This window comes from Solanum dulcamara, chromosome 8 (assembly GCF_947179165.1).
Source record: "Solanum dulcamara chromosome 8, daSolDulc1.2, whole genome shotgun sequence".
In the NCBI taxonomy this organism is placed as follows: Eukaryota; Viridiplantae; Streptophyta; class Magnoliopsida; order Solanales; family Solanaceae; genus Solanum; species Solanum dulcamara.
Genome location: NC_077244.1, coordinates 68,828,130 through 68,899,632, shown reverse-complemented (window position 1 = coordinate 68,899,632; position 71,503 = coordinate 68,828,130). Strand labels below are relative to the sequence as shown.

The window sequence follows — 71,503 nt, the reverse complement described above, 5'->3', positions numbered from 1 at the left end:
TGATTAAATAAAAAAATCGAATCGTTAAGGACCAAAATCGATAAATCGAAAACCGATAAAAAATATCTTATTGGTTAACAAATTTGAAAATCAAAAATTGATAAAGCGAACCGATAATACATAAAATCGAACCGAACCGAACCAATCGATTTACACACCAATTTATAATATGTATATAATATTTATAATTTTTGTATATAGACTTAAAAAATTTAAGGGGCAAAGCTTGCGTTTAATTATGTAATACGCAAAATAATACAGAAAGAAAAATCTACAGAATATAGCAAACATCAATATATATTTAATATAAATAATTATAGTTCCTTTTTTATATTGTATTGATACAATTAAATATTAAATATCAAAATTAATTATACTTTTAATAATTAATTTTTAAATTGTATACATAATTAAACAAATATTTAATAGCAAAACAATGAATGCACTCCTAATCAATGCACTTTTCATTTTTTTACCATCTTCAAGGTTTTTCTTTCTATTTCCTTATTTCATCCTTGTTTTTCTTGTTTTTTACCCATATTTTCATCTTAATCCTTTCACTCGATTTTAGCTTCATCAGGTATCCTCCAATTTCAATTTTTATTCTCATTTTTTGGTAGATTATAATTGTATACAACTATATGGACGTTCATCTATTTTAAAGGGTTTCGTTGAAGAAATAATGTCTCTATTAGAATTCAAAGTATTCATATATGCTAGCTAGTATTCATATATCCTCTAATATTGGTATTTTAATACAATCATACTTATATAAATACTTACATCCATTGGAATTCAAAGTATTCATATACTCTAGTATTTTTTTTAATACAATTGAATACTATTTTGTGGTTTGTTCTATTCTATTTGTTTCTTTTATAGGGTTGTTCAAATGTATCAAACTTTTGTTTAATATCAAGAGTATGCATATATACACTGTATTGTTGTATTCTTAAGAGGGTAATGTGTTTATATTGTTGCGTTTGGTTGTATTAAGATGAGTAAAAGTCACGCCAGGAGATTTAAGTTGAATTGAAAATTATATAGAGTATCTTACTTAGTCATTGCCCTTACTTGTTGGTTCCTCATTTGTTGTGTTAATGTTTAAATTTCTAACTGAGTTATACATATAAACGCCATCTTTGAAATATACTCTTCATTTCATCCTTTTGAAATAGAAGAACAAAATGAGGAAAAGTTAAAAATAAAATGGGTAAAAGTCGTAAAGAGATTTTAAGTTGGAATGAAAAGTTATACATGACAGTTTGTCATATTCATAATCATGAAAAGCTACAAGACGAATTATGGCTCCTAAAAAAGAACAATGTAAAGAAAATAGAAGAAGAGATGTATCCCAATTTTTTTGGTTAATCTATTAAGATTCCAGTCATACATGTCTTTCAATAGGTAATTAGTAGTTGTTAATTTAATAATGAAAAGTTATGAGTTTTTAGGACGTAAATAAATGGGTGTTAGTTATAGTACCAAATTTTTACCTTACTTACTGCAGTATATTTATGACTGTATTAATATATAAATAAACAAATATAAAATTATACAAATATACAGCGAATAATGGATATAAACTATAGTCATTTTATCATATTTATAGCTATTTAAATTTAATAACCCTACCACAATAGATATTTATGTAGGTTGCTCAACAAATAAATTCGAGCATCCAATGGTGAAAGCCCAGACTTTACTGGACATCATTTTCTAAGAATTGGATCGCCCATCTTATCATCATATGCCCAAGACCTTTAAAAAGTCAGCTCACCACGATTCTTACCTGGGCCTTCAAAAATTGTGCCTCCTTGGACTAATTTGATTGGGGAACAAGTTATTTTAAAATTAATTATTTTGATATTTGTTATTTTAGAATAGTTATTCTATTTTCGGATAAAAATAATATTATAATTTTGAGATAACTATTTTTAGGATAAGTTATTCTGCGATTTTATTTCAATCAAACATAAAATAAACTCATTCTAAAATTAATCTGAAAATTAATTATCCCTTAGGCCTTAACACTCATACTAAATGAGCCCTTAGTTCCTCACTAACAAAGGATTTTCGATGTATGGTGCCATAAAAGTTGCGAAAGTAATATTTTAATTTATTTTCGAGAGCTCCCACCTTTTTTTGTTTCTTAATAACTCAAACCCACAATCTTTAATTTTTATGTCGGAGGGGGAAGATGAAAGGTGGTTGCCATGTGAGCAAGTACCTCTTATCCTTTTGTGGATCATTGTATACGAGTTAAACTCTTATATTAATTGAGTTAAAGGAGCAGGAAGAACCTAACAAAATATCAGTGGCCTCAAAAATGAACTCATGTAGTCCAATTTGAATTGCAGTTTTTAGCAACTAAATTGTCTTTTTGGAAACGCTTTAATAAAGCTCAATATTTTTTAGTGTAGTTCCTAAATAGCTTTTAAATAGGAGAACACGTGAAATTAATAATTGTGATTATCAAGGCAAATCTTAGAAAGTGGAAGAGTGGGCTTCTTTTTTGATAACCAATCCAATCCTGGCTATGAACTACAGAAGTACAGTCCAAATGCGAAGTGCGTTTAATTTAGGTAAACCTAAATCTTTTGGGCTAAAAGCGATTGCAAATCTTTTTTCCTTTTCAACCCAATATGGCCTAAAAAAGGGTTTGGTTAAACACTTTGAAAAGCATTCAGAGCTTGAAAAAGCACAAACAATACAAAAGCAAGAGAAGGAAACTACCACTTAATAATAATTATAAACAATGAACACCCTTGATCAGCTTTAAGACCCAAAAATGGAGTTTCAACAGCCCCTTTTTGACTATATAATAATGCCCATTGTTTTTTTTTTCCGATTGCAAACAGCTGTGCCGGGAAAAAATTAAAAAGAAAAAATAGAAAGAGCAAATGATGCCAACCAACTCCACAAATTCACATATCTTACAAATATAATGCAAAAATAACTGAATTATAATCAAATATCTTTCAATATTAATTTATGAATTCGCCCCTACCCCTGGATATCATGTTATCTGGTATATCAAAAGATACTAGGAAATTACATGTGTAAAAGGGCAGTCCGGTGTACTAAAACTCCTGCTATGCACGAGGTGCGGAAATTATATGTGTATTTTGTCTTTATGAGAATATAAATCCTGAACCATTCATAATTTTCACTCACATCATTAATCTGCCAAATCTCAAGCACTCCATAAACCCCCAAAACGTTACAAATAGTAGTCTATCCGTTTTAAATAAGTGATATTTTTATCTTGGACATTCACTTAAGAAAACTACTCAGTACTCCTACAATATAAGAAGTATTTTTTTTACTATATAACTTACTCTTAATCAAATATCGTGAAAAAGACATAGAATTCTTTAATGATTTACTGATCGTGTTGAATTCTATTTATTTAAATAAGGGTAAACTAGAAAGAAAATAATAATTATTTATTTGATTTTATGAAACATCACTTATTTCGAAACGAGAGTATTGACCAGTCAGGCTAGGTGGAGTTCGTCGCAAAATTACACATAGGTCAATCTTACTTTAAATTGGTATATATAGCATTTTGGACACCCTAAAATCAATGAAGACTTGTAGTAGGAAGGGTATACTCAAAACTTACATGGCACCCAGGTTCAAATCCCTATAAAATAACTTTGTTTGGAAATCCTTCATGAAATTTCTGGCTACGCCACTACAGTTTGAGATGAGTTTTAGCCTAGGGTGCATGTAAGTTTGCTAAGATATTGATGAATGGTGGGTTAAAATGGAAAGTAATTAATTAAGAATAAATTATCAAACTACACATCTTTTATTACCATATTTCCTAAAAGTACCAAGCCTTTAAAAAATTTACCAAAATTCCTTATTTTCAGTTTTCCCCCTCATCTTCCGGATACATAACTCAAAAAACATTCTCTCACCTCTAAATCATTTTGTCTCATTCTCTCTCCATCTTTAAGATCCAAAAAATTAAAAATTAAGAAATTTACTGAGCATATCCCTAATTTCTAGCCTAAAATCACTCACACGAGTTAGACTATCATCTCCTTTTGATTCTCAACTGCATTCTCTCTCTATTTTCATGGCTTTACTGCTTCTGATATATCTATGACCTGATTTCCAATGAATAGTCTGCAAATTGAATTCATTTAGGAAAATTCCGTCCTAACAAAAAGGAGCAAACGAAGCATAGTACACGTTGCTGACCTGGTGTTTCTCCGAGCGGTAGTGTACTTTTCGGCAACCACCACAGACTTTATCTCCTTTTCACGTACCATACTAGCCATAGAGAACAGTTGAGAAATGAAAGACAGGATGTATTATAAAATTTCTAGGACATTTATGTGTAGATATTTTTGGGTGATCAATTAATGTGGAGTTGAAGAAAAGGAAAGGTCAACAACTTCGATAGATAATTTTTTTTTAAATGTCATTTTTTGTAGAGTTACTGCTTCTGATACATATTGTTTATGTATCAAATTCTCATGTATCAAGCTTTAGTGCTTCTGATATATCATGTTTATGTATCAGAATCTCATGTATCAAGCTTTAGTGCTTCTGATATATCATGTTTATGTATCAGAATCTCATGTATCAAGCTTTAGTGCTTCTGATACTTATTGTTTATGTTTCAGATTTTCATGTATCATGATTCACTGCTTCTTATACATCTTATTTATGTATCAGATTCTCATGTATCAAGCTTTAGTGCTTCTGATACATATTGTTTATGTATCAGATTCTCATGTATCAAGCTTTAGTGCTTCTGATACATCTTCTTTATGTATCAGATTTTCATGTATCAAGATTTAATGATTCTGATACATCTACAACCTATATCAATACAAGATGTTATGTATCAGATTCGGCATTGCATATTCATCTCGATTCGCTTGATGAAAATCGAATTTTGGATTGAATTTTTTGTTCGCAGTTATGCTCTATTTTCTGAGTTTTTCTTCCTCATCATAACTGTTACATTTTTTTAAGGATTATTTTCTCTTAATTAGCATGGTAATTGATTGAAACAATTAATCCTAACTTAAATTACGTTACTATTCATAAATAACTCAACAACATTAATTATTCTACCCCCAAACCTGATGTATCAGTAAAATAAGTAATGTATTAGAAATATGAAAAAAAGGAAATCGAGTAATTTAAGAAAAATGAGGAATATATTATAATTGGATTTTTTCGCTATGAGAGTTATGTAAAATATACGTTTATTAAACATGTCTAGTGGTTGTTAAATTATGGTTTTTTTTGTCAAAAATTTAACAAAAAGAGCAGCCTTTTTGACTTCTTTCTCATGATTATTTCGTTGCCCACAGTTTACTACTTATTAACTTCCACAAAAGAAGGGTTTCCTTGGTAGGGTAATATCTCAAGGTTTTCATTCCTTTCTTTGTTAATAAGAGAGCGTGTTAAAGTCTTTTAAGAAACCTCCCTTCTTAAGTTTACTTTTTCCAACGGCTTAAGTAAACAATTTCCATACTAATGAACAACTAGGATACGTTTTGCATTCTGTTCCTATTTTCTTCAAATTCAAAAATGATTATACGTTTTCCTTTTTGTTGATTACAAGTCAAACGACACGGAACCAAACATGATAACACTTAAATAATGTCAGATTACTTCAAGTCACAGAGGCGGATCAAGCTTTGTCTTTAGCTACAAGTTCACGACAACTCACTAGATTTTGCTCAAATCATATATAAATATATGTGTATTAAAAAATTTATTTAATATTTGACTCTCAGCTCAATTCTTATTATTTATTAACTTAAGTTTATAATAAAAGTTAAAATTCTAAATCCGCCTCTCCATGTTGAGAAATTGCAAGAATACGCAGTAAAAAAAAACATTAAACAGGAACAGCTAGCCGTTCTCGAAGCATTTGTTCGCCAGCAAAATACCATAATCAAATATTTAGCATAAGACATTTGGAAACTATGTTAAAATTTTCTTTTTTTTGTAAAATTGGGGACGGCCTTAGATTTGCAATTTATATGTGAAGGGAGAGGAAAATATGGAAATTTATTTGTGGGTAATACATAACAATGTCTTAAAGAAAAGACTTTTTTAAAGCTAGATCCAGAAAATCACCACCTCCTTCTATAATAATTGAAGAAATAAAATATTGAATTAACTCGAATTATACGTGGTCCGTATCCAAACGTGTCAACTTATTAAAAAGTTATACATATAGAATACTTCACTGCATCCTCTTCCTCTTTATGAACCCCCCCCCCCCCCCTCCCTATATATACCACTCACTCAATGCTTCTCATAAAACACAATTCTCAACCAACTCTCCTTTAAATCTCTCTCTTAGCTTTCATCAATATTTGTCTCTCCCAACAAAAACTCACAATTCAAAAAATAAATATAGAGAGAGTACTTAAACAGGAAAATGGATCAAAAATTGCCAATTATAGCAAAGAAGTTCTGGAAGATAGTCCGTGTGGTTTACTTCATGTTGAGAAAAGGATTATCATCAAAGAGAAAACTAATGTTTGATCTCAACTTATTAATGAAACGTGGCAAGATAGCTGGAAAAGCCGCCTTCCAAAATCTCATGTTCCAGGGCCATAATAATATTAACCATGGGCATCAATGCACTTCTCAAGAGTATTACGAGTTCAGCTGCAGTAACAGCCCAGCTTTTCATCTCCCTTTCAACCTCAACAAGCGCATTAGTAAGCATAGCGATCACCATGCATTACCTGCCATCGAGGATGACGATATTTCGGCATTAGAAATGCTTCAGAGAGAAACAGCATCACCTGCTTTGCCTGGATTTGGGAGGACTCCTACGGTGAGGCAATTAAGGATCACTGACTCGCCTTTTCCTCTAACATCAGACGGTGACATCATTAGCCACGTAGATGAGAAAGCTGATGAATTCATTTCGAGATTCTACAGAGATTTGAGAAGAGAGGCTTCTGCTTTTGCTTAATGTGTTTTTTTTTTGTGCTTCAGTTGGCAATTTTCGTTTCCAGAATTCATACATATATGTTCTAGTGGCCTATATATGCAGATTGGGAGCTTTGAATATTACAAATTACTTTCTGGTTTCAATTCTGTCCTCGGGATTTTCTTTCTCATAATTTTCTGATTTTTTTATGAAATTATGAAAATTATTAATGTGATGATACCGTTTGTTTGTTTCTTGCTACAGTAAAATATTTTCATGTACTGAAATTTTTTTCCCACAAATTCTCTCTGGTAATTTAATTGTTACCTTCTACTTTTTTGCTCGAAAATTAAATAAGAAGAGCAAAAAGTAAAAGTTAACATGGAGTAGGTTAGCAAGTTAAAAATCATTCCTTCCTTTGAGCCCAAGAAGTTTGTAAGGGCTCGTTTGGTTGGGGCCAAGGTTTTTTGCGATTAGTTATTTCAAAATTGTTATCATATCTTCAAGATGAAATAAAAATAGCACTATAATTCCGAAATAAATTGTTCCGCTTTTTTATCCGGACAAAACATGAGATAAATTCCTTATATATATCTCGTACCAAATGATCCAAAGATTATCTGCGTACATAGTATTTATTAACCGGGGTTGAAAATAAAACTTGCTAATTAAATTAAAGTTAATTTCATGTAATACAAAAAACTTCACCTGAAATTCATTTACACAGGTGTTAAGCTTTTTATCATCCTGGCGTCGAGCTATTTTTCCGCAGGACCTCCCCTACAGTATAGATAACACGTGGACCCTTGTTTGTTATTTTGTCAAAGTACTCCAAACTCTAATTGTTGCCAGGACCATTGTACTATGTCAAAGAGATACTAATGGCCCGATTAACTAATCAAGGCACTAATGGATTGTTAACTCCATTAATGGAGCTTTGTAGCTACTATGAATGAAGAAAAGAAGAGAGAAATATGTAGATGAGAAGTGAGAGGAAGAAGTAGTTACATTGCACTCTATACAAAATGATTACAGCATAGTTTACATGAGCACATAAGTGCTGTATTTATAGAACACTAAGGATTTAGTTTCTACTGTAACTAATCTCTGACAAATTCTTAACACACAACTAACTTCTAACAAACTAAACTAACCATGGTAGCTTATTAACTTTTTACTATAGTTAACACTCCCTTTCAAGCTCATGGTTTGAACAAGTTCATAACTCCAAGTTCACTTTAACAACAGCTAATGTTGAGCCTTACCAAGGCTCTTTGTGAGAAAAACAGCCAACTGATCCTTGGTGTGTGTGAATTCTATTTTCAGTAGTCCTTGACTGATTTTTTTCCTTACAAAGTGACAATCAGTAGCTGAGTGATCTACACCACTGTCACTTTCTTTGGCTAAAAGCTGCATGATTTGTTGATATTGATTAGCTGTGAAGAAAGCTGCACATGATGTAGAAGATATGTTTACTGCACTGGTTTCTCCATTATGTGAAATTCCTGCACTCTTAGTAACTGTAACTTGGTTAGTAAAATAGTTAGATGTAGAATTACTAGCACTATCGGTCTTCTTTTTTGATCTCCATCCCACTAGATGACCTTTAACTTTGAAACATTGTTCCTTAGCGTGACCTCTGTAACCACATACTTCACATGTAATGACAGACTTTTGTGGTTTTTGAGGATTATACTGAGTATCATAGTGACCTCTTCCTGAATTACCACCACCACCACCACCACCATATTGATGACCAAAGTTACCACCACCAATACTATGATCATTCCCTCTTTTTTAACTAAATAGAGTAGTGCTCTCAATAAGTTTAGGAAGAGAAGATCCTTCATAACTAGTGTGTGCTAAGTTCCTTTAGCTTTCATGATCTATAATAAGAGGGAAAGCTTTCTTCAGATTAGGAGTTGGTGACTGCATCAGGATTTGACCTCTTGCTGCAGAGTAGGTCTCATTCAGTCCCATTAAGAACTCTAATAACCTTTGATACTCACAATGCTCTTGAAAATTCTTTGACTCGGGACATGAACATCCTAGACAAGGCATAATAGAGTCATACTCATTCCACAATCCTTTGAGAATAGTGTAGTAATCTATAACTGACATAGTGCTCTGACTCAGGCTATGAATTTCCTTATAAAGCTGATACACATGTGCTCCATTGATATTGTCAAACCTCTCTTTCAGATCACACCACACTTTGTGTGCATCACCACCATACACAACAGAACTTAGTAGTCCTGGTTGAACAACATTCATAATCCAGGAAAGAACTACCGCATTACACTTCTCCCAAGCATCAAACATTTCAGGTGCAAACATAGATTTAGGAAATCTACCATCGACAAACCCAAGCTTACTCTTGCCTAATAGTCCAATTCTCATAGATTTACTTCAGATTGCATAATTCTCTGAATCAGTCAATTGAAGAGAGATTAAAGAGCTACCTGGTGTGTCATTTTGATGCAGAAACAGCGGATGATTATGATCAATATTTGGAGCTATGTAGCTAGATGCTCTACCTATTATATTTGTTTTGTTTGACTGCAAATTTCCAGTTTCTAATACTTCAGCTACGAATTCACCTATATTTTTCATTGAAAAACAGCTTTGGAACTAAGTTCGCAAAGATTGATGCTTACTCGTGATTCAAACACTTTTCAGATTTGAACCTAAGCACCTTTTAACGTACTATTCTGAAATTCTATTATTTGTGATCAAGCCCAAGATGTTACAAGTCCCTGATACCATATTAACTCCATTAATGGAGCTTTTTAGCTACTATGAATGAATAAAAGAAGAGAGAAATATGCAGATGAGAAGTGAGAGGAAGAAGTAGTTACATTGCACTCTATACAAAATGATTACAACATGCTTTACATGAGCACATAAGTGTTGTATTTATAGAACACAAAGGAGTTAGGTTCTACTGTAATCAAACTCTAACAACAACTAACTTCTAACAAACTCTCATAAACTAAACTAACCATGGTAGCTTGTTAACTCTTTACAATAGTTAACATGGATCAATGTGATATTCCACCAATTTTCCTAAAGCAAAATTGTCTTATGTTCATAACTGAAAATTAGCGCATTTTAAACCCTTCTTCAATTTTAAAATTAGCGCGTCACAGATGAGAATAACGCAAAACTATTTAAGGAGATACAACAAACTATTTCCTTGGGACAAGTCCGACAAAATAATATGAGGTCCAAATATTGTGTAAGCGAGGAATAAAAATGAGAGACTCTCATATCATGTGAATAAAATAAATTTTTGACGAAATCAACTTTTAAAAATTAGCTAATTAATAAGCAGAAAATTATTCAAAGTCATATAAGGAGGTAGACTACATTTCCTCATACGTGTCACTTAAAGATTATGTTGGACATATTCAAAATCAGAAATCCAATATGTACTCAACTTGAAATAATTTTAGAACATGTAATTAAATGGAACAATAAAATTAACGAAACATCGATCTCTGATAGAGATAGAAGTAATCATTGTCAATTTAAGAAAAAAATAATATGGTTTCTTGTAAACAAGGTCTTTTGACAACTCTAAGACAAGTTTTGTTTTTTTGGGTGGATGCGTGGGTGAGTGGGGTTGGGGGGCTAGAGGGTACAGCTCGTCTTACAAAAGTGGCGCTCAATCATAGAGGGAGGGGTTTGAAATGTAAATAAATAAAACAGAGAAAAGGCAACAAAAAGTTAAAATAAAACCTGCATATTCAGTATGAGTAGTGGATATAATTATGTGTCTCCTAATCCATTTCTATGGTACAACAATAATTGTGTAAGAAGATGAGGATGGGTATGCCAGATGTTATATATACACACATTAGGAGATTGTTTGGATAAGTGGTGTCACTTTAAGTCTTTAACTAAAGGGGTACTCTAAAAGGAAACTAAATCGGCATAAATTTCACTAGTTTAGAAACTATTTACTTAGACACATTCTAGTTTGTAATATTATGTATCTTATCAAATTTTGGTGCATTCAAATACATTCAGATACGTCCAGATTCATATATTAAAGGATACATAGGTCAAAATTAATTGTAATTTATTCTACATACATTGTATCCAAATGAATTCACATATATCTGGATTACATAACAATTCTTGCTCGCCATTCTCACATGTATCTGGTATTCCAATAACATGGGAATCACCCCAATTGGTCAACTATTAACAATTCATTTTCGTTCATTTCAGTCCATCTAAAAGCTTAATTGATTTGTGCTTAATATGTAGTGAAAGTTGACATATGAGAAATTTAATCAAAATATTTCAAAAGACTTATTTTTATTTGATATATGTTATATTGCAATAATAAAGGGGAAAAAAATTAGGTCATTGAACAATTCATAAAGAAAAAACATTAAGTAAATTTAAACTTAATAAGAATTGAGCAAATTAAATTATGATTAATTCATTATTTAGTCCATTTTGATTTAATTCATCTCAAATCAAATAATCATTGAACAATTTAACAACACACTCACTTATTGATTCAACATATTTTAACCGGCCAATTCAACTGAAGCCGCATGTTTCACACCCCTAAATACCATTTGTAATCCATGTGAAAGGCGAGGGAGTGAAATTTGTTTGATGGGTGACAATGACTTAAAAGGAGAGTCCTAAAGCTCTATATTGAAATTCACCACTAATCATTGGAGTATTAGAATATTGAATGAAGTCGAAATATAAGTGGTCCGTCCCTAAACGTGTCAAAGTATACATTACTTCACGGCATCCTCTTCCTCTATATGAAGGCCCGTCCCCTATATATACCACTTACTCATTGCTTCTCATAAAACCACAATTCTTTACTAACTCTCCTCCAAAGTTGTCTCTCCTTCTTAAGTGAAACAACAAAAACCCAAAATTCAAATAAAAGATCTAATATATTAGACAAGAAAATGGATGAAAAATTGCCAGTTATAGGGAAAAAGTTGTGGAAGATAGTCCGCCTGGCTTACTTCATGCTGAGAAAAGGGTTATCATCAAAGAGGAAACTAATGTTCGATCTGAATTTATTAATGAAACGTGGCAAAATTGCTGGAAAAGCCGCGTTCCAAAATCTCATGTTCCAGGGACATAATAATATTAATCAGGGAGCCCATCAATGCACTTCTCAAGAGTATTACGAGTTCAGCTGCAGTAACAGCCCTGCTTTCCACCTCCCTTTCAACCTTAACAAGCGTATTAATAATAAGCATAATCAGTCCGAACACGATGACGTTTTAATTATGAATGCTGCCGTTTTGAAGGCATTGGAGATGATTCAGAGCGAAACAGCATCACCTGCTTTGCCTGGATTCGGGAGGACTCCAACGGTAAGGCAATTAAGGATCACAGACTCTCCTTTTCCTCTAACATCAGACGGTGACATGCTTAGCCACGTAGACCAGAAAGCTGATGAATTCATTTCGAGATTTTACAGAGATTTGAGAAGAGAAGCCTCCGCTTTTGCTTAATAGCTTGGAGTTTTTCTTTTCTTGTTGGGGTATTTTTTACAAGAGTTTATAAATGTGATAATACGTCCCTCCCTTCGATAATTGCTTTCATCCTATAATTAATACATTCAAGGCTGTGATTTTGCATCCACAAATATTCACTCTTCATTTCACTGTCGACTTATTGTTACTCTTTTGTTTTTCAACTTGAAAATGAGAGAAGCAAAATGCTAAATTACGAATTGTTAAAAGTTGAAATAAAGCTTATTATATTGAACGCGGTTAGCACTTAGCAAGTTAAGTTTCTTCCTTCTTTCGAGAGCCAAGAAAAAATCTAATCTAAAATTATTAATTGGATCGGAGTTAATATATTCAATATTACCTGTCTATCAAACCTGGTACTTACTGAGAGTTTGGATTTTATTTTTTTTTGGAATTTCATTTAGACAGTATCAAAAGCCCGAATTTAACTCCAGTTATTAATTTGGTCCAAATTCAAGCTGGATTCTTGCAACATGTCAAAGAGAAAATTTGTAGAAAATAGAAATAACCAACTTTCCCGCCCTACATTCTATTAAAAATGATCTTTAGCCGGTAATTAATTAATAACAATAGTTTAATTGTCTGCTAAATATGTATATTTAGAGGCAATAAGCACTCTTTGTAAATGTCTCTAAAATCTATAGCAACATTGGATCAAATGACAATTAACTAATGCCGGTAAAGATTTTAATACTCTTTGTTAATGTGTATATTTATTGCCGCTAAAAGTTGTTTTTATTGTAGTGATTTTTGTAGAAATTAAATATCCCACTTTTTGGTCCAAATACAAGCTGGAACTGTGAAATTCTAAATTTTACGGCAATATTCTAAATTTTACTTGTAAAGTTTAAAATTTCATGATAATAATTAATTTTTAATTACATATTACCAGAAGAAAAAAAAGGTTCTTTTAGAGTTTTAGCCAGAGAAATGCCGCAATTGACTAATGAAAGCCAAATTTTCTTAAGCAAAACCGTCTTCTGTTCATGAGTGGAACGTGTATTTAGTCTTTACCTATCTTTCTTTACTTTATTATTTTCTTACAGTTATTTATTGTAGTGGATTGTAAAATAAATATTTGCTTTTTAGGTTGGTCATTTACTTGGAAACCTCCTTTCACAGAAACATCCAAGCACATATTACTCTTATTGATGTAATTGATAGTTTATTTCTTTTTAAATTTTGAGAGAAATTTGATCCTGATTGTACTACTCAGTAGGGACTAAAAGCTGTAAGTTAAACTAAATATTGGAAGCGAACATGTAATAGATTTAATTTATGTATAACATGTGTTTAATTGTTATAATCAATATATAATTTATGTTATACTATTTGGGAAAGTAAACATTGAAATTGATCGGCTATTTGTATATATATTAAAGATTAGTTTGTTTTTTTTTTTTTGGGGGGGGGGGGGGGTGTTGGAAGTTCTTTCTCTTGTTTAACTGCATTACGATTTTATCGCCACTGGCTGAGAAAAGTTGTTGGAATACTTCCAATATATATTGAAGTATACTTTATCAGGAAGTTGAACAATAATTATTAATTTTGATTGAAGAAACAATTAAAAAATTTCACTCCTATTTCTTTCAGATTGTGCCACGTTTCAGGAATTGAATGGTACATCGTCACATATATATTGGGTGAGTTTATTGGCTTTGTATTGTTTTTCTTTTCCATAACTATTTGCAATACGGAAAGAGGACTCACTACATGAGTGCCTTAACTTTTGGAAGCCAAATGAATCAGAGAGGGTCCAATATTTTACTAGTTGTATGTAATTATATACCACATAATTTAAAAAATAAAGAAAAAGAGATGAGACATTTGTTAGGTGAAAAAATATAAGAGTTCAATAATTGAGCACTACTCTGTAAAATCGTCCCCCACCCCACCCAACACACACAAAAAAAATAAAACACTTAATTTTTTATCTTTATTGGAAGTCGATTTAGCTGTTGAAGTTACTCTGTCTTTTACGTTTGCAAGAGTCTTTACAATTGTTAAAGAAACCTAATTTTCATACAAAACTTTGCTGGCCACAATGTTACACCTTTATGTACCGGCGAAAATAATTATAAACAAAACTGCATTATGACTTATACAAGCACACTTCTTTAATACAGTCAATATTATAAGAATAGATGTCCAAATTTTTCCTACAATGTTTGAAATTGCTTAATTTTTTTAACATAAGTTAGAGTTTTATTCCAATTATACCCTTGTCATTAGCAATTCAAACTCATATTTTCCCTTGCATGAATATACAATTCTAATAATTCTTTCATTTTTGTTTTTTTCAAGATGTATTTTTACTAACTTATTCTTAATAAATTTCTTCAAAAAGATGTAACACTTTAGTAATTTGTTGGTTCTCTTTATTTAAAAAGGAGTAAAATTGAAATAATATCATTAATGCTTTCTTGATTATCCCAAAACACAACTTATTTTGAAACAAAATAAATGATAAACCAAACTTATTTTGAAATTAAGAAAATAGTAAAAGATATGTTTTACATAACAAAATCAGTTACTACAATGCAAGTTGCAAAGTACTCTATTGAACGTTTTCTAACTTGTTTGGCTATGGATGTTATCTATTAGTGTAAATTTTTCGCAGTTATGTAAGCAACTCGGAAAAATAACAGAGCTACATATGCATAATGATGATTTTATCTAGCACAGTTAGTAGAGCGTCACCGAACTCAGTTGATAGAGCGCAAGACTCTTCATCTCGTGATAGTGGAAACTACTCCTTGAAGGTCTGTATATTTGCAAAAAAAAATTGTTAGCAAAGATATTGAAACATTGGTAGTCTGGCAAGATTATTGAACCATGATTTCCACATTTTTCCTTTACAAATCTGGAATCAAGTATAGACAAATATTAATGCACATTTGTAATCATTCCAATTCAAAGCAATTCAACCAAATTCAAGAAGTTTTCTCCCATAGTCTATCTAATTCTCTTATGCAAAATTTCCCTTTTCACTTTATAGCTTCTTCTTCTTTCCTATAGTATTGTTATTAGGGATATTTCCAATTAATAACTATTAGCCATGTGTTTGTAATACATTACTTTGGATTTTATGATAAAAAACATTATTTAATAATATGAAGATTTGAATAGTTTAATTCAAAGTCTAAATATATATATTGTTAAAACTGATAATCTTTCTTTCTTTATTGAAGTATTAAATTGTATTTCAATTTCTTTTGGTAATTAGACCTAAGCAAGTTTAGATTTCGACATCCGCATGTTGAAATAGAATTTGAATGGGTCAGAAGAGAGAAGCCTAGTTGGTTTTAATTGAGGAAAAGCAACAACTTTATACGCGATTACAAATGCATAACGCAAATAATTCGACATGAAATTAATAAAAAGATGAATCATAGTAAGTTTGACAAATAAATAAGGTAGTTGACTTTGCCTACCTTCAGCAGCCTTGTAAGGTGATCTCCAACCCATATCAAATTTGGCACCAAATATTACATTTAGTGCAAAATTTAGCGTAGACTTGTTTCAATCCATGTTAAATTTTGTAACAAATTTGGTGTGTGAATAGTGGTGCTACACTATTTCATCATACCAATTATTCTTTATTATTATTTTATTATATCATATTTTTAATTAAATATTATATAAATTAGTATGTTTTAATTAAAATATTTTATTAGTTTTACGTAGTATTTTTATAATATTAATTTTAGATTAAAATTTTAAATTTTTTATATATTATTTTCCTCTACTTGAATTTTTTTGAAATTAAATTTATGTTTATTCTACTATAAATTTGAATTGGATATAAGTACAATAAATCTTGACAAAAATTAAATATGCAAAAATATAAATTGCTGAATAGATTAACTTCATGTATTATAATGTACATCATGATAATTGAGGATGAGCGTGATCTTAACGCACCAATTCAAGATGCTTTAGATGGTTCAACTCCGATGATAGAAATGACAGTAGATGAAAATTATCGATTTCAACAATTTCTTGCTCGACATAAAAAAAATTAAGGACAAAGAAACTCATTTTGAACTACATAATGCATTAATAGAGCATTTATGGTTTCACTGTAGTGATCTTGAAAGTTGAATATTCATGTAGAACTTAAAATAAAATTTTCAATTGTATAATATTTATTTAATTATATTTCGTTAATGATTTCACTTTTATTTGGGTTATCCATTATTATGTATAATATTTAATATTTGCTAGCAATTTATATTATTTAAAAAATTATGATATAAAATAATTTTATATTAAACGACTATAGTTTGAAACAATAATAAAATTATATATAGTGAATGTTTTTTAGAAAGAATTTTGTTTTATGAAATAAGAAATAGTAAATGAAATATGAAATAATAATATAATAATGAAGAAAAAAAATATTTTTTTTTGGTGTAAAATTTGGTGCAGTGGATTGGAGTTACTTTGCACAAAATTCGGTGCTAGGGTTGGAGATGCCCTAAAGGGCGGTTCTAATTGTAAGTTTATAACATATATATGCTAGAAAGAAATGCTATTTCTTAAGTAAAAGGGTTTAAATTAAACCAGTTTTACTCATTTTATTGAATGAAGCTTAGCTTGACAGACGTAATTTTTCCCTGTTAGCTAAGAAACTGTGAAATTCAAATATTTTAGATGTAAACGTTGAATAATAAATTTAATTTCAACAAGAATTAAAGTTAAAACCGTTCACTTCTTGTTTTCTTATACATTGTGTCAAGATTAGTTAATAGCATGGTACACAGTCACGTTTTGAGTTGGTTTGAAATTTGAATGGCTTTATATTATTTTATCAAACTTTATCTGCAACTATAGCACTTTTGGGAGCCAAGTGAATCAATAAGAGAGTCTTAGAGTCTAAAATATATGTTTTATCGTTAGCAAATTAATTAAGAAATAAAAATAAAGAGAAATTTGATTTGTGGAGTTTAAGAGTAAAATAATTGACCACTTCTCTGTATCCCTCTTTTCCCCCCGGCAAAAAGAAACTGAATTTTCTTGTGTTCATAAGTGGAAATATATTATTTAGTCTTTAACATTATTAGTTTATTTGCAGTTATTTATGGTAGTGGTTTGTAAAGCAAATGGTTTGCTTTTGAGGTTGGTCATCTGCCTGGACACCTCCTTTGGAAAAAACATCCAAGCACATTGTTTTTGGGGGGTCATTTGCACTTTTGCCCCTATTCTATGTCCTTATAACAACTATTTTTTCCCAAAAAAATAAATTTATATATTTCTAAAAAGTGTAAGCCACTTGCATAAGTTCAATTGGTAAAAGACCAAAACTAAAAAATCGACTTATATAAAAGGTAAATATTAAAAATAAATTATTTAAAGGGCATTATTTTTATTAATGTAATAGATAGTTGATTGCTTTTAAAAATTTTGAGAGCAATATAAATTTATGCTTTGATGGGAGAATATTGTCCAAATCTATAAAAGGAAGTTTAGGACTAATTCTATAACTGATATGAGATTATTTCATCCATCACCTTCCTCCACTATCGGCACATTCGACTCTGACCGATTCTCAAATTGTGCACGCCTAGACGCACACTATTTGAGATTTGAGACTATGACTCTAATATAATATTAAATAAATATTTAATATAATTCAGTCTTAAAAGTTAGCTCACTAAGAAAGATCGTTCAAGTTCATATATTATTATATTTCATGTAATTACTAAGAGCCTCTAATCTTTATAGTCAATCAGTTTGATAAATTAAGTTTCATCTGTTTAAAATCATTAATTAAGTTGTGCGTTACATTTAAGGAGAATGTCCTGGGGAAATTAGATAAACTCAAAAGAAAATGGTCCATTATTGAATTTTTTTGTTAAAATTCATGAATTATTCGATTTTCAAAATAAGTATTGAAAAAAAAAAATCTTCATATTTGTCCTTTATTTAATAAATTTTTCAACTACTTTATATTTTTTAGGGGAAAAGTTTGCGATAAATTAAAAGATGTGTAAGTAGAATCATTGACATGTAAATAATAATTAAGAGGTGTAATTAGCATTGTAGATTCAATGATTTGTAGATTGAATTTTAATCAATCATAGCTTCAATGATTTGAAGATTGAATTTCAACCATTGGCCCCATTTTAGCTGATTGAGGTGTAATTAGAATTACTAGGTCATTATGAAGAGGGGGTGACTTGCCGATGATTAATTAATTTCGCACTTTTACGCTATTGAAATTAATTGAGCCAACGCAGCAGATGCATCTCTCTTTATATACTTTCGTAATTAGAGTTCCGGTCTGTTTGGTTAGATGGTACTTTCTCTGTTTCATTTAAATGGTCACAATTCATGTTGTGTTATGACAATTAATTTGATTATTTTTTGAATTTAATTAATTCAATATTTAAAATTTAAATTTTAAATATTTTAAAATTATAAGAAAAATATTAAAAATTACTATTCATCTCATATTAATATACTTTTGACTCCAATGGAGGGAGGGAGTACTTAAATAATTAATCTCACAATATAAAATGGTACCATATACATTCTCCAAAAATATGTTAATTAATGTAAAAGGTGGAGACCTTTGAATTTGAACTGATCATCTGAATATATGTAACATCTGGCATATCCATACTCATCTTCTTTACACAATTATTGTTGTACCATAGAATGGATTAGGAGACACATTATACTATCCACTACTCATACTGTATTATATGCAGTGAGTTCTTAAAATTGTTTAATTGTTGCATTTTTTTTTCTGTTTTGTTTAACTTACATTTCAAACTCCACTTTTGGATAGCTGTACCGTCAAGCCCCACGACCCTCTTTTTACCTTTAACTTTTGTAGTCTCTCTCTTCCTTTTCCTTGCGGAGAGACCATAAACAGTGTGAAAGGATATGATTGATATTAAGAAAAGGGAATTGGGCGTGTTTTAATTTTGCCAGTTAAAATTAATATATTATTCGTTATAAAAATAATTTATTTATATTTTTAGTGTCGTATAAATAGCTCACATATATCCTAACTGTTTATATCAACACTTTTTCCCCGGAAAGAAAATAATGAAGTGGTTACTTGGTATTGGCCTCAAATTTGCAATTAATTCATGTGAAAGGAGAGGAAACAACTTCTTTGATGGGTGACAGTGACTTAAAAGGAATCTCCTAAATTAAAGCTAGATCTTGAAAATCAGCCTCTCCTCCTCTAATAATTGAAGCAATAGAATATTGAATCTCAACTAGTAATATACGTGGTCTATTCCGTGCCCAAACGTGTTAAGTACTTTAAAAAACTTAAAAACATATAGAATACTTCACTCCGTCCTCTTCCTATGTATATATATGTACCACTCACTCATTGCTTCTCATAAAACTACAATTCTCTACCAACTCCATCTCCTCTAAATTAAAGCATTTCATCAATATTTGTCTCTCCTTAAGTTAACCAATAAAATCTCAGAATTCAAAAAAAAATAAAAAATCTGCACGTGAAAATGGATCAAAAATTGCCTGTAATAGCAAAGAAGTTCTGGAAGATAGTCCGTGTGGCTTACTTCATGCTGAGAAAAGGATTATCGTCAAAGAGGAAACTAATGTTTGATCTCAACTTATTAATGAAGCGTGGCAAAATTGCTGGCAAAGCCGCCTTTCAAAACCTCATGTTCCAGGGACATAATAATATTAATGAGGGGGGCCATCAATGCACTTCCAATGAGTATTACGAGTTCAGTTGCAGTAACAGCCCTGCTTTCCACCTCCCTTTCCTTAACAAGCGCATTAATAATAAGCATAATCAGTCTGAACATGACGACGTTTCAATTATGAACGCTGCCGTTTTGAAGGCATTGGAGATGCTTCAGGGAGAAACAGCATCACCTGCTTTGCCTGGATTTGGGAGGACTCCTACGGTGAGGCAATTAAGGATCACTGACTCGCCTTTTCCTCTAACATCAGACGGTGACATCATTAGCCACGTAGATGAGAAAGCTGATGAATTCATTTCGAGATTCTACAGAGATTTGAGAAGAGAAGCTTCTGCCTTTGCTTAAATTTTTGTGTTGGTGGGGTATTCGGGAAATTTTTAGAAAAAAATAATAATGTTAAAGAGTTTATGAATGTGATGATATATAACCCCTAGATAATACTCATTTGTTTCATCCTATAATACATTCAAGGCTAATTAAGACCTGGAATTTTGCATCAACAAGTTCCCTAATTCTCTCTTAATTTCATTATTTGTTACCTTTTTTCTTTTCTAGAAAATTAGAAAAGCAAAAATTTAGTATACAAGTTAAAGTAAACATGAAGTAGAATGGTGAAATAAGAATCATTCTTTCCTTTTATCCCAAGAGACTATGTAATCTTAATAGGAATATGAGTAGTTTAAGTTTGTGCACCGTCGATATGTATAATTTTTTACACCATCAGATATTATTGATCTTCTATAGTAGGTTATTATCTTTTTACGTAATTAGTTTTTTTCCTTCTCTAAAATACAAGCTTTGCTTCCTTTTTTCCCCTTTCGTAATCTCTCTCTCTCTCACCCCTACAAAATATCCATATTTCTACTTCTCTCAATTACGAAGATTTAATCATCCATGTATTTTCCCTTGCCTTCATATGCCTCATGTTTATAGTATTCACCTAAAATTTTGATGTGCTCTGATTGTTACATGATAATTTTTCAATAATGATCCAATAGAATTATAAGGCTTAGTAATATGATTGTTACATGATAATTTAGATTCGCTGCGTATTAATAAGCACTATTAACCGAAGGTACATACTTACCAGGAGTTTCTTCATCATCAAAACTATTGTATAAACTTCTTATTCATCAATAAAAAAAATAAAAAAATCATCTCATGTAGGAAACTGTTCATCCCAAAAATCTCATGTAATAAAGTCTTTGAAAAAATAGCTAAAGGTGACTACACGTCTACACCTATTATAGTTTTTTTTTAATAAAAGAAAAATGAACAACATTCAGGATATTCTTTAATAAGTAGGTGACTGAATCTTCGTATGCATTTTGCACAGTCCTTTATGCTTGATTCAGTCCCTGTATTATTATTGCTATGAACCTGAAGTTGGAAAAGAAAAACTGCTAATTAAAGTTATTTTTCATGTAAAACAGATAAAATTAATTAACCTGCAAGTTCATTTACTTACAGTATCACACGTACAAATATTGTTGTTAGTTTGGTCAAGACACTCCAAACTCTAATTGTCACCTGGACGGCTGGACTATTGTATTATGCTAAAGATAATGCCCCAATTAACTAATATAATGTAACAAAACGGACCAATGTGATTCCACCTATTATCCTAAAGCAGAACTGTGTTGTGTTCATAAGTGGAAACATGTTATAATATTTAATCTGTGGCTTTCTAGCTCTAATTACTTTATTTATCCTATATGTTTAATATTATTTATTATAGTGGGTTGTAAAGCAACTCCTTTGCCTTTTTAAGTTGGCCATCTATTTTAATTATTCTTGCACATGATTGTTATGCAAATTTTGAGAGAAATTATGGTGCTTACTAAAGTAAAGTACAACTTAGGACTCTACCCGAATTTGAAATCTAAACTATATATATGGCGACAAATGTCACCTAACTCTTAATTAAGAAAATGAACCATTGTCTTAATTCAATTAAAAAAATTAGTTTATCAAAGATAATTGATGAGGATAATTCAAAACTATATAAAGAGATAATGATGCATTTCTTTCATTAATTTCAATTGTATAATATTAGTTTCTAATATTGATTAAATCAAAAATACGAATGCACATGACTCTACTAACCTATTAATCAAATAGATTGTTTGATCTAAGCTAATTCTATTTCTAATGCCAGCTAATGAGATGAAAAATAAATTGTTCAAAATCATATAAGAAGAAAATATCGTTTCATTTCCTCCATTAATATTGAACATTTAATATTAACCAAAGATCTCGAATTCGAGTTCTGGATATGAAAAAAAATCTTGTTGGAAGAGTCACCTTTGAATGGGCTCTATAGTGCGCAATTAGAATTTAGTTGGAACTATACGGACTTCGGACACCGATAAATTATTATTTTTTAAAAAAAAAAACACTAACTTGGACAAAAACCAAAGTGGCGTAAAGTACAAAAAAAGAGGGGAATGGGGGACTAGAGCCTAAAGGGTATAGCTTTCCGAAAGTGTCGTTCAATAATAGAGCAATGAGTTTGTAACGTAAGCTAATGAAAAACATAGAAAAAACAAGTAACGTAGTGTACTGCTGGATAAGTACCGATGATTCATCGTACTAGATCAAGCTTTGATAAACAATTTCTTTTATTTTATATTTTTGTAAATTTACTAGATGAAGAAATTGTGAAATTCAAGTATCTTATCTGAATGTTGAAGAATAATTTTAATTTCAAACAAGTAGAAAAGGATCAGACATGCACTTCTTGTTCTTTCAGACTGTTTTAGGTGTAGCGTTGGGACTTTATAAAATGTGTTCAATTTAAATAACGGCTTTATAAGATGTATCCAATTTCAGCTAGTATTATTTGAAGGTTATTTTATCATAAATTCTAATTCATGTCTATATAAAGTGTTATATATTTCTTTGAAGAGGCATTTCAAATATCCCATAAACTCTTGGGATATTCATAAGGAGATTAAGGAGGTCCAAATCATCCTTAATTCGAAAAATACTCTACTAACAACCCTCGAATCATGGAAAAAATTCAGAGAGAAGAATTAAGGGAGGAACAAAATTATTCCCATATTGTTTTAATATCAATAAAATTATGTTTCTTCATATTTTATTTATGATTACAATTTAATTTCGATCTCTTTAAAATTTATTGCAAACACCAGGTTACATTTATTTAAGGGATCCCTCAATTTCATCCAGAAATTATAACGGCTATGTATTGTTTTTTTTTTGTCCTTTATTTAATATGAACAGAAGAGAACTGAAGGAGTACCTGAATATTCAAATTTCAGGGGACTTTTGAGTGCCAAGTCATTAATTATTGTTTTTCTAAGATTTGATTTGTGAAATCTACTTAAAAGTATAATAATTAGGCACATCTCTATCTGTAAAAATAGAAAAAATAGAAAAAGAAAAACAAGCACTCAATTTTTGTTGTTGTATGGAGAGTAGCTTTCGCTTTTGGGATTGCTTTCTGTTTTAAGTTTCCAAAAAAAAATAATACCAACTTTGTAGGCCACTTTATTATTTTACAAAAAGGGGGTTTAAGTATGGGCAAGTCTTGGCAACAAAGAGATGAACACTTTGATATTGTACCTTCCCTACTCATGGGTTTTAAGAAAACTATGTGCATGATAAAGTCCATAATGCACGTACTGTGGCCAGAAATGGACCACGAATATAAAGGCCAAGAGATACGTGCTATTTTTTTTGAGGGCACTGGTTTTAGGAAATTAACAACTCCAAGTTATCATTTCAGCACAAATTCTCAAATATTTTTGGCAAGTTATTTTTGAACGAGGTTCGTAAAATTTCACCAAGTGTTTGGCTATAAATTTTCTCAAAAATATTTGATTATTTCAATAAATATTATTTTATACCCGTAAGTTGTAAAAATTATTTAAAATATCCGTAAGTTTGTATTATCACTTTATAATGAACATGTTCCATTAAAAAAAAACTTATAACCTAATTGATAACAATCAACAATAACAAAATAACAATATGGACAAGAGCAATACATTAATCGCATTAAAACAAATTATAGAAATGAATAATCTGGTTATTTATTAATAGATAGAGACGTTATTTAATGATGTTGGTTGTCTGCGTTAATGAAGCAAGATGGTAGATAAATATTGGTTGAAATTAATAAATGATGGTGTTTTTTCTAGAACTTGAGATATTTGCAAAATATATTTGCCAAATAATTGTAAATTATATAGACAAATACTAATTATCAAAAAAAAATTAAATTTTTCTAAAAAGCTATTTGGAGTCAAACGACACTCAAATATTACTGCACTACATATGTTTTTCATTTCGTATAATATATATATTTTCTTATCTTAATATAGTCCTAGTTGGTAAATGTTTCGTTTAGCGGATACTAGGGATATTAAATAGATGGATTAGATTGAATTTATATTTATCAAAATGAGTTAAGTTAATAAATGATTTGATTCTAATTAAGTTATTAATTCTTTATTTCTTTCTTTATAATTTAAATGACACGTGAAGCGCTTCAGAGGTTTGAAGACCAGTTCAAAGTTTGACAAGTGTTTATCAAAAGGGACGTCGTTTTACTTGCTTTTAATAAAGCCTGACTGCTTTACGTGTGTGGGGAAAAAGAAAATGCAGTAGGAACATCTTTTACGATTTTAATTACCATAACTTGCCAGCAAACGCGGTTGGATATTTAATGTTATTTAATATTAATTTTATTGAATTTTTAAAATTAAAATTCAATTACTTGTTAAAATATTAATGGTCTAAAACTTGGTAAGAATTGAGACAGTGATCAAATCAGTCCAAACTGTTCATTTGCCATCTGTCTAGAGCTGTAATAAGATTTTGTTTCAGAGCAGCTATTAAAAGATCTTGTAACTTGTCAGCAAGAAATCACAATATTTTAGTTTCTTAAATTCACTTTCTGTTAAATATCATATCTTTGATAAATGTTTTTTTTTTTTTTTTGGGGGGGGGGGGGGTCTTTGATAAATGTTTCGTTCCAGTTAATAGGGGTTTTGATTTTGGTCTTTGTCAAAGTTAGGTGACACATTTGCCACGAGCCTAGGAGGTTTTGAATATTTTAAAATGAGGACTAACCCTCAAAAGCATACATTATTGACAGCTTTACTTTAGTGTTAAGCACACAATACTCTCAAAAAATATATATATAAAGAAATCAATAAAATAGTATGGATGTATCTGCCTAAGGTGGTTTCCAAGTAAATGATCAACCTAAAAAGCAAAAGATTTGCTTTACAAAGCACTACAATAAATAATAAAAGTTAAAAGAGAAAGGCAAATACTACAACAACAATAACAACCCAGTGAAATCCCACAACGTGGAGTCTGGGGAGGATAGAGTGTACGCAGACCTTACTCCTACCAAGGCAAATACTAAATAACATATTTTCACTTATGAACATTAGACGGTAATGCTTTAGGAAAATTGGGAAAATCGTTGTATTTTCATTAGTCAATTGCGGAATTTCTCTAGCTAAAATTCATACAAAGACACATTTGAGCAGAATTGAAAAATAGGCACAATCGGAAATTTAAATTTTCACGATAGTGAATATTTTTCAAAAACATAACAAGATCAAAAAGTGACAGCATTGTTTTTTTTTTTTGGATATTTTACGCAAATGTTTATTTTTAGATCATTAGTTATATTTTGGCCCCACTTTAATAATTATACAGATATAGCATTTGGTATTGAAAATATATTAGACTATCATCTAAATTCTACAAAAATTTAGATCGTAGTTTAATAATTTTCATTATAAATTTTGAGTTCATTTAAACAAAATCTTTAGATTGTAATCTAAAAAGTCCATAAAATTATTTTAAAAAAATAAAAAATTATTTTAGACATTGAAATTTTGTAGGACAGACGAATCTTATTTCAGTTGGGATTTCTTGGAGGCTACTCTACCCTAAATCATAATTCATGCCTATATAAAACGTATTATATTCCCTTGAAAAAGCATCTCAAAATTTTCACAAATTTATGAAATATTCATAAAGATATTAAAATATGTCAAACTCTTTTTGATAATCATATACTTTAAGAATATCCACAAATCCTTTCATGGAGATCAAGTTCAAATCATTCTGCCTAATTTGAGAAATACGCCACTAACAGCCCTCGAATCACAATGATCATCTTGGCTAGTTCGAAAAATACGCCACTAATGACCCTCGAATCACGAGGGAGATCAAATTAAAATTATTCTAGTTCGAGAAAAACGCCACTAATAGCTCTCAAATCATAGAGAATATTTAAGGAGACAAGAATCAAAGGATAAATAGATTTATTCCCGCATTTTTTATCAATAAAATTATATTTCTTCAAATTTTATACATGATTGATTTATGTTTCATTTATTAAAATTTGTTGCAAATCAAATGAAACAGAGAAAGTACCATCTAACCAAACAAACCCGAACTATAATTACGAAAGTACATAAAGAGTGATTTTGTTACGGAAATATCTTTTATTTTGAAACATTGCCAATAATGGTGACTCCATTTGTCTTACACATTTGCATATCTTTGATTTTCTATGACATTTATTTTTTAAATGCACGCGGGTCATAATCAAAATCTCTAAAATAGTATTCTTTTAGTTTTAATTTGTTTGTCAATTTTAACTTAGCACAACATTTTAACAGGATAATAAGATTTTTAAATTTTGTAATCCTAAATTGAAGATATATAAAATATAACAAATTATTCTTTAATTTTGTGTTATTGAGACCATGTGAAAGTTAAAATAAAGAAGTTGATAAAAAAAAAATTTATTTTATTTTGAAATTTAAGTCATTCAAACTTTTTCCTAAATACCTAAAAATAGTAATTACTCAATTAATAATATTATGTGTACAAAATGTTGGGGGAGGAAGCACCACAATTAAAGTTTGATATGATGATAAATAATGAAAATAAATTGGACACGAGAATTTTACGTGGAAACCCTCAAACAAATTGAGGGGAAAAACCACGAGGTAGAAGGATTTTTACTATTATGATATGGAGTACACCGCTCTCAAATACAAGGAGAAAACAACAATTAACACTTCTCTCTTGTAAAAGGAACAACTCTCTAAAGAGGACACTCAAGACTACAATATTTATTTAGGTGTATAACTCTCTTTGTATTTTTACTCCCTCTCTCTGAATTGTGGATGTTGTCTTGTTAGAAGGAATGAGCTTATATTTATAGAGTCATAAACCTTTTTCTATAAGAAAAAAAACTAGCCAAATATATGAAAACTTTATGTTTTCCTTTTAGGCAAAGGAAAACCCAATTATACTAGAAAATTCTTTTTCTTTCGTTTTCCTTTTTCTGCCTACTTTTTTTGTCTACTTTTTTCTTCTTTGAATTTGACTTCACTTAGCAGCCTTTGTTGACTTTTCTTTCACAAAACGCTATATATGATAATGTTACAAATAATGAAACTTACTTTATACTTTTAGTTTGAAGGAGAACCTTGGAATAACTGGTAAAGTTGTTGTCATGTGACCTCCTGGTTACAGGTTCAAGCATTGGAAATAACCTCTGACAGAAATGCAAGAGAATGCTGCATACAATGGACCCTTGTGGTTGAGCTCTTCCCCGAACCCTGTGCATAGCAAAAACTTTAGTGCACCGGGCTGCCCTTACTCTATACTTTCAGTTTCACAAATAACGAATTTTTGTTTTTGTTAGTCCCTAATGAATGGTACTAAATTAAAATGACCCCGTTAACGGCTTGCAAATTTCAATTGAAACTCAAATCAGAGACCGTGTATTAATGTTTCGTTACTATTTTTTTATGCATTTTAATTGATGTAATAATATCTCTAATTGGTCGATGGGGTTTCTTATATTTGCCACGAGGTGGTTTTGAATATCTTAGAATCAGGTCTAACCCTAAAAGATATTGACAACATCTACTATGGTATTCAGGACCAATTTTTTCTCAAAATTTGAAAAGAATCAACTATCAATAAATATAATATGTGCTTGGATGTTTCTGCCAAAGAGGTTTCCAAGTAGATGACCAACCTAAAAAGCAAATATTTATAAATAACTGTAAATAAATAATAAAGTTTTAAAAAGATAGGTAAAGACTAAATAACATGTTTCCACTCATGAACATAAGAGGGTTTTGCTTTAGAAAATTTGGCCTTCATTAGTCAATTGCGGCATTTCTCCGGCTAAAATTCTAAAATAACCACTTTTTTGTAATATATAATTGAAAAATAGTCGATATCATAAAATTTAAAATTCACAGAAAAATATTGTCATGAAATTTCACCTCTAAAATTAAATTTGAATGTCAATTTCCAAAATAGCGCCGAAAAGTGGGCTATTTCTACAATTTTCCTCTTTCACTTGGTGCAAGAATCCATGTCTATATGAATAATAACTGGAGCTAATTTTGTCCGTGTGATCTTTCTAAATGAAATTCTTAAAAAAAAATAAATAAATTAGATTAGATTTTCTTTTGGCCCTCCAAGGAAGGAATAACGTGATAAACTTAACTATTGCTATATATATATATATATATATATATATATGTATATTCTTTTTTTAAAAAAAAATCAGATTTTGTAGATAGTCCAAAGAAGAATAGAGAGGTATGCTTGACCTCTGTATTACAAAACTAGGGATGAGGAACTCATCCTTACACTCTAGCTTGTCAAAGAAACGAAAAGAAAAATAAAGAGGAGGGTTACTCCTCATGGTATAAAAGGAAGTTCTAAAACAAAGAACTTGGAGCTATACAAAATATATATCTTTTACTCTAACTTTTAACAATTTCTAATTTAGTATTTTACTGCTCTTATTTCCAATTAGAAAAACAAAAGAGCAACGAGTAGTCGTCTAGTCGACAGTGAAATGAAGAGTGAATATTTGTGGATGCAAAATTTCAAGACTACTCACAGCCTTGAATGTATTAATTATAGGATGAAAGCAATTATCGAAGGGAGGGACGTATTATCACATTTATAAACTCTTGTAAAAAATACCCCAACAAGAAAAGAAAAACTCCAAGCTATTAAGCAAAAGCGGAGGCTTCTCTTCTCAAATCTCTGTAAAATCTCGAAATGAATTCATCAGCTTTCTGGTCTACGTGGCTAAGCATGTCACCGTCTGATGTTAGAGGAAAAGGCGAGTCAGTGATCCTTAATTGCCTCACCGTAGGAGTCCTCCCAAATCCAGGCAAAGCAGGTGATGCTGTTTCGCTCTGAAGCATCTCCAATGCCTTCAAAACGGCAGCGTTCATAATTGAAACGTCATCGTGTTCGGACTGACTATGCTTATTATTAATACGCTTGTTAAGGTTGAAAGGGAGGTGGAAAGCAGGGCTGTTACTGCAGCTGAACTCGTAATACTCTTGAGAAGTGCATTGATGGGCTCCCTGATTAATATTATTATGTCCCTGGAACATGAGATTTTGGAACGCGGCTTTTCCAGCAATTTTGCCACGTTTCATTAATAAATTCAGATCGAACATTAGTTTCCTCTTTGACGATAATCCTTTTCTCAGCATGAAGTAAGCCACGCGGACTATCTTCCACAACTTCTTTGCTATTACAGGCAATTTTTGATCCATTTTCGCGTGCAGATTTTTTATTTTTTTTTGAATTCTGAGTTTTTATTGGTTAACTTAAGGAGAGACAAATATTGATGAAATGCTTTAATTTAGAGGAGATGGAGTTGGTAGAGAATTGTGGTTTTATGAGAAGCAATGAGTGAGTGGTATATATAGGGGACGGGCCTTCATATAGAGGAAGAGGATGCCGTGAAGTGATGTATACTTTGACACGTTTAGGGACGGACCACTTATATTTCGACTTCATTCAATATTCTAATACTCCAATGATCAGTGGTGAATTTCAATATCGAGCTTTAGGACTCTCCTTTTAAGTCATTTTCACCCATCAAACAAATTTCACTCCCTCGCCTTTCACATGGATTACAAATGGTATTTAGGGGTGTGAAACATGCGGCTTCAGTTGAATTGGCCGGTTAAAATATGTTGAATCAATAAGTGAGTCAAAATGGACTAAATAATAAATTAATCATAATTTAATTTGCTCAATTCTTATTAAGTTTAAATTTACTTAATGTTTTTTCTTTATGAATTGTTCAACGACCTAATTTTTTTTTCCCTTTATTATTGCAACATAACATATATCAAATAAAAATAAGTCTTTTGAAATATTTTGATCAAATTTCTCATATGTCAAATGTCACTACATATTAAGCACAAATCAATTAAGCTTTTAGATGGACTGAAATGAACGAAAATGAATTGTTAATAGTTGACCAATTGGGCGTGTCATATTTTATGGATTAATTTTGGTACCGGTATTCGGAACTGATCATGTTAAGGTAAACTATGAATTAGCAGTCTTTTTAAAACTTTTGCCTTACCTTTTCCAATTGTAAAGCAAATATTAATTACTTGAACAAAAACAGAATTTGAATTCTGAAATATCTTAGCAATAAGGGAAACATCAAACTTATGTAACGTACGTCTGTTAGGGAAAGATCGATCTTGTAAAACGAGTAAAAGCTGAATATATAATATCATATATATGTTACCTTTTTAGTTAAAGGGACTTCAATTAGGGTGTACGAAAGAAATGTTTTATTGGAACTTCTTCATCAATCAATGTGTAATATCACTTGTGAAACTTGTTTTCCATACTTTCATTAGGTAAGTCAATTTTTCTTATTTTTAAAGAATATATCTTATTAGAAACAATATTTTCCAAAAAAATTGACCAATCAAACATGAAAAAGTTGATAAATATCCTCCATACCGAACACACCCTTATCCAACACTACTTTTCAATTCAGTATGTTAAGATGATAATTAATCTAAAAGTTTCAGTCCTTTATTAATTTTGAACGCAACAGAATATAAATCATACATCTGGCCTTCATCCTATATCTTCTTAAACTATTTTTTTTGGTTGAATCACATGATGGATAATTAGGGGAACACATAATAGCAGCAACATGAATAGTTTTTGAAAAAAATTGTTCGTTACGTTTGCTGTATTTTGCATAGCTCACTAATTATAATTGAAAAATTGTTTGTTGCTTTTGCTGTGTTTTGCATAGCTTACTATTTATAATATATACAAAATATAAACTTCTTCCTCTATGATTGAGCTTACTTTTGGAGATCAGAGTTGTACCCTTCAGCCACCCACCCACTTTTGCCCTCTTATTTTTCCTGGCAGACCATAAAAGAGTAGATTTTGCACGAGGATGAGAAAAGGATCAATCTTTTTTTTCTTCTTATTTTCTTGTGGTCTTGACATAGGTAAATTAAATAATATTATTTTAAAAGCATTTGTATATAATTTTAGACAAATGTCATAGAAAATGAGGGTTGGGATGGGGACTACTGGTAGGGGGTGAGGTGATGAGGTGTGTTGAAAGGTGATGAGGACTCAAATCTCAATCAATGTGAAATATATTTGTGAAACTTGTTTTCCCTACTTCTATAATAGAGAAGTCATTTTTCACAATTTTAAAAGAACTTGTTTTTCTGAAAAGATTTTTCAAATTTTTGATCAATCGAACATGAAAAATATATTGAAAAAAAAAACATTTTTCAATTTTTGGATGCTGAACTCCAGCGAGTTGGATGAAATGGTTTTATTTCACTCATTGGAAACCATGGAAATCACAGTTCAAAAATCCAAAGAACAATCTTTTACAAGAGAAAGAGAAACAGAAATAAAGAGAAAAAGAAAGCGAAAGAATGGGAAATAGGAAAAGAATATTACTTCTAAAACATAAACGCCCACCGTGGGGCTCGAACCCACGACCACAAGGTTAAGAGCCTTGCGCTCTACCAACTGAGCTAGACGGGCTTGTGAATATATTTGAGTAATTAATTATATCTATTGTCGTCTTGAATTTGGCGTTTCTGATACAAAATAGAGTGTTTAGTTGAATATTTGTTGGTGTCGAAATGGAGCGCCAAGAGTGGTTGGTGACTTGCTCTTACGATTCTCTCTCACAAATTTATGCACAAATTTTACAATAAAAATATCGTGGATTTTATACTTTAGTGTTTGCTCATTCATGATTCATCAATTTTTACAAGATTATCAATTAATATTTATTATAGATATTTACTAGTAATTACTTTTTGTTTTCTAATCAGGTATGACTTACTTTTTATTCGGTATGTTCCAAAAAAAAATGGCATCTTCTTTATTTGGAAATAATATAACTTTTAAACTTTTCCTACATTATAATTTATAATTGCTCTTTCGATAAGAATGTAACAATTTTTATAAGAAATTTTATAGATACGTAAATATTGTAACATATAAGATCACAAATTTTAAAATTCTCACTTTTTTTTTAATTTTATGTCGAATCAAACTATGTCATAAAAAATATTGGAAGAGGACTAGAGGAGTACCTTGTAACTCACATTGAAAGTGATCTAATTGTGTAAAAGAAAATAATTACACCTATAATGACAACACCTTAAACCCAATTAGTTACAATTGTTTTCATCAGAAAATGGGAAGTCTATTTCATTCCAAAGAATATGATTATTTACTTTAATTTGTTTTCCACCATATGTTCTTTTGGAACCCTCCTAGAAGGCTGCTGAAGGAAGGGAAGTCAAATTAGTCTATTTATTTCATGCCAACCACACTAAGTACGATGTATTTTTTCTTTTTTTATGGTTTGGGGGAGAGGGGTATTAGAAAAATAGAAAACAATTGAAGAAGAAATGGCTTTTGAGACATGAACATATAAATTGGCCTGTAGATAGATTGGAGAAAATAGACGCAATTTCCTGCAGGATACAAATAATATTCATGTTTATACCTACGGATTTTCCTTACGAGAGTTCTTATATTTATAAAATAAGCAATATCTGTTTAAAAATATTGCAACCGATTAATTAATTAGTCTACAAATTCTCGATCCTGTATTGGCTTTAGATAATTTTCTGTAATTTTTTAAAAATAAATAAATAGACACTTCAGCTGGGAAGGGAACAGAGGCTGATTTATGTAGTTGGAAGGGGGTGACATCATTAGCGAATTTATTGTAAAAAAAATTATGAATAAGTAGATTAGAACCCTCGACCTCTTGTAAGTAAAATTTTAATTGAACCAACAGAACAAGTCTAAATTTTATATGCAAATTTGTTAATAAATATTAAATATTATCTTACTCTACGTTGAAAATTTTAACATAGGTTACTGTTTAAAGTAGTGCTCAGAAATTCAAAATTTTAGATCAACAAAAAATTGATTATTTTTTTGTTTGTTTGGGCCTGATTAGCGTATTTATTTATTTTATTCTGGATCCGCTTCTAGAAGGAAGATGAGAATGGAAAAGAAGTATGCTTTTACATAGTGGCCATTTTATTTATGATTACTTCTGCACGTAAATAAAGGTGTAAACACTGTGGCTTGTAAAGTATTTGTATGAAAATTAGGTTTTCATTAACAAATTGTAAGATTTTTACAAAGACAGTTACAACTCCAAAAGCAAAAACAACTCTCCCGTAAATCAACAGAAAAATGATTATTTTTTTCTTTGTTGGGGCCTAATTAGTGTATTTATTTTATTTTACGCTCCTTTACTCTTTCTCAGCCAGACGTGGGGTCAATTATTGAACTCTTAGATATTTTCACAAAACAAATATCTCTCTCCTATTTCATTTTTCTTTATATTTTTTAAATTATGTAGTTTAATTATTTACTAGAAAAATATTGGACCCTCTTTGATTCATTTGGCTTCCAAAAGTTAAGGCACTCATGCAGTGAGTCCTCTTTCCCTATTGCAAATAAATTAAGGAAAAGAAAACAATACAAAGACAATAAACTACTCAATTTGTAATGATGTACCATTCAATTTCTGAAACGTGGCACAATCTTAAAGAAAAAACAACAAGTATAAGTTTTGCTTTTTAGAATTATTTCTTCAACTAGCAGATAAAGTACTTGAATTTAACAATATTTTCTTCCTATAATATTTAGTATTACAGTGTGCACTCTTTTAGTAAAAGTTAAGGGACTTCACTTGTCCAGCAAATTGTTTTGTACCCACTCAGGAAGTGATTATTTTTAAAAACACATTTTTCATATAATCTTCTAGGCCTTCAATTCATCCTCGTGATCTTCTTAATTAGTCTATTATTGTTGAACCACAAAATGGATTAGGGACACAATATTCACTACTCAATCGAACGTACTTAATTAGTCTCTTCCTTTTTGCTCAACTTATTATAAAATCCTATCATTATGATTGGGAGTAGCTCATTTTTTTTCCTTTATCACTCTTCTATTTTCTTCTTTTATTACTGTTTGTTCTTTATGCAAATTAAATTATTAGAAATGATAAAGAACGTCCAACAAAAAATAAGTCTTTAGTGGCTATTAATTACCAAAATAAAAATGACCCTTTAAAGGCTGGCGAAGTACGCAGGAAACTTAAAGGACTATGTCTTATAACAAGGAAAATTACGCAAATAGACAAACATATACTAGTTAATTAGCTAACATAATTATATGTTGAATTAATTACGGCTCACCACTAACATCTAGCTATAATTATAGTTTAGTTTTATATATTTCGCGCGATTATACAAATGTTGTGCGCGATTATACAAATGATGTGCGCGATTATACAAACATTGTGCGTGAATTGTATATTGAAATATACAAACACTGCGAATTGTATAGTGAATTATACAAACGTTGTGCACGAATTGTATAGCGAAACGTAATACAAAAACTGCGAATTGTATAGCGAATTATACAAATGTTGTGCACGAATTGTATAGTGAAACGCAATACAAAAACTGCAAATTGTATAGCGAATTACACAAACGCTATACAAAAACTGCGAATTGTATAGCGAACTATACAAAGGTTGCGTAAATTATACAAACGCTACTATAGCTATAGTTACGAAATGTAATTATCCAGATTATACCTATGAAGCATAATTAAGATATTTTTGAGTGGCTATATGCGAAACTTTCTTTTATAACAAAGCACATTCAAACGCCACATCAGAGGCCCAGCCCAGAATACACATTCCAACCTCTGCTTGTTCCATGGGCATACTTTCATGGAAACAACGTAAATCCTGCTAATTTTAGTTGTAATTATGTTCGGACACAATAGTTTATCAAATTATCATTCGTACCCTTTTTTCTCGTTAGATATATGTATCTAACGAGCTCAGATATATGTATCTAGGAAACATAAAGGTAAAATTAGGTGTATTTTATTCGAAATACATTGTATCCAAGCATGATTCATATGTATTTGGAATATACTGATTCTCTCGTTCGCCTCTCTTCTTATGTATATGTATTTCAAAATGTATCTGAGTGCCACGATTTTTTATGTATCTATGTATCCGATATCCACTTCATGTATCTATGTATCCAAAATCAATTTCATCCAGCGTATCTGATACCAATTTCTTCCCATGTATCCCATATTAATTTCATCAGTGTATTTGATATTGAATATTTAGTGTATTAGGTGTGATTTGGGAGTTGATTAGATAGGTAGATACATGGAGCTCTATTTTGGCTATTTTGAAGAAGGGGTGTATCTCAATTGAAATCTGATAAAAAATTACTAAGTAGTGAGGCAATATATTATTATTTCAGAGTATAAAGTAAATTAGTATATATTATAGAAATATTTGTGTAATTAGATAGTTTCTCCTAAAACAAAATTCACATGTTTCTTGTAAAACTTGAAATTTTGCCCAAAGACAAGCGGGGTCAAAAGTTCAAGACCACCGCTTATACATTTTGTTTGTAGTGAATTGTGGCATAACAAGATCCCTCATAATATTTTTGTAACATTTAAATAATTTTATATCTTATTATAGACTTTTATTTAAGTTCATTAGTATTATTAGAGTAATCCTTTGATTATTTTGTTACAAAACCATACACTTATACAAGGATAAATGGCAAAAAATTGATTTTCTGAGTCTTTTTTTTTATTTTTGTTGCATCTCTGGTTTCTAGTTTATATATTTACTATAATATCTTATTTCGAATCTCTTGCTTCCTCCCCTGTCCCTGTTTCATGTATTTTATACTGAAGACTTTAACAAATTACACAGGTCGAGACTAAAAATGTCATTTGATATCCCATAGAGATAGATACCATCAATATATTGATGTACGCCAACAGACCTGGAGTATGTGTAGTGTTTAGGATAGGATAGTGTCTTCTTGTTTTTGTAAATATTTGACAATCACCTGATGATATTTTTGAAGAATTCGAGCAACATTATTTACTATCAGTATTTTTTCTTTTTGAAAGAAACTAGCACAAAGTAAACAATTTGAGCACACAATCTGTAACAACTCCGATTTCATAATAGAAATATTCAGATATTATAATCAATAAACTCAAAATACAATGGAAAATGAAACTAACAAAGAAATTGCGGAACAACAATGGACTAGTAAAACAAAGAGAACTATTGAGAAGATAACTAGGAGGGAGATGAGAAGCTTAGACTTTAAGAAAGGGGATGAGAGGCCTAGACATTTTTCTCAACAATATGCATAAACCGTTCTTTTTCATCCGTCGTCCTTTTAGCTAATTGTTAATTGGGTTTGTATCCTAAATCAACCTTTGTGAAGACCTTTCAGTTTTGTTGCTTCTCTCGGCCCAATAACTAGTTGTGTGACATTTGTGTCTGGGTATCAACATTGGGCCGAGGCTGGTTAATAACCCAATCATACTAGTACTAGAAAGAAAATGAGCACTTTAGTGAAAGAAAACTACAAATATGAATGATTTAGAACTGAATTGAATAAATGAAATCACTAAGGAATCAAAACACAAGCTTAAACTTCTCAATAGCACAAGTTAGCGATGCAAAAATAGATCGAGTAATGTTTTTTCTTAGCCAAGACAAAACATTTATGATTTGCATGTCTAATCATTGATCGTGAAAATCTCTTAGGAGTAATAAATTGAGTAGGTCCCTTAGTATAGCTCTGTCACCACTATGTTATTGATGAAATGATATAGGATAAATCTCCACAATATATTTCCATCATCATTTTCCTCGGGACTGATTAATTAGGTTAAGGAAACCAAATAATTCCACAATCCAATACACTTGGCCAAGTAATTTTGACTCGAAAAATTGTTTGATGACTTTATTGTTATAGTATGTAAAATTTAATGATTTTACCGTTAAAATGAGAAAAATTCAATTACTTCAATGTGATAAAAAGTTGATTTTACAACTTTACTATCATAGTATACATAGTTTTGGTGGTTATACTTGTAATTAACCCTAAGAAGTGCATCAGTCTAACTGAATTGGCAAACTGAAAGTCCTATAAATTACTCAAGCCGTTACCACCTATCTGTCTCCTGCCGATTTAACTCAACAGAAACTTCATTTTGCTATACACACGAGCACCATGTAGGGATATCGTCGTCCTATACTCAATTTGTTCGTGATGGAAGGGATAGATCAAATTTCCAAGCTACCAGAGCCAATTTTAGATCACATTCTGTCTTTCCTTGTCATTAAAGACGCTGAGAAAACTAGTACATTGTCAAAGGTTTGGAACAGTGTTTGGACTTACCTCTCCTGCTTAGATTTAGGTGATAATTATTTACATAAGTTCAAAAACATTGTGGATCAAATTCTAGCAAATCGGCTAAACCATAACATCTCTATAAAAAGGTTCAAGGTAAATTTACCAAATTATCGGTCTAAGGCTGTGGATGGTTGGATTAAGGTACTAGTAACCTGTAATATCAAAGAGTTGTTTTTAGATGTTGGCGTATGCACCTATAACAAATTTCCTGAAGCAATTTTTGCTGCCAAATCATTAAATGTGCTTAGCTTACGTGGATTTAAGCTCGAACTACCCTCTGATCGCGTAAAGTTTTATTCTCTACGAGAGTTACACCTCGAGGACTCATTTTTGGACGAACAATTACTTCAAGCTCTATGCACAATTTGTAGTGATTTAGAAGTTTTGTCTTTGAAGAGATTTCATGGACTAATCAGTTTACAAGTTGCGGGAACGTTACCTAAACTAAGGACAGTAAAGTTGCAATTTTGCCCTCCTAAATTCAAGAAGGTTGATATTGTAGTACATAATCTTCAAGACCTTTACATTTGTTCCTTTGGTCTGGACCTGACCTTCACAATCATGGTAGATCTCAATTAAAAAATAAGAAGAAGATCAAGTGTTTAAGGACAGATAATGGAGGAGAATATACTGGTGATGAATTTAATAACTTCTGTAAATAAGAAGGTATTAAACGGTAGTTCACGATGACATATACTCCACAACAAAATGGAGTAGCAAAGCGGATGAACAGAACCTTGTTGGAACGGACAAGAGCTATGTTGGCAATTGCAGGGCTGGAAAAACCATTCTGGACAGAAGTAGTCAAAACCGCCTGTTATGTGATCAATCGGTCACCATCAACCGCAATTGACCTGAAAACGCCAATGGAGATGTGGGCAGGAAAACCAGTTGATTATTCTCGCTTACATATATTCGGAAGTCCTGCTTATGTTATGTACAACACCCAAGAAAAATCAAAGTTGGATCCAAAATTCAGGGAATGCATTTTCTTAGGGTATGCTGATGGAGTCAAGGGGTATCGCTTGTGGGATCCCACAGCCCGCAAGGTGGTAATCAGCAGGGATGTTGTATTTGTTGAAAATAAACTACAAGCAAAAGAAGGTTGCACATCAAAAGAAAAATCAGAGACTACTACAATTGAAGTTGAAGAAATTGAAGAAGTTCCAGTTTCTTCTGAAGCAGCACCAGAGCATGAAGAACAAGAGCAAGCTGAGATCGAAACTCCACAAGTTCGAAGGTCAACTAGGGAGAGAAGAGAACCAGCTTGGCACTCAGATTATTCTATGGAGAGCAATGTTGCATACTGTCTATTAACAGAAGATGGAGAGTCTTCAACTTTTCATGAGGCTATGAAAGGCCATGAATCATCTCTGTGGGTGGCAGCAATGCAAGAAGAAATTGAAGCTTTTCATAAAAATAAAACATGGGATCTTGTTCAATTACCATAAGGAAGGAAGGCCATTGGAAACAAATGGGTCTACAAGATCAAACGCAATGGTAATGATCAAGTGGAGAAGCATCGTGCAAGATTGGTGGTGAAAGAATTCGCTAAAAAAGAAGGTATAGACTTCAATGAGATATTTTCTCCGATGGTTCGACTCACAACAATTCGAGTGGTCCTGGCGATGTGTGTTATATTTGACTTGTACTTGGAGCAGTGAGATGTCAAAACTGCATTTCTTCATGGAGAGCTTGAAGAAGAAATTTATAAGCTCCAACCAGAAGGTTTTAAAGAACAGGGAAAAGAGAACTTGGTTTGCAGGTTGAACAAATCTCTATACGATCTCAAACAGGCGCCGAGATGTTGGTATAAGAGATTTGATTCCTTTATTATAAGCCTTGGATACAACAGACATAGTTCGGATCCTTGTGTTTATTACAAGAGATTTAGTGATGAAGATTTTGTTATTTTGCTGTTGTATGTTGACGACATGTTGGTAGCAGGCCCCAACAAAAATCGTCTCACAAATTTAAAGGCACAGTTGGCTAGGGAGTTTGAAATGAAGGACTTGGGACCAGCAAATAAGATTCTAGGGATGCAAATTCACCGAGACAGAAATAATAGGAAGATTTGGCTTTCTCAAAAGAACTACTTGAAAAAAATCTTGAGACGCTTCAAGATGCAAGACTGTAAGTCAATTTCTACCCCACTTCCTATTAATTTCAAGTTATCCTCAAGTATGAGTCCTAGCAATGAAGTAGAGAGGATGGAGATGTCTCGAATACCGTATGCATCAGCAGTGAGAAGTTTAATGTTCGTCATGGTATGTACAAGACCGGACATTGCACAAGCAGTGGGAGTGGTTAGTCGATACATGGCTAATCCTGGTAGAGAGCATTGGAATACTGTTAAGAGGATCCTGAGATATATCAAGGGTACCTCAGATGTTACAATGTGTTATGGAGGATCAGACTTTAATATTAAAGGTTATGTTGATTCAGATTATGCAGGTGATCTTGATAGAAGCAAGTCCACCACAGGTTATGTGTTTACTCTTGCTGGAGGAGCTGTATGCTGGGTTTCAAAACTGCAATCTATCGTGGCTACATCTACGACGGAAGTAGAATATGTAGCAGCTACACAAGCTAGTAAAGAGGCAATATGGATGCAGATGTTACTAGAGGAACTCGAGCACAAATAAGAGAAGATTGCTCTATTTTGTGACAGTCAGAGCACTTTCCATCTTGCAAAGAATCCGGCATTTCATTCAAGGACAAAGCACATACGAGTTTAGTATCACTTTGTTCGTGAGAAGGTGAAAGAAGGCAGTGTGGATATTCAGAAAATTCACACTAATGACAACCTGACAGATATGTTTACGAAGCCGATCAACAGTAACAAGTTTATATGGTGTCGATCTTCTATTGGCCTAGCAGAAACGTAACATTACAGTAATTGGGTAGAAAGGATGGTGTGAAGACTTAATTGATTCTCAATTAAATCTTCAAGTGGGAGAATGCAAGAAGTCAAAAAAGAGGGAATGCAAGAAGTCAAAAAAGGGGGCAGCCGAAAGTAATTAAAAAGGGGCAGCCGAAAGCAGCCTCCCTTTACTCATTTTCAATTGCCAGTTTTTCCTTACGCGTTTTTCATTCTTTTTACGCGTTTTTTGGCTCTTATAAATAGAGGGCACTCTGCCCTCATTTACATCATCCTAAAATCCCAGAAAGAGAGAGTAAGAATACAAAGAGAGTTATACACCAAGATAAATATTGTAGTATTGAGTGTCCTCTTTAGTAGTTGTTCTTTTTACAAGAGAGAAGTGTTAATTGTTGTTTTCTCCTTGTATTTGAGAGCTTTGTACTCCATATTAAAATAGTGAGATCCTTCTACCCCGTGGTTTTTCCCCTCTATTAATTAGAGGGGTTTCCACGTAAAATTCTCGTATCCAATTTATTTTCATATTTATTGTCATATCAAACTTTAGTTGTGGTTCTTCCTCCTCCCAACACTTATGAGCACATTTATTACCCTTGTTCCTGTTGTGGTTTTCCTGGTTTTGTAGTTTACATACGGAGATGCTGTTGATGATGAAGATGAGAAACCTTGTTGTGCATCTCTAGCTTGGAAATGTTGGAGTCATGAGTTGAAGAGAGTTAAATTGCAAAACTCTACATGTACGGAGCAATAGAAGTTGAGAATCTATTTTTTCAAAATTTCAGATACTTTGAGCATAATTAAAGGTCCACAGGAATGCAACCTTTCCACTTCACTTCAATAAATGTCTAAATTTATGTTCTGAATAAATTTGTTGATGAATTGTTTTGATAATGTACTAGGAGCTGTGATCTCTTGTGGCACATTTGTTTGCAATGACATTGTTTTTCTTGTTCTGGTTTTGAAGTCCAAACTTATAGCAAATTATCCTAGAACATTCTTAGTGTATGCTTGTAAGCAATTTGTTAGAAAGAGACAGGTATAACAAAATTTTCATGATTCATGAACTTTTGGAACCCCTAATTGGTTTTGTATAAGTTGGGTTTTGTTGTCGAATCATGCGTAACTCATTTTTCTAAGTAAAACTTTGGATACATAGAGGGTATTTCAGCTATGAGGAGTATTTAGATGTTTTAAAAACGAATTAAAAAAAGTAAAAAGTTAAAAATAGATATCCCTTACTTTTCATGTTTTAACTTAAAAGTTACTGAATTCTGACTTTTTAAAAACTACTTTTAAGCTAAGCCAAACGGGTCCTTATATGTTAAAAACTTGAAAATATTAAAGTTGGATAGACAAAAAAAAATGCAAGGGAGATATAGAGCAACACTTCCTAATGTGGTAAACTACATATTAAATGTCAAAAGAAGCGGGGAAAAATCAGCTAATTGGAAATCGAGATGAATAGTTGTACTTAGCAGCGCTTCGGGCGGTTAAAAGAAACGAGGATATATTTTTAAATAATTAATGGCACTACTTGATACATGTTCTAATAAATAATGTAAGAAAAGAGAGAAATACATATTAAGTTATGATTATGATATTACCTATTTGGAAAAATTGCTAAAAAATATTTACATGCTGCATTTTCAATTTAAAATTGTTGATGAAAAAAAACAAAAATATAAAGGTTATAATGAAAAGTTTTAGTTTATTGACAATCTAATTATCATAGTCTCATATTAAATTCAATGATTCTTATAGCAATATTATTGATTCAACCAACAATATTAAATTTACTGGATCATAAATTACTTTTTGTATAAATGACACCATAATAAAAATATATAAATATAGATATATTTATTTTTTTCGATATTCGATGCTCGTACCGATGTAGTTATGCACGAAATTCAAAAGTTAGAGAAATCTTTTTTTAATTATTTTTCAATACTCGTATCACACTCATTTAATGCATATTTCTGTCGCATATAGAGCATTGCAAGAAGAGATAATTAAGTTGAGATAGTGAAACATTACCGTTGAGGTTATACTTTTATAATAGAAAATAAAAAAATTAAACACATAATGTAAAATGACTTGTAAAAGATAAGTCATGATATTATTTAATGACTTGATGTGATACTTACGTACTCTAATCATATGAAGATTATCAGGGAGTGACAAAAAAAATGTAGAAAAAATACCAAAAGTTGGATAAATTTTGACAACATTAATACAATTATTTCTATTATTACAATATTATCGTGGTAATTATTAAAAATAAATTGGAGTAATAACTCTCCAAAAGATAACTCTTTCTTTGTTGTGGTGAAAAATAAAAAAAAACGTTTTGTGCTTTTAATAATAATAAACTAAATACACATAAATCATACATCACACTTTTTATGGTATAAAGAAAAAAGAAATGATATGACTCTTTGTTATCCTTATTCACACCCCTATTATGTTGTTAGACATAAAATAAATTTATATATATGACCTTTCAACACTTTTGACGTAAATTTGTTATTAAGAGAATTAAATAATGAATTTTGAAGTTTTTCTCAATAAATAAGAGAGCTAAGGAAATTATTTTTTATTTAAATTCTGCAGAGCACATTTTTTACTGTAGGATCATATGACCACATTTTTTTACTGCAGGATCAAATGACCATATTCTCATAATTTGTATTTTGTTATGTTTCTTGAAATACCCCTTATTTGATTCCTAACTTTACTATACATGTAATTTGATCATATTTTTATAACAAAATTTTATAATGCCTTTATTTATAGGACAATATGGAATATTGAATAATATCATGAACATGACTATTAATATAATTTAGGAGTTATGATCATTAAAAGTCATGAAGGTAAGAAAAATGAAGACAATTAATTTTTATACTCAAGAATATGAATAAATGAAAAAGTTGTAATTGACATATTCATTTTTATACAATAATAAAAAATAAATAAATAGGAAAAATTATCAAAAAAATAAGAAAAAAGATAAATAGAATTCTTGTCACATCACTTTTTTTTTTTTTTTTTTTTTTTACCCCCATTTTGGAGGATTTATAGTGTTTCCACACTTCCCCTCCAATGTGACTCGAACCCAGGACCTACCGGTCGTGGGTGGAGGTGCTTAACCAACTGAGCAAGCCTCACTTGTCTCACATCACTTTTTTATTATCTAGACAATTTTTATGTTGATAAAAAAAAGTAGATTGAGAGAGACAGACAACTTTACTTAATTATTTTTATCCTAATACTTTTACATTTCGAGTTCAAGCTCAACAGAATGTAGTAGTGATCTCTGAAAATCTCAAAATTTGAGAACTTCTAACAATAATAAAATAAAATAAAATAAATAAAAAAAAAAATATATATATATATATATATATATATATATATATTGATACAATTAACTTTATATTCTCATGTTCTATCATTATAATTATTAAAAGTTGATCCACATAGCTACAAAATTATATATACATACTTTCTTGAGTAGCATACATGCATGTATATGTTGACTTCCTTTTTTGTTTTTATTTTCAAAAAAAATCCTAACCTGAAAATACAATAAATTAACCTTACAACAACAATAAAAAAAAACATAAAAATGAACTTAACCAACCCAATAAAAACTTTGAAGAATGCCTAATTATGAGTTAGAAAGGAAATAAGGATCCTGTTATCGACATAACATAATTCAATTCGTCCAAAAATTACAAAGAGAAACAAAGAGCAAAAATAATCAAAATCATTAGAAACTACAAAGAGAAGTAGAAATAGGAAACATATCTCTAGAAGCTACAAAAAGAAGCAAAGAGAAAAAATCCAATCATTTTCTTTTAAAAAATTCATGATTCGTACCATCATAAATCCAAAAATAATAATACTAAATATTTAATTCCAATAAAGATAAAGGGATAATTATATTAGACATATCAAATTAATTTAACTCATAAAATTGAATTATGGAAGAATGTCTAACAATCTTCATTATAGATCTCTCCTCAAAATCAAATCAAAGAAGACCAAAAAATGACCAACCAAAAAAATAAAAGGTGAAGTATAAGGAGAAATAAAAATAAAATAATTATCATATAAGTCTTAAAATAGGTTTTAATAAGTATGATTTTAAGGAATCATCAATTTGTATATTAAATTAGTTGAGGGTTATGAATATAAAAGGTTAGGAATTATAGACATTACTAATATTAATTGAGAGTAGAATTTATGTCTTAAGGAGATGATTTTATAAAATAAAATAATTGAAAGAAATAAAAGTAAAAAACCCAAAAAGGAGAAAAAAGATATAAATATAAATTGAGGTCATAGAGAGGTGTCACATTACCTTGTCTATAATTCTCCTTTATATATAGAGATTTAAAACAACTTATCAATTATTGAACTGTAAACATTCTAATGATATAACTGAATCATTAAGATATCAGTTATCAATGATCAATTAGTCAATTAACAGTCATTAATAATTTAATTATCGATTTGATTGATACAGGATGACAACTTATATTTTTCAAACACATGGAATGAAATATAAAAAGAAACTTGTGAAAATACAAGATACAATATGTAGTATATAGGTGCACTCAAGGGGTGAGCTAGTGATGAATGAAGTGGATTGAGCATCGTGAGAATATAAGTTCAATTTTCGACATAGACAAAATACTAGGTGATTTCTTTTCATTTGTTCTAGTCTTGATAGACATGATTATATGAAATTTGTTCTTGGTGAAAGGTGTCAGATATCCCATTAAATTGGAAGGTGGCAAAAGCAAACTGACCAAAATAAATTTGAGTCCTTTGAAATTAAAGCAATTGACCACATAGGAAAAAAAAAGAAGCAAGAATATGCATGTACCAATTGTTATTGTAGATAATAGGGGAAATAACCTTATTACTAGATTAATCTATTCAAATTAAGAAAATAACTATAAATCTAGGGTGGAGTGATGAAAGTTTGTAAATTATTAGAGTAAACAAGTAAATTTAACAAACCTTTAGATTATCAATTAAATCGTCAAGAAAATTTTAAAAAAATCATTACCCGAACCAATGAGAGCTAGAAGAGCAGATAATGACTATTTATATCGAAACAAACGGCTATATTGATTCATTAGAAATTGGCTATGTAAGGAATTTTTTTATTGAGCTACGTATTTACTTTAAGAACTACTAAACCTCAATTTCAAGAAATTATATCTTCTACAAAGACATTTATTGAGGAAGCGAAATTCCTTTTGAAAAAAGATATTTAGGAAAAAATAGACCGTTTTATACAATAAGAACGAACATAAAGAAACATTTATCACTTTTAACTTAATCTTAATAATAATAATAAAATAGAACTAGGCGTCTTGAATTCAAATGTTTAACTAGTCTTTTTTTGCTATCGAAATCTAAAAAAATAAATTGCATCCAATAGGATTTCAATCTTATACCAAAGGTTTAGAAAAGCTCTGTCATGTCCATTAGAGACAATGGACGTTTTTTATTCTATTTTTTTTCTTCGTATTTTAAACTTTTGTCAATAATATAAATAGAAAATTGTTTCAAACCATTAAATCAATACTGATATATATATATATATATATATATATATATATATATATATATATATTTACTTCCTGTATTTCATTTTTTTGTGAATTTTTGGAGTCCCTAATAGAAACACCACATTAATATAAAAATAAATAAATACTCCTTAAAATTAGTTCAAAATTGAAACAATTAAATTATGGCAACTAATGATATTTCAAAATTGCCACTACCAAAGTCCAAAAATTGCCGACTGTCGAAAAACCTACAAAAATATCAAACGCCACCTTTTGTTTTCTAAAAAAAAAAAAAATCTTCCTCTTTGTTTCTATATCCTCAATATTCTCCTAACCTCAACTCGTAATGTGAACGTGCGCTCTTTCGTGTCCCCTTTCCCCTTCTTCTTCAAGTTGTAGATCTAGCCTGTTTTTTTTTCCCTTTTTGTTTTTTTACATACAAGTCAAGAAAGCCTTTTTTCTTCATTTACCTTTTGGGTCTCCCCCAAAATTCGATTCCGATCCGCTTCTTGGTTAATTTGGCCGTTTTCCCTGTGTAAAGTTTGAATTTTTGGTTCTGTCGTCTTTAAGATGGGGGTTTCCAATTGTTCCACTACTTTGCCACCGTCCCAGCAGTATGGGGTGACGAAACCCTTGTCTCTAGCAGGGCCTATGGAGGCTGATATTCAGCGTACCAAAGAGTTGGAAAAGGTTTGTCCTTTTAACGTTCCTTTTTATTGTTGATTTTTGTGCTTCAATTTATGTATCTTGATATGCTGACTACTCTATGAATTCTAGTTCTTGGTCGGTGCTGGATTATATGAAAGCGCTGAGGAGGCTGCTAAAAGAGAAGGAGTTCTCTGCCAGCTAAAGCAGGTAACCTGGTGCCCCTTTCTTTTTCCTTTATGTTGTGGTGATTACGCAACTAAATTATTAGGAGGAAAAAAGGGTTGCAGTAGGGTAGATTAGACAAATTAGGTATACTGGTTGAGACTTAAGGCATTGAATATGAAGTAACATATGATTTACAGACTGGAATTTCAATGACTCCTGAATTTTTAAGCGTTCTAGTAATGAAACTGAAACTGTCCAAACGGAGCAGAATGGATAGTGAGAATTCATATAGCCGACTAACTATTTTGGTTCAATTTGTGATTGTAATTTCTGTAAGTCTGAAAATGGCATGAGTAGGCTGTGAATGGTGGCTTCATACACTTTGTATTGCACAATATTGGATGGTCATTTGGATTTCAGTAAAGAGAGAACTGATCTGCGCTGTGCTTTTTTGGGAATTTTTAACAATCTAGCTTAACTTTGTGAAATATATAATACTATATCCCCCTACACCTGCATTTATTAATTAATGACCACCCACTTGATGCTTCCTTGTTTTTCCCTGTTTGGATTTCTAAGTCTCTGAATCAGCACTAGTTTATTAGTCACTAAATTGCGTTTGCTGTAACATTTTATGTATTAAATGTCACTGTTTTCTTACTACGCAAGTGTAATATCTGATCTCTGAATATTTTCAGTTTTATTTGCTGAAACTTCAAATAGCTCCAAAGTTTCCTGCTTTCCGACTTAGGTGGGTGTGGACGTTGCATATTAGGGTAGAAGGTTAGTAGGTATGGAGTGTTGTCTTGATTTTCGAGGGGTTTAGCTGTTTTCTTATAGTGTCTTGCGCATGATTCCACCATCACTTGTTGTTGATTGTGTTTAGGTTATCGCACTATTTTGTGGTTGTTATTGTTTCCTTATTAGTTGCTTTGTTTCTCCACTGTCGTTTTCCCCTTTTCATTATTTTGATATGTTATATTCGAGCTGAGGCTCCTCCAGAAATAGTCTTTTTACCTACACAAGGTAGGGATACGGTCACTCTACCATCTCTATAGATCCCACCTGTAGGATTTCACTAGGTATGTTGTTATTTTTGTATTATAGGTTAATACTAAGAGAAAGATGAAGGAAATGTAATGATACTCCTTAGTTGATTGTGAGGATCATTGGGGGACTATTTCTCTTCTATTTTTTTTGTTTGGGGTAGTAAATGAAATTAAAATAGAATTTTGTTTTCTGTTTACCCCTCAAATGTCTTGAATAGAAATTTGGAAGGAATAGTCTTAGAGCGTGTTTGGATTGGCTTAAAAATTGGTCAAACCTACTTTTAAGTCATTTTTAGCTTTTGGGAGTGTTTGGCAAAGTTAAAAATAACTTAAAATAAGTTTTAAAATGACTTTAAAAAAGTTAAAAACCAAAAGTAGGACTCTCCCTACTTTTTATTTTTTGACTTAAAAGCTACCTTTTTCGGCCAATCCAAACGTCCTCTTAGTTTTAGCTTGCTACCTTCCCGTTTCCTTTGCATTTCATAAATTTCATTTCTATTTTGGCTCAATCCAGTCTAGTGACATTTTAAAATCTTTTCCATTTTAGATTGTGAAGGACTGGGTGAAAGATCTTACTCGACTGAAAGGGTACAGTGATCAGATGGTTAAGGATGCAAATGCTGTCATTTTAACTTTTGGTTCTTATCGACTTGGGGTAAGCAGCTTCTTTTTGAAGTTCCCTTCTTGAACAGTAGAAGCTTAATCGTTTTGCTTAGATATGCATGTTGAATAGTTTAATTGAAGACCGATAAATAGTCGTGAAGTTGTATGCAAGCATGAATAGTTGGTTTAAAATAGTTACAGTTTTTGGGTTAGAGTGGTGCTAATATTCACAAAAACAAGCTCGTGTCACTGGTCCTAAATTGATGGACCTCATGCTTTATGCTTGTTATTCAGACTTCTGAATCTGCATTTGGAACCAAATTGATTGGTTCACACAATTCTTCCTTTTGTTTCTATTCTCAATTTGTTACTCAAACAGAACTTTACTCAATTGTCCTTTCAGTTGCTTTTCATTAAGATAGATTCTTCTACAGGGAGCTCTTCGCTCAAAAATTCACTTGGCACCTATCATTTGGAAGAGTTATTTTTTTTGGGAGGTGGGGGGTGGGTATGCATTGCTCTATGTTGTTTGTATTCTTGAAGCTGCACTCCCTTCAGACACTTGTAATTACAATTATGTTTTATTTAAGCTTTACATATTGCGGGGGAATGACCAAATGTTTGATGTCCCTCAGCAACACTATTTGACTAATTAAGATTCCATTTTGTAGGTGCATGGTCCTGGAGCTGACATAGATACCTTATGTGTTGGACCATCCTATGTGAACCGAGAGGTCATTGTGGTTTCTGGTTTTCTTTTCAAGTCTCAGTTGGCCATTTCATATTGTATCTAACATCAACATTGTTTGCCAGGATGACTTCTTTTTTTTATTGCATAATATTTTGGTGGAGAGGGAAGAAGTTACTGAACTGCAACCAGTTCCAGATGCACATGTCCCTGTTATGAAGTTTAAGTTTGATGGGATCTCAATTGATCTTCTCTATGCAAGCATCTCTCTTTTGGTTGTGCCAGATGTAAGTGTTATTTATTTATGAAAGCTGTCCATTTCCTTTTGGTCTTCCTCCTATAAGGGACACAGCTTTTCTATTGATCCAACTTTGCTTCAGAAAAAATTTATGTTCCCACACCAACATTTGTTCTGGAAAAAGGCTCTGATTTTTTTTAGATTTTTGCTTGTACTCTGGATGCTAAATCATTTTCACCTGCAGCAATATGAATTTCGGCCTAACCCTTTCTGGATCCGAGGGCTTTTACATTCTTGAATTTCTTCATGTGTTATGTTCATGGTATACCTGATCATTCCTGGAGTTTACCAAGTCATGGGGTCTAGACAGGACAGGGATACGTGAATGCTCTATTTTCTCAAACTGGAATTGACATCCAATTTATGGCATCAACAGCTGCTTAGACCACTAATAGTAGTATACCTAATGTTTCCTTTTACATCTTCTTGCGACAGGACTTGGACATATCCAGTGAATCTGTGTTGTGTAATGTTGATGAGCCTACTGTAAGGAGCCTTAATGGCTGCAGGGTGGCAGATAAAATCCTTAAACATGTTCCAAATATTGAGGTGATGATCCCCAACCAAAAAGGAAACCATGGGCGACTAAATTTTTCAATATTCTAGATTTGACTAGTAATCTCATTTGTCTTCTGCAATGCAGTTTTTCCGGACCACACTTCGATGTCTAAAGTTTTGGGCTAAACAGCGTGGTGTTTATTCAAATGTAGGTTCACTCTTTTTTCTACTCCCTCCTCTCCGGCTTTATTAATCTTTGCCCTTTTCTGTGACCATTCATTTTGGATTCTTTTTTAGGTGACTGGATTTCTTGGTGGAGTTAACTGGGCTCTTCTAGTTGCTCGGGTTTGCCAGCTCTATCCAAATGCTGTTCCGAGTATGCTGGTTTCTCGTTTTTTTCGTGTATATACACAATGGCGCTGGCCAAATCCTGTGATGCTTTGTCAGATAGAGGATAAAGAATTTGGATTTTCTATCTGGGATCCGCGTAAAAATCCTTGGGACCGGACACATCAGATGCCAATTATTACACCTGCCTATCCCTGCATGAACTCTAGCTACAATGTGTCTGCAAGCACTCTTCGTGTTATGACCGAACAATTTGAATTTGGTAACGACATATGTCAGGTATGAATTATTCCTCTCTGCAAATTATTTAGTATTTAGCTAGTGCTGGCTTTTACTCCTTTTGCTTTCCCATATCAGGAAATTGAACTTAATAAAGCCCGGTGGGCTGCACTGTTTGAGCAGTATTCTTTCTTCGAAAGCTACAAGAACTATTTGCAAGTTGATATAGTTGCAGCTGATGCGGATGACTTACTTGTGTGGAGAGGCTGGGTCGAATCCCGGTTAAGGCAGCTTACTTTGATGGTAACATCTATACTTTTTGAATAAGAGATACTCAGGAGGCTCTGGTTCCTTTATATTTGAGCCTCTACGGAAGAAAAAGGAAAAGGTAGCAAGTGAAGCAGATGTTTCCCATTTACTTATAATTCTTGTTGTATCCTTGCAGATAGAGCGGGACACATTTGGGAAATTGCAATGCCATCCTTATCCCCATGAGTATGTGGACCCATCCAAACAATGTGACCATCGTGCCTTCTTCATGGGTTTGCAGAGGAGGCCAGGGGAGGTAGTTCAAGAAGGCCAGCAGTTTGATATTCGTGCGACAGTTGATGAGTTTAGACACCAAGTAAACATGTATATGTATTGGAAACCTGGAATGGAAATGTTTGTGTCCCATGTTCGTAGAAAGCAGATTCCCTCTTATGTTCTACCAGATGGTTCTAAACGAAACCAAACACCAAGGCTAATGAGTGGGCAGCTGGCAGAGAAACCTTCCTCTAGTATATGCAAGTCCAGATCCGGAGAAAGAGGCATGAAAAGGAAAAAGGAGCTTGAAGGTGCAGAAGAGAATGTACAGAGTCAGGACAAGCGACGATCAATTAGCCCTCCAAGAAGGGATTCACCTTCACCTCAACTAATTGTTGGTCAGAATAGTGGCATGTTGTTACAACATTGTTCCTCGACAGTTTCTGGAAGGAAGCGAGAGAGTGAAGAAATTTCAAATAATGTGACGAATGATAAGATGCAGTTTGCTATTCTGGACAAAGATAATCAAATTGAACGAAGTAAGTCACAAAGAGCACAATGTGCGGAGAGCGCAGATGGATGCGTTTATCATTCTAGTGGTGTCACCGACTCGGACATGAAGGTCATGCAGCGGGCAGTATTGGTTGCAACTCTCTCTGTTCCTCTCAGGGTGACTTATACAGGGCAGAGTCCAAGTCACTGTTGAATAATGTGTGTGAAAATGGTTCAAGACTTTTTGAAGATGCGTTGCTGGAGTTGGAGGTTTTAAATAAGTTTATTTTGCCTCTTTTATCTTTCTGACGTCATTGATTTTGTAATTCATACTTCCGTTCTTAGCATTTGCCATAACTTTGACCAGTTTTATTTACTTGTGTTTCATGAAGCCAAAAGCTGCACGTGGAGTGTTAACATCTGTGGATAGCATTGGATCGGAGTCTGTACAGAAATCTTCTACAAGGCATGTTTCATGGTTTGATACTTGTATTTTTTTGTTTTATATATCAGTCCTTTTGTGTTTAAAGGTGCTGTATTTTGGTTTTGTTTTCTATGGTTTGTCTTATAGGTTGAGTGTTACATCAACAGCTTGAAAGAAGTGGAGAGTCATGGCATTGAGGGATGAAAAGCCAGCTCAACGAGGTAAGTATGATGTTACTTGCTGGCTGTCATTTCTCTCTGTTTTATCTTTTCCAGGCGGCTTGCGTGTCTGATTTTTAGAGAGAGAGAGAGAGAGTCCTGGCATTTGGGCGGAGAGTTCCAAGTAGAACGGTCTTGTGGACTCACTGTACAGTTCAGTTTATGTAAAAAAAAAAACTAGACACACTACTGGTGAAGATTGTTCTTCCTATACATTCAATAGATCTTTCTTTTCATTTTGGGGGAGCTAAAGAGTAGAAGGCGATGCTAGTAGGTTGGGGCGGGTAATGGAAAATCTGAGTTCTCAATATATATAGGAAGGGGGTTTCAGTCTTTAATTGTATTTGTAGACCGATGACAGTTAATGACAACATATTTCAATCTCTGAATCTTTCCCAATTCTCTCTCTATGCGTGTGCAAATTAGAGGTCTTCGAAGTCCTTAGTAATTGATGTTTGTATCATCTTGAAAATTGAACTAATAAAGATGTTAAAGGTTATAACTTGCCCAAAGATAGACGGTTCAATTTTGTCTAAATAATGGATAAAGTCGCATATTTTTCTTTTCATTTTAATGAAACTATATCCAAAATTTTAACTTGGGCTATGTTCATAATGATGTTCCAATAAATCAGTCAATCTCAACCACCCGAAGGCCAAATCCATCGGTGACCCCTTAAAGTTGGCACCAAATTTCACTTACACGTCTTAAGTGGGCGATATTCACTTTAGATACCTCATGTATGATCATGTTGTATCATTTTGATATTTTTTGCTAACATGGCAAAGTGAGAGTGATACACTCAATAATTAGCGCGTAAAAGCTTTATTTAGCCATTTTTAATTTTATTTTCTCTTCTCTATTTCTCAAGTTACCATCTCCCACATTTTTTTCAAGCTTAAACTCCTTCAATGGAGTCGAATTTTTTATTCAAATTCGTTTTTAAGCCTTTTTTTTCTTCATTGTATTGCTTTTCTAAATCTACCATCACCTCCCTCCACTTTTTTCGCCGGAAAAATGAATACTAACACCCATATTTTATATTTCTTCTCTTTTTTTTTCTCACCATCACCATTAATTTATCACTATCGTAAAAAAAAAATAACTTTAACTTTTTTTCAGATTTGAAAGTTGCACCCACTATCATCTTCTTCTCTTTTTTTTAGATCCAACAATTATAATTATGAAAAAAAAAGTGAAAATCTAAATCTAATGAAAATTCTAAAATAAAAAAAAAGCAGAGAGAAATTGGAGGTTAGGGAGGGGAAAGTTTGGGAAGAAAGGAGGAAGGAGGGTGGGGTGGTTGTGGTGGGGTTTAGAAATATTTATTTTTATTATTATTATTTATGGTTGAAATTTAATTTTTTTCCTATAATGTATTTTTTAAAATATTTTTTTGCACTCAAATACCACGTTTTCTTTTTTAATTAGTTGTAGTGTCAGGTCATTCGCGAGTTGTTATACACATTGTGTAATTTTAGCTGATTGTTAAAAAAGTGTCAAAATGACACAGCGGGACACTACATAAAGTGTCTAAAGTAAGCATCGCACAATTAAAGTGTCTAAGTAAAACGTGGTGTCAACTTTAAGGAGCCGTTGATAGATTTGGCCCCAGCCTAAACTTGGACGGATTATAGAATCTCAAACAACATATTTTCACAATATTAAATCATCAGTGATTACGTATTTATTTGGTGGATGGAACACGCGAAAATTGATGTTACTTATCAAAGGTCAAGCTGTAAATTGGTTCAGTTTAAATTGTGTGTGGTCTAAGTAAATAGTTTCAGTAGTCTATCGATGATATGGTAGTTTATCGTTGGACCGTAGCAACTCTTTTTTTCCTCTAGATTAAAGTGACAAGTACAATAATAATATATTCAATGAAAATTTATATGAAGAGAGTAAAGTGTGTAGATTTTACTTTTACCTTTTAATGATAGAGGTGCTGTTTTTTTAAAGATTTTTAGTTCAAATAACACATATCAAAGCAAATTTAAAAAGAAAATGCAAGAGTAACGAAGATATCACAAGTAACAGGGACAATATTTTAAAGCATACTGAGAAAAAGAACAATCGCAACACAATAAACAACATATAGTAATATAAATTAAGGACTAGAAACTACAAGAATACACAATAAACAAGGTATGGTAATAGAAATCGATAGACTAGAAATTACAGTAATACCGCCAATCTTATTGATATGCAAGGAGAAATGTATCGCATTAGCCAACAAGACGATACTCAACTATCTATTAATATCTGATATCCTAATTTATGACTTCGACAACTTCTTACTAAGATCATAAAGTGAGAAGTACAAGTATCATAAATCTTCTTTGACAAATACTTACTCTGTCCGATATTTTTTATTAAATTAATTCAAGTTATTATGATTAAGTGATTTAGTGAAGGAATAATATGTATTAAATAATCATAACTAAGTAATAAAAATATATTATATATGTACACATTCCGTATTTATTGATTTGATATAAACAAGTCATTCATATAATTTTTACTATCACCCTTTCAATCTTGCAACTCGTAGCAATTGTCAAGATAATCAGTTTTGGTTTGGATTGAAGAAGTTCCTAAAAATGTTTTCCTTCTAACAATTTTGTTAAAATAAATAAAAATAAAAAAAGCTCAATCAAGGAAAATGTGAAAAACATTAAAACTGGGGTGGGTGATGCCATGTTACTATGCCTTCAATAGAAAGAGATTGATAATTAAATTTTGGTCATACTCCAACACTTAAACATAATAAATTCTAAACTCTTTTCATTTCAAAAATATTATAATTTTTCATCTTAGTTCAATCACTGATTCATTAATTTCATTAACAAAACAAATTATAATACTACTTCTGTTACAATTTATTTATCTGATTTTAATTGACAATAAATTAAAATTTTTATAATCTTAAACTAAAAATCCACTAAAATATTTTTTAATCTGGTAAAGGAAATTAAAGTATTTTGCAAGTACAATTGTAATATACGTATTGATGATGTTGGAGTCAAATCCATATGTGTCTGAAGAACGGGGGCTGCTGCATCTGTCACTGCCGATTTTCCCTCATTCCCTCACCTTAATAAAAAGTTTCTCCCTTTTTTCTCGCTCTTCTTCCTTTTTTTCCCCATTAATTATACATATTCTTGATCTGATCCCCATTTATAACTAACGTTAATTAATTATCATTACTGTAATAATCTTATCCAAAATCTCCCTATTCCCCTTCTCTACCATTTTTTTTGTTTGCCCAGTTTCGGATAGTAAGGATGAAGAAGGCGACGGTGGGTGCGATGGTTGTAGGGACCGCGGCGACGGTAGCTGTGGTGGCAGTCGTCTTGCGCCACCGCATGGGTAAATCGAGCAAATGGGAACGTGCCAGGGCAATCCTGAAAGAATTCGAGGAGAAATGTGCCACCCCAGATGGCAAGCTGAAGCAAGTGGCTGATGCTATGACGGTGGAGATGCACGCCGGCCTCGCCTCTGAAGGCGGCAGCAAGCTCAAGATGCTTATTAGCTATGTCGACAATCTACCTACTGGGTTTGTTACTCTTAATTCCTTAATTTATCTTTTTTTGAAATTGTATTTATGTATTTCGTACTATAGATTATAATTTTAAAAAATGTGTTGAAAAATGAATGGAGACAGGGAATTATTTATTGCGCGGAAATGTTGGATTATTTGTTATAAGGCGTTACTTAGAGAAATGATTAGAATTGTTTGATTACTTTCGTCCCTGATGATGACTGACTGAAATGTTGTGAAAGTTTAATCCTTTGTATTTAATTTTTATGCTTAAGCTTGGGAGTTATGCTATGTAGATAACAATTTTACCTGAATTTGTATTGCGCGCGGCATTCACAAGACCCTCCTCTGGTCTTACTTATTTCTTGACATGTTTTTCTGTGCTGTACTAGCTACTCAATCTATAACGATGTCCAGAAAACTAAGGTTCATTGAATTTCATCCGGAGCATCAGAGCTGAATATGGTTGAAGCGTATAGGTTGCTGCTCCAGTTCACATTTCCCGTGTCAAATTTCATGTCGAATGTATCATCTTTTGATTAAATGGTCAAAGTAAATTTCTTTATGATGTTATGATCAATGGCATTGCAGCTTCATTCCTCTCCTCTATGCTTGTCGGACTGTTCTTTTAGACACTGCTAATTTTACTAAGAATTATTATAAATAATGCATGCGGAGAAAGGTGATTTAATTATATTTCGTGTAATGACTGTACTATGTCATTGGTAAAGGTAAATTTTAATATTCTTTCTTTGATAAATTTTGTATTTAGCAATGAAGGTGGAGTGTTTTATGCATTGGATCTTGGTGGAACGAATTTTCGAGTATTGCGGGTGCAATTGGGTGGAAAAGATGGTAGCATTGTCCATCAAGAATTTGCAGAGGCATCAATTCCTCCAAATTTGATGGTTGGGACTTCAGAAGTAAGTATTTTTGTCCACTCAAAATGTTGCTCCCTTTTCTGTTATTTAGTTTTGCGTGGCTTTTGAAGTTCATATGATTTCAGGCACTTTTTGACTATATTGCGGCAGAACTTGCAAAATTTGTTGCTGAAGAAGAAGAAAAGTTTCATCCACCTCCTGGTAGGCACCGAGAACTAGGCTTCACCTTCTCGTTCCCAATAATGCAGACTTCAATCAATTCTGGAACTCTTATCAGGTGGACAAAAGGTTTCTCCATTGATGACACGGTATCCATTTCCTTGACTTTTCTTAGGCAATTGTGCAAATTAACTTGAAGTTGTTTGTGCCTAGGTGTAGTTCTAACTATCCATTCTGCAGCCTATTGCTGTTCTTTTCAACTTGATTGAAATGGGCTTTTTTCTTCTTTTCAACTTGATTGATGGGCTTTTTTCTTGTTCTCACAGACATATAAGTCAAATAGTTTTGCTACCCTTGATTGAACTCAGCCTGCTGACCTACTTTTCCATTCATGTATATTATGCATGATTTGTCACTGAAGTTTGATTTGTCAAAAAGACAACTTTGAGGTAGTTTCGAATTGAATCATTCATATGCTTTTCCTGTTCTAGACATTTGGTTTTGGAGAACTTAATCTTTTGTTTGGTGGATGTATTTGATGAGCCTGCGTGACATCAACTGTGCTTACAATTTGATGCACTGTTTTCTTGTTTTGGGAAACTTTGAATATAATGTATTCTTTGATGGTACTCACATTGTTTGCAATTAAAGAGAAATAAATTCAAGCAAGTTGCAGCATTTGATTTCAAAACCATTACAGCAACTACGTTAATCTATTGTAATTTTATGCGCAGGTTATTTTTTTTTTCTTATTATGTTTAATGAACTGAAAAAATAAGCTCTCATAATTACTGGGCAACAGGTTGGCAAAGATGTTGTTGCAGAACTGACAAAAGCAATGCAAAGACGAGAAATTGATATGAGGGTGTCAGCGCTTGTAAGTTTGCTTGATGCCACTGAGTAATATCTCTCTTTTTGAAGGGTGCTTGAATAAATTGTATGAATATTACCTAGCTTAGTTGTAAAGGTTTGATTTTAGTTACTTGTTGATGAAAGGTGAATGATACTGTTGGAACATTGGCTGGTGGTAGATTCACCAATAAGGATGTATCCATTGCTGTGATATTAGGTACTGGGACCAATGCAGCATATGTGGAGCGGGCTCAGGCAATTCCCAAATGGCACGGTCCTCTGCCTAAATCTGGAGAAATGGTTTGGGAACTTTTTAATGACTATTGATCTTCTATTGTCTCTATTTCATTTGTTTGGTGATCAACCACGGAATAGTTATTGAACTTCTATGTTACTTTCTAGGTGATCAATATGGAATGGGGTAACTTTAGGTCCTCCCATCTTCCCTTGACAGAGTACGATCATGCAATGGATACCGATAGTTTAAATCCTGGTGAACAGGTAATTGTTTATCCTTTTGTTCATTTAAGCTAAGGCTAATCTCGATTTTGCAATTAACCTGATAAAACTGAGAGATATATATATTTATCCTGACAGATATTTGAGAAGATATGTTCTGGCATGTACTTAGGAGAAATTTTACGCAGAGTTCTACTTAGAATGGCTGAAGAAGCTGGCATTTTTGGCGAGGAAGTCCCTCCAAAACTCAAGAATTCATTCATATTGAGGTATTTTTCTTACTATCTATAGAGTTATTAGTGATCTTCTTGCGGAAAACACATTGTTAAATGCCCAAACAGCTGCTGGGCAGTGTTTCTTGGGTCAACGAATGTGCCTGCATACTGTTGCTGTTCTGGTTGTCAGTTGATCAAGCTTGAGTATGGTAATATTGCTCATGCATTTATGAGCTTTCATTGCATTTTTGGTGCTTTACATAATTGCTTTGGCGCCATACACAACTCATAGTTAATATTAAATTCATTGTCTATTCTTGACTTGCTTGGTTAACGTGTTTCGGCTCTCTCCTATCCACTTAATTATTGAGCCTATTGTTTATTCTTCGCTTTGGAGTAAAATGAAAACAATTTCGTCCAATAACTAATATGCTATTGAGGAAGCATGCTTATTTACATACCCCCATTATATTTGAGGATCAATCAACTCCAGATAATGAAACTTTGACAAGAAAAAGATTACTGAACAATGAGATAGTATATGCCTTGAGAGTTATCGAGAATGTGCCAACACTATATCCCTCTTTAATGGCATCCTTTACTGTTTTAGAGAATCTGCTACAGTCACACAATCAAGTTATAAATTGTTTTAACTAAGATGATATTGTTAGCACCAAAAGTCGAATAGTCATTGCATCACTATCCTTTCTAGGCTTTTGGATTTGAAGTGTCCACTTGATGTCGGTCTTGTTTGCCTTTTGTTCTTATATTCGACCAGGTGCTCTCATAACAGTTACAAAAAATTATACAGGACACCTGAAATGTCTGCTATGCATCATGACACATCCTCTGATTTGAGAGTGGTTGGTGACAAGTTGAAGGATATCTTAGAGGTATAAGCTATTTGCCATTATCAATAACTCCCAAGGAAAAAAAGAAAAAGAAGGCCTTGTGATGTGGTGTGGCTATTATTCTTTCTACAAAAGTTTGCACAAAATCATTTCTTTGGTCATATTGCTTTAGAGCAAATAGAGAAATTGTTTTAATTAGGATTTATGGCAACAAATCAAATGAAAATTTTGGGTCTCAAGAAGTGAAAATCAAATTGTTGATGTTTGTCTCCTGTTCAGCAATTAGTTTTACTGTTAGCATTTGACATGATGATACAGCATGAATTGAAACTAGATACTTTGTTCATCCTATTTCAGATATCCAATACCTCTTTGAAGACAAGGAGATTAGTTGTTGAGCTGTGTAATATTGTTGCAACGCGTGGCGCCAGACTAGCAGCAGCGGGAATCTTGGGCATTATCAAAAAGATGGGAAAGGATGCACCGAGGGAAAGTGGTTCAGAAAAGATTGTCGTAGCCATGGATGGCGGATTGTATGAACACTATACAGAATACAGTAAGTGCTTGGAGAACACTTTGATTGAATTGCTTGGAAAGGAAATGGCAACAGGCATTGTTTTCAAGCACGCGAATGATGGTTCTGGCATTGGCGCTGCACTCCTTGCGGCCTCTAACTCCGTGTATGTTGAAGACAAGTGAGAGTGATCAAAATGATATTTAGCTAGAGGAAACTCCATTTACCTTTTATATTATGTTTTTTCTCTAGCCTTTTCTTTGGATTTTCTCTCTTTTTGGGTTCTTCTAAATTTTCAGAATTTTCCAGCACTTGTACTTGGTTTATAGGATATTATTCCTGAGAATGCCAACATATTTCTTCTGGAAAAGGGTGAAAAGAAATTATATGGACACTCAGCACTGCTAATTCTCCCCTTTGGTCTTTATTTTTCCAACTGCTATCAATTTTTTTAGAGTCAAATAAAATGGGGTATTATGCCATTACTAGACTTATCTGTTTAGCTATCATGTTAGTTAAACTCACAACCGAATGTGGAGGGTGCTTACCATCGAGCAACCCTCTTGTCTATGTTGTTTTGGTTGCGTCTTTTTCTTCTTTGAAAAATCGGGTCAATTTCAAACTCAATCTAGAATTTAAACTGCATTCAGGTCTGAAATTTGAAACGAGGCTACAAAAATTACAACATATCCAGTGAAATTCCACAAGTGGATCGGTGGAACTGTCTCGTGAAGATATTCCACAGGTGGATCGGTGGAACTGTCTCGTGAAGATAGATAAGTTATTTCTAAAAGTTTGTCGGCTCAAGTGCACCAATCTTTATTAGTTTTGGCTTGCACTTCTCCCCAATTTTAGGTGGCAGTTGTCATATTTGGCCTTTGTCTGTTGTGTAGAATGTAAACATACCAGGGTCGTTCAGGCCTTTGCTAGGCAGCAAATTACACCCGAGGACCAAAACAAGAAACAATGCGTAGGTTTTGATGGCTATTCGTTTTGCAGCAAAACAATGCGTAGGTTTTGATGGCTATTCGTTTTGCAGCTTTGCTACATTTTCCATCTACTCACAATAGAAAAGATAATCTATCTATCTATACAACATTAAAAGTGTGAAGGTAGGTCTTTCATTAAAAAACTCTGTTCTAAATAAAAAAAAAAATCTGTTTTCCTTCAATTATTAGACTATTATTTTGATAATATTTAAATTTGCATAATAAATATAATAGAAATTAAATGAAGAAGATTTTCTTATTATGATTAAATTCCTATCAATAATCTTTTTCTAACTAAAATAGATTTGATCCCCCAAAAAAAATGTCAAAAAACTTTTAAAATAATATGCAAAAAAGGTTTAACAAGTCCAAAAAATAAGCAAAAAAAAAATCAAAAATTTATCATTTACAATTTTTCTTAAATAATTGTCATTTAACTTTTTGGATATATTTAAAACTGTCCCAGTGATATTAGAATTCCGCTAATTACTTCTTTATTTAAACTAGGTAAGAAATTCTAATATTTTGATATTCTTTTAATTTTGGACAACCTTCTCTTTCTCCGATTAACTGCCCAAGCTTGGAAACTTTTCTCAAGATGAGTTCTATTTTAACGTATGCACTAAAATACTCACTCTTTCTTTTTCAGAGAAAAAACGAGGAAAATAATGATCCTATTTATGTGGTGAGGTAGAAAAAAGGGGGAATTTGAGCCCCAACTCTCGTAAAGGAATCGGATAGCAAGTCACTCAAAAATACTTTTAGTTATGCTCTATAGCTATAGTTTGCTAATTATAATTCGTAGATACATGTTAGAGGGAGGAGAGAGGCGAGCGAGATTGGGAGAAGGAGGAGAGAGGCGATTGAGAGAGGACAGAGAGTGGAGAGAGGTGAATTGTATATGTATATCTGTCAATTTATATATGTATATCTATCAAATAATTGTATATATGTAACTGGTATATATATGCATTTATATATCTGGCAAGCGAGATTGGGAGAGAGGCGAGCAATAGAGGGCAGAGAGTGGAAAGAGGTTAATTGAATTTGTATATCTGTCATATAATTGTATATGTTTATGAATAATTTGTAACGGGTATACATATGCATTTGTATATATGGCAAGCGAGATTGGGAGAGAGAAGTTAATTGTATTTGTATATTTATAATATAATTATATATGTATATGTATAATTTGTATTTATATATGTATAAAAGAGGAGAGAGGCGAAAAAGAGAAAGAGAGGAGAGAGGCAATAATTACAGCTAAAATTAAGCTGCGAGCCATAATTAATTCAAATTATAGCTATATTAGCTAATTAACTAGTATATATTTGTTTATTCGCGTAATTTTCTTTTAAAAAGACACTATTTGCATAGACATTATGCTTTTTCTACAAAAGTACACAACATATACATTTACACTCCTCATTTTTAGGAAAAGGCTCATAGGTGGAAGGAGGGGTATTCTTGAATAAAAAACAAAGGTTGAGGGTGTTTTTAGATCAAAAGGTGGAGAAAAGGTATTTTTGAATTATTTACCATAGGTTAGGAGTATTTTAGGGATATTTTTAGATCAAAATATGAAAAAAGGATATTTACATGCCTTTTCTCATAAATAAGGCGTATTCATAAGCCTTAAATAAGATAAATATTACTTGTGAAAAATTTAGAGATAAAAAGTCGATTATAGTATAACGTTAAATTTCAAAGTGGCAAAATCCAAATTTAAAGTAACAAAGGTGAAGCAGTAGAAAACAAAATATATCCAAATTGAGTCATTTTTTTTGCTACACTTATTCTAACAAATGAAACTCTCAATATATATTTTTAATTAATAAAAAATATTGATTGAATTTTTTATTTTTCATTAGATGACTCTGCAATAGACAAAACTATCATTTACTAGTTAAGTATTCACTACATTTAATTTTGCTCATTAAATGTTAGTGTGATGTCTGAATTATCTGTTACTCTTTAAGTATACTTTTATCATAAAAAAATTGCGTTATTTTTTTAAAAAAAAGTTATAGTTAAAGATATATCTTATTCACGATAATTTGTTTCTCTTATATATTTACTATTAATTACGCAATACACATATGCAAAACAGGATAAAACAAGTTAAATTAGAGTGTAAAAAGTATTTCACAGTCCATATACATACAGTATAACTCAATTTTTATCATGAAATATTTGGTCTGCAACAAACATTGAAGTGAACGATAGTGGAAGTTGTTATCAATTTATTGAAAAATAGAAAGCGATTGATTAATGGCTGAACCAAATTTCTCGTCTAATCTTTACCAAAAAAAGTGAGCATTTGTGGTCCTTTGCCCTTTGGGTTCTTAAAAGCGGATGGATTTAGACAACTCTACTTTTATCTTTTTTTAGGGTATGCACCAAAATTATGTTAATGTCTAAGAATTACTATTAAGGTTAATAAGATTAGATTACACGATTTTCAATCGTACGCCATGGAAAATTAAGATCGAAAGACCAACTAATAATATCTTTAAGGTTTGAGCTTATACGAGTTAATTAGATAAGTGACCTGCCACTCTCTATTCTTATTGTTATAAATAAAAATATAATAATAACTTTTTTCAAATAGAAGTCCAAATCTACTACTATTATTGGTAAAATATAACGGGAGATTGCAGTTCATAAGATCTACAGTATCTGAACCAATTAAAGAAATAATTTTTTTGAAATTTGAAAAGATAAGCTTTTATCTTTAAGTCTGAGAAATCGAGAGTGCTACCATAACTAACTTACCATTTTTACCACCTATAAATTAAAAGTTTATCTGTTCGAAATTCTAACCTTCTTAAATTAGTTTTAAAAATAATTTATAAATATTATAATAAAATTAAGACAAATATATTATTTCGATAAGCTTAAATTACTTTGATCCCTAACTTCGGCGCATAACATTAATCATTTCGTAACTAGTAAAAAAATAACTTATTCATATATTAATTTCAATATAAGTTATACAATATTTCATAGCTAATTAGAAATAAGTTGTTGATACAATATTATATTTATAATTTAGAAACTCGTGTAATTAATACATATATAAATTATGGAAGAAAATTGTGTATTATTTTATACAAATAGAGGGTAAAACTAGGAAAAATTGTGTGAATTGGCAAACATTACTAGCGTATTATTTAATATAGCTATAGTTTCACATAATTATAAATCGCGGCTATAGTTTAATGAAATTTGCTATTATACAGGTCTGAAAGCGAATTAAGAGGCTCATATACAAATTTTTAAAGCAAATTTATATTTTCTTTTGTATTTGTATATTTCGGGACTTATATACAAATTTGTGGAGACTCATATACAAATCACTAAAGGTTTGTATTTGTATACAAAGTGAAGGTAGTGACTCATATACAAACCTCTAAAGCAAATTTTTATTTGTATATACAATCTCTTTGAAAAATTAATTTGTACAATACAACGAGATACATAAACAAAAAAACTCAATGTATAATGCATTGAGATAGACAAACAAAAATTGGCATAGCAATTGAAACTACAACTATGAAACGTAATTAGGCAAACTGTAGCTAATAGGAACCTAATTATCTTTCAAATCTTTGTTATTTTTAAAGTTCCTCATAAAACTAATACCTACATAACTAATACTTTTTGCGAGATTTAGTTATTTATGTATAAAATACTCCATAAAATTTCTCTTAACTTATACATATATTAACTATGACCTCTAACTTTACTAATGCACAAGTAGACACTTTAACTATCCAAAATTTGAACAAATAGACATATTTGTCATATATATCATGCTACATGGCAATTTTATGTCATACGTGTATTGTGTCACGTAGGATATATGTGTCTACTTGTTCAATTTTATACAAGTTTAAGTGTCTACTTGTGCACACCCAAAATTGAAGAGCATAATGTGAAATGAGGTCAAGTTAAAGGGCATATTTATATATTATGCCTATTAATTTTACATAAATAATTTACCTTTTAACTAGCTGCTACTAAATTTGGCTTCAAAACGGGCTACCAAACAACCCCTAATACCATAGGCTTCTACTTAATTCAAAATCCCCGGTTTTGTAGGAAATTTGAAAAAAGAAAACTCTCTATATACCAGCTCAAAACAAATAATCAATTAATTACGAATCTCTAATTAATTGGAGTAATTATATAAATCTTTTCACACTTAGCTTATATTTTTACTCCTCAGTTCTCGTCTTTCCAAAAATATAAAAGAAAACAGAGAGATCTGCTTTCTCCCCACCATTTTCTCTGTTTCTTCCAATAGTAATTCATTGGAAGATCTTTAATGGCAGAGTTTTCTGAACAAATCGTTCTAAGTCAATGAAAAATCCGCTGGTGATACGGAGACCCATATCTTTTTTCTATTAAAATCCCTTTTTGGCTCGTACACAACACAAGTGATCAAAGTTCAAGCAAACATTTTTGGTAAGTGCTTTTAATGGTGGTAAATGAAAAAAGAAAAATTTACAGTACAAAATCATTTTTGGGTCTGTTAGCAAATCCCGTTTTGGATGTTTCTCTTTAAAAGCTCAAGAAGAAGAAAGCCTCATAATGGGTCTCTGTTATATCCACAACCAATTCACGGGGGTTGTGTCAGCCGCTGAAAAATTTGGTGGTGGGGTTATGTGGGGTGAAGTATATTTCTTCATTTTTATGAGTATTTTTATTTCACGTTGCTCCAGAAAGTTAAAGAGAGAGAGAGAGTGAAGTATCTTTGAGATTATTAAGGTAGAAAAAGTGAAGAAAATTCGTTTCTTTCTTAAAAATCTTTAATTCGGTGGGCTATAGAGAGATTCACAAGATTGGTTTTTTGAAAAACAACACGAGTGTTTCTTGCAACTTTGGTGATTATTGCTACTTTCTTCACTTGCTTTCAGTTTTGATGATTTTGTCTGTTATATTTGAGTTTTTTGACCAAGAAAATGGTGGGGTGGGGGGGGGTGGGGGGAGTATGGAAAATGATTATGCTTTATGCAAGCTACTTGAGTTTCTTACTGGTGGAAGTTATAATTCCTTATTTGAACTGCAGGAGGAGAAAATTTAAAATTTTAGTTCAAACTTATTCTATGATTTTTTGGGTCTGTAGTTTATTGTTTGTTTGGTGGTGAAGTTTCAATCTTTTTTGCCCCTATTATATAAATATATTTTTAAAACATATTTCTTGCTGCCACACCTTTTTGTCTTGTTTCTCAGTTCTTCACGAGGTTGTGTCAGTATGAAGTTTTTTCCAAAAAAATAAAAATCCAATCTTTAACCCAACTATTAATTATTATATACTGTTTGATACCTTCTATTAACTTTTTCCTCCACACTTCAATGTTCTGTTCTCATCACTTCGTTGCTCGCAACATGTAAAGATTCTGAAAGTTTCTGTCTATTGCTATATATCTCTCTTTTTATTACATTTGTGACATTGGATTTATTATTTTTTCTTCTTCCAGAGTGTGTAGAGAATGGGGAAAGCTACAAAGTGGTTCAAGGGGTTGCTGGGGATGAAGAAAGACAAAGAAAATGTAGACAACATGTCGAATTCATCCGAAAAGAGAGACAAGAAAAGATGGAGTTTTGGGAAGTCTTCTAAAGAATCAATCGGTGCCGGGGAGAATCCGGTGAACTTTCCGGGAGACGTGCCGGCGGTGGATACTAATTGGCTGAGATCTTACATTTCTGAGAATGAGAAGGAGCAGAGCAAGCACGCAATTGCCGTGGCTGCGGCCACGGCTGCTGCCGCGGATGCGGCCGTAGCGGCCGCGCAGGCGGCTGTTGCGGTGGTGAGATTGACAAGCCAAGGCAGGGGTGCTATGTTTACAGGTGGGCGAGAGAAATGGGCTGCAGCTAAGATTCAAACTGTTTTCAGGGGTTATTTGGTAAGTCTTTAATGTTGAAAATTTGAATCATTTTTTTAAAAAAAAGGTTTTTATGGTTGCTTAAAATGTCAGCAAAGTACCTTCCAAACATTCTAATCGAACAGTACTATTGCCTTCGATCTTCATGTTGGTCTTTGAAATTATTGTCTTTACCTATACTACATTTATACTCCTCCCTCATTTAAAGCTGTCCCATAAATTTGAAATTTGAAATTGTATAGTATTTGAATTTGGTCTTTGGAGTGATGTTGAAGTTTCATTCACTTTTCACTTTAAAATCCATCTGGCATTAGTTGGTCCTCAATTTTCTCTTGCTTTTTGGTTGTATCTAAGTATTGTATTTCTTCTTTTTCTTTTTCTTTTTTTTGGCTCTATGTTTTATGTCATGTTTGATTGATTGTCTTAGAAGTTTTTTAATATTGGTTTATATGCAAGATCTAATTCTGGGTTCTTTATTTTTTGCAGGCCAGAAAAGCTCTTAGAGCTCTCAAAGGACTGGTGAAATTGCAGGCTCTGGTAAGGGGTTACCTTGTCCGAAAAAGAGCTGCTGCAACGCTTCACAGTATGCAGGCGCTCATCAGAGCGCAGGCTGCTGTTCGATCCCAAAGAGCTCGTCGTTCAATGACTAATGACACTAGACTCCAACCCGAGATGCGAGCTAGGAGGTCCATTGTAAGAATCTAGTTCCCCCTCGGGGTTTGGCATATACTGTTTGCGTGGATTGAGGAGTTGTTAATTAGTTATCGTGTTCTGTTTTGGTTTTGGCAGGAAAGATTTGATGAATATAGAAGTGAATTCCATAGCAAGAGAATGTCAACTTCGAATGAAACGTCGTATGATGGATTTGATGAAAGCCCGAAAATAGTAGAAATTGACACATACAGGACCAAATCAAGGTCCCGTAGAATGAACAATGCTTGTATGTCTGAATCTGGAGATGAGCAGCATTATCAAGCTATGTCATCACCACTCCCCTGTCCACTTCCAGCCCGTCTATCGATCCCAGATTGTCGTCATCTTCAGGATGTTAACTGGAGCTTTCTAGCGGACGAACAATGCAAGTTCACCTCTGCACAAAGTACTCCTCGCTTTGCAGGTTCTGGACGGTCCAACGCACTACCTACACCAGCCAAAAGCATTTGTGGGGACGGATACTTCCGGGCTTATGCCAACTTTCCTAATTACATGTCTAACACACAGTCATTTCGCGCTAAGCTACGGTCCCATAGTGCGCCAAAGCAAAGACCAGAGCCAGGGCCAAAGAAGAGGCTGTCGCTGAACGAAATAATGGCATCAAGAACAAGTTTTAGTGGAGTTAGAATGCAAAAGTCTTGTTCTCAGGTGCAAGAAGAGTATTGTTACTGAGTAGTTTTTGGTTTTAAAAAACTTGGCTTTGGCCTACCTTGAATCATAGATTATAAGATATCGTTGTATAGAGAAGATAATCTAAAAAGTTGAACTTCTCTAGTGCTCTTATCGTTCAAAAAGAAATGATGACAAATTATTACTAGGATAGAATGGTGTGCTTGTGTAAATTCTTTGACATTGTTTTATGAATCAATCAATCTTCTTGAATGTATCCATTTAAAGTTTTTTTTTTTTTTATGAACCTTCAATTTTAAGATTGTTGAGTCATTAAATTTGTTAATTCCAGAGGATCTTGGACTGGGAAACGGCCCTTTTGACTTAACGGATTACCAAATTATCAAAATCAAACTTTGACTGAATCTTTCAAATTGAAGTTTAAACATGTATTCCAAGTTTAAGTTGAATATCAATTACTCATTACTCTCTCATCGGCATTTTTCTTGTCATATTTTTTTTTTGACGTGCCTTTAAAAAATATTAATTTGATTAAATTATTTTATTTACTCTTTAGTCTTAATTAAAATTTGATTTCTTTTCATCATATTGACAAGTAATTAATTATATTTTAAATTTTAAAATATAATTATTTTAACACAATAACTAAAATGGATTATCATACTAATTTTGGAGGGATGAGGAGATTATGCGTTTGTGGTGGGATGCATAAAAAGGCATAAAGCAATAAAATCCACGTCTTGGAAACAAAGATGCATGTTTCTAGTATGGAAAATTGTGAATACTTTTGACAAATACTCTTTCTGCTCAATAGTTATTCATTATTTACTTGATACGTATCTTAAGAAATAATAAATAATATGGATAGTATTGCTATATTATTTTTTTAATATATTAAATTTAATGTATTGGAAAATGTATTAGATACTTCCTTCATTTTATATTAAGTGAATTTATGAGGCAATGCACACAAGTTAAGAAAAATATTCAAGGACATAATTTGAATCATACTTTTCACTATTTCCTTTTGTATAATCATAAATATAACTTTGCAAGTAGTATGATTTATCTTCTAAAAATATATAAAACTTCAATAAATGAAAGGGCAAATATGAATAAAAATTCAAACATCTATTTTGAACTTTGAAAAATTTAATTATTTTGAAAAATGAAAAATGCCTCAAAAATCCATTTAATATGAAATGGAGGGAGTACTGCATAATAAGGGTACAACAGATATAAATAAATAAATAATTCATTGATTTTTTAAACTTAACAAATATTATTCGACATCTATTTTTAATATAATGAACAACTAAAAATAAAAGGAGGGAATATGTTTTCCCAAAAATCTTCTCTCAAAATACTTTATCTATTTCCCATGGAGTTCTTGGTGGGTTCTTATTAGTCCTCGCTCATGTAATATTAAATAGAGTTATTCCGCCCGTCTAAAATTATTTATCGTAAATTTTTTACATATTTTTAACAAAAATATTTTTTTATATAATTTGTTTATATTATTAAAAATAATTATCTTAAATTATTTATTAATTTATAAAATTAAGATAAAAATTAATTTAAACTTTTCAATTTTGACCTTGAAATTATTTTTTCTTAAAAATATAAATATTGTAAAGTTTCAAGATAGTTCTTCCATTGTTAATTTTGATATTGTGAAATAGGTGTACTAACAAGAGTAAAGATAAATTAATAATAACATCCCTCTTATTTATAATTTATTAAGGGACGTGTAGAAGGAAAAGAAGACAAGTAATATGAGACATAGAAATAATAATTAAAAAGATTTCTTTTTACTATTTCATCATTATTTATGTCTTAAAATATGATTTTCTTTAATGAATATGTCTTTTTATGTATCATCTCTCATAATTGAGATGCTTGTAGTTTAAAAAAATATTATTAGTAAGAGTAAAATAACAAAAATTTATCTTAAAATTTTAAAATAATAAATAATTTTGAAATATTTATTTTTAAAAAATTATGATCAACAATTTGAGATGAGGAAGTAACAATGACAATTAACAAATCAAGCAGGCAGGCACTGTTTTCGATCCATTATCCATTGTTTGTTTATGCGACCACATATAATACACTTTCCATTTTGATTTTTTTTTTTAAATCAAAGATATTTAGAATATATAAAAATACTCTTTAATCTAGTATTCTAATAAATATATTTTTCTCAAAAGTATTTTTGAGAAAAAACTATTTTCAAAAATCTCTGAAAAATAACTTAAGCTACTATTAGAAGCATTTTTTTAAAAAAAAAACTTGGTCAAACACTTCTTTTTTTTAAATACGTATTTTTGACCTCTCAAAAATTTGATCAAACAGACTATTAAGTTTAAATAAAAAAATATTTTTTAAAAAATAAGATAAATAAATTAAAATCGTGAAACTATTAGACTACTAGTAATTAAGTATTTGAGTGAGATTTCTTTCTTCAAATTTCAAATTTATTCCACTGGTTTTGGACAAGAATATTCCCCTGTAACATCATCAACAGAACTTGAAAATATTAAACACTATATTCCACATCCTTTTTTTTTTCTCCAAATTATTCCACATCCCTTCAATTTGAAATTTTTAGTAGAATAATATTTTGGCCCTACATTCCCTCCCCAATTTCTGCTAGATTTGCAGAGATATACGATACATCTGTTAGACTGACTTCTAAAATAAATTATTAAAATGCAGCCCCAACGTATTTGTTCTCTCTGCTCATCATGTTCTTGTATTATTATTATTATTATTATTATTATTATTTTTAAAGAGATTCGTTCTTATACTGTTTTTAATATTTGAAATTCATATATATTGGTTCACATAGGCAATGTAAAATTTCATAACTGTAATCGATCTATACGTGGCGTAAAGGCACATTTTTTGTTATTCTTCTGAGTACTTTTTTCATTTGCTAAAAAGGTTATATAAGGTGGCCATGTTTTTCATTCACCACATATTCTATCCACAAAAATGCGAAAAAGATATTTGTTAAGGTCAGCTTTATAAAATAAGAAAGTAAACTTGTTAGGCAAAGAACATCTTGTGATCATCAAGAAATATAATGTATGATGGATGAAATTATTATCCTCTTAACTAAAAAATTAAGTAAAAGTGAATGAAAAAAAGTATTTCTTACTACTATTATTTTCAAAATTAGCCATTAAGCACTATATAGAGTCTTATTTTCTCCTATTTAGAATTCAGAAAGTGTAGCACCTACTCTAGGCTTTTGGGACACCAAAGGCAAAATGGCAAACTTTTCATTTTAGGGATTTAATTTTAATATTAAATTTATTATATTTCTTTTAATTAAGTGTTGCTTTAGA

At 31.6% G+C, this 71,503-nt stretch overlaps 7 protein-coding genes and 1 non-coding gene across 12 annotated transcripts; 6 read left to right on the top strand and 2 right to left on the bottom strand.

Moving 5' to 3' along the window:
- Nucleotides 1–6,318: 6,318 nt before the first annotated feature.
- LOC129900455 (uncharacterized) lies at nt 6,319–7,351 on the top strand. Its single transcript, XM_055975430.1, has one exon. It carries the CDS (start codon nt 6,425–6,427, stop codon nt 6,968–6,970), a length of 546 nt encoding a protein of 181 aa, XP_055831405.1. The 5' UTR covers nt 6,319–6,424; the 3' UTR covers nt 6,971–7,351.
- A 4,324-nt stretch (nt 7,352–11,675) lies between these two features.
- On the top strand, nt 11,676–12,566 carry LOC129900626 (uncharacterized). Its single transcript, XM_055975638.1, has one exon. The coding sequence runs from the start codon at nt 11,875–11,877 to the stop codon at nt 12,430–12,432; it is 558 nt and encodes a 185-aa protein (XP_055831613.1). The 5' UTR covers nt 11,676–11,874; the 3' UTR covers nt 12,433–12,566.
- A 7,235-nt stretch (nt 12,567–19,801) lies between these two features.
- LOC129900628 (uncharacterized) lies at nt 19,802–21,165 on the top strand. Its single transcript, XM_055975641.1, has one exon. It carries the CDS (start codon nt 19,944–19,946, stop codon nt 20,496–20,498), a length of 555 nt encoding a protein of 184 aa, XP_055831616.1. The 5' UTR covers nt 19,802–19,943; the 3' UTR covers nt 20,499–21,165.
- A 7,692-nt stretch (nt 21,166–28,857) lies between these two features.
- LOC129900627 (uncharacterized) lies at nt 28,858–29,888 on the bottom strand. The gene has a single exon (XM_055975640.1). The coding sequence runs from the start codon at nt 29,756–29,758 to the stop codon at nt 29,201–29,203; it is 558 nt and encodes a 185-aa protein (XP_055831615.1). The 5' UTR covers nt 29,759–29,888; the 3' UTR covers nt 28,858–29,200.
- Nucleotides 29,889–31,966: 2,078 nt separating this feature from the next.
- TRNAK-CUU (transfer RNA lysine (anticodon CUU)) lies at nt 31,967–32,039 on the bottom strand. The gene has a single exon. It is a non-coding gene; the product is annotated as a tRNA-Lys (tRNA).
- Nucleotides 32,040–46,566: 14,527 nt separating this feature from the next.
- On the top strand, nt 46,567–52,271 carry LOC129899053 (nuclear poly(A) polymerase 4-like). 2 transcript variants are annotated; one of them, XR_008769464.1, is made up of 11 exons: nt 46,567–46,963; nt 47,051–47,128; nt 48,683–48,790; nt 49,410–49,472; nt 49,552–49,713; nt 50,160–50,273; nt 50,368–50,430; nt 50,520–50,849; nt 50,928–51,092; nt 51,235–52,076; nt 52,199–52,268. XR_008769464.1 is itself a non-coding variant. In XM_055973828.1 (10 exons), exons 1-10 carry the CDS (start codon nt 46,844–46,846, stop codon nt 52,018–52,020), a joined length of 1,989 nt encoding a protein of 662 aa, XP_055829803.1. In that variant the 5' UTR covers nt 46,567–46,843; the 3' UTR covers nt 52,021–52,271. The 2 variants fall into 2 exon arrangements, 1 of the variants encoding a protein (XP_055829803.1); XM_055973828.1 differs by having other exon boundaries at nt 51,235–52,271.
- A 3,207-nt stretch (nt 52,272–55,478) lies between these two features.
- On the top strand, nt 55,479–60,337 carry LOC129900757 (hexokinase-2). 2 transcript variants are annotated; one of them, XM_055975782.1, is made up of 9 exons: nt 55,479–56,007; nt 56,765–56,915; nt 56,999–57,181; nt 57,835–57,909; nt 58,029–58,184; nt 58,287–58,385; nt 58,482–58,612; nt 59,337–59,451; nt 59,767–60,337. In XM_055975782.1, exons 1-9 carry the CDS (start codon nt 55,736–55,738, stop codon nt 60,106–60,108), a joined length of 1,524 nt encoding a protein of 507 aa, XP_055831757.1. In that variant the 5' UTR covers nt 55,479–55,735; the 3' UTR covers nt 60,109–60,337. The 2 variants fall into 2 exon arrangements, with proteins under 2 accessions (XP_055831757.1, XP_055831758.1); XM_055975783.1 differs by having other exon boundaries at nt 55,480–56,007; nt 59,370–59,451.
- Nucleotides 60,338–65,131: 4,794 nt separating this feature from the next.
- On the top strand, nt 65,132–68,402 carry LOC129899287 (protein IQ-domain 26-like). 3 transcript variants are annotated; one of them, XM_055974194.1, is made up of 4 exons: nt 65,132–65,385; nt 66,402–66,827; nt 67,293–67,499; nt 67,596–68,402. In XM_055974194.1, exons 2-4 carry the CDS (start codon nt 66,414–66,416, stop codon nt 68,190–68,192), a joined length of 1,218 nt encoding a protein of 405 aa, XP_055830169.1. In that variant the 5' UTR covers nt 65,132–65,385; nt 66,402–66,413; the 3' UTR covers nt 68,193–68,402. The 3 variants fall into 3 exon arrangements, with proteins under 3 accessions (XP_055830169.1, XP_055830172.1, XP_055830170.1); XM_055974197.1 differs by lacking the exon at nt 65,132–65,385 and adding an exon at nt 65,663–65,804; XM_055974195.1 differs by lacking the exon at nt 65,132–65,385 and adding an exon at nt 66,212–66,311.
- The last annotated feature ends 3,101 nt before the right edge of the window (nt 68,403–71,503 follow it).

What these genes read in the sequence shown, in the direction of transcription:
- LOC129900627 (XM_055975640.1), bottom strand. Translation starts at nt 29,758, where the DNA reads ATGGATCAAAAATTGCCTGTAATAGCAAAGAAGTTGTGGAAGATAGTC.
- LOC129900626 (XM_055975638.1), top strand. Translation starts at nt 11,875, where the DNA reads ATGGATGAAAAATTGCCAGTTATAGGGAAAAAGTTGTGGAAGATAGTC.
- LOC129899287 (XM_055974194.1), top strand. Translation starts at nt 66,414, where the DNA reads ATGGGGAAAGCTACAAAGTGGTTCAAGGGGTTGCTGGGGATGAAGAAA. An exon ending in CTGTTTTCAGGGGTTATTTG is followed by an intron (nt 66,828 to 67,292) that starts GTAAGTCTTTAA and finishes TATTTTTTGCAG; the next exon opens with GCCAGAAAAGCTCTTAGAGC. An exon ending in TGCGAGCTAGGAGGTCCATT is followed by an intron (nt 67,500 to 67,595) that starts GTAAGAATCTAG and finishes TGGTTTTGGCAG; the next exon opens with GAAAGATTTGATGAATATAG.
- LOC129900455 (XM_055975430.1), top strand. Translation starts at nt 6,425, where the DNA reads ATGGATCAAAAATTGCCAATTATAGCAAAGAAGTTCTGGAAGATAGTC.
- LOC129900628 (XM_055975641.1), top strand. Translation starts at nt 19,944, where the DNA reads ATGGATCAAAAATTGCCTGTAATAGCAAAGAAGTTCTGGAAGATAGTC.
- LOC129899053 (XM_055973828.1), top strand. Translation starts at nt 46,844, where the DNA reads ATGGGGGTTTCCAATTGTTCCACTACTTTGCCACCGTCCCAGCAGTAT. An exon ending in CTCTTTTGGTTGTGCCAGAT is followed by an intron (nt 49,714 to 50,159) that starts GTAAGTGTTATT and finishes TTCTTGCGACAG; the next exon opens with GACTTGGACATATCCAGTGA. An exon ending in AGCGTGGTGTTTATTCAAAT is followed by an intron (nt 50,431 to 50,519) that starts GTAGGTTCACTC and finishes ATTCTTTTTTAG; the next exon opens with GTGACTGGATTTCTTGGTGG.
- LOC129900757 (XM_055975782.1), top strand. Translation starts at nt 55,736, where the DNA reads ATGAAGAAGGCGACGGTGGGTGCGATGGTTGTAGGGACCGCGGCGACG. An exon ending in ATATGAGGGTGTCAGCGCTT is followed by an intron (nt 57,910 to 58,028) that starts GTAAGTTTGCTT and finishes TGTTGATGAAAG; the next exon opens with GTGAATGATACTGTTGGAAC. An exon ending in GTTTAAATCCTGGTGAACAG is followed by an intron (nt 58,386 to 58,481) that starts GTAATTGTTTAT and finishes TTATCCTGACAG; the next exon opens with ATATTTGAGAAGATATGTTC.